Genomic DNA, 72,089 nt, shown 5'->3' on the forward strand with positions numbered 1-72,089 from the left:
AGTGAGGACCATCCTGCCGCAGCACAGATATCATCCATAGAAGATTCACTGAGAAAATTGTTTTTTTTATGGAACGTAGTCATTCCTAACATATAAGCAAGCTATAAAGAATACATTAACTTTTATATTTGATTATATGTAAAAAATCTTATTGTGATATTCACACAGAAGAAACTTTCTTAACTTTCCTTCCAGTTGCATCATCTCGTAACACGGACAATGACCTGCTTTAGACCCTCTTTATTCTACAGCATGTAATGCTTACTTACTACTCTTCTTCTGTAGAGCTGCTGCAGGTGTCAGATTTTAGCATCTCATTGTCTTCATCATTTCCATCAGAAGCACTCACATTATTCTTACTTTCACACAAGACATTGTACATTAACATCTGATGAACTACTAAAGATTTCATGATTGAATTTACAGCTCTTCTAATCATTCCCACTAAACAAGGCCATATAAACAGCAAAAATAAAATCATGGCCAGTGCTGAGATGGCAATTAACCAAACGTATTCTTCTTTCTGCCATAAACCCTTTAACCAATTCCATTCCCAATCATCATTGGCATTTACTTCTCTAGCTGTTAACCTGTGTATTAAATTAGTCATGTTTTGAATACATTTCCCACAAGCACAAACACCCGCCAGGAGAAGCGGTGAGCTGGTCCAGGACAAATCTTGCAGTGCAGTCGGCCTCAGTCCTCGTAGTTTCTTCTTGATGTCTTCCATCATCACCTTAGTAGTGTTTATGAAACTTATCAGTTCATACCTCGCGATTTCAACATAAATTTGAAGAAGGCTGACCCCAAGAGCCGGAATTACAGCATGGAAGAACTTCTCAGCTCTGTTCCACGGACTTTGTTCCCTCTTGTCGAGTTGGTCATGTAGTTTCGCTGCAGTGGTCGGATGGTATGTTTCCCAACAGCTCAAGTCCTTCGCTGTCATCCGTTGGCCCAAACTGACCTCAGATCACCCCCACACAGTGATGTTGCTGCATGTACAGCTCCCATACACCACTGTATGTTTGTTCACCTAAGTCAGCCAGACGTCCCCCTTGGCATGGGGCAGCTGGTCAATCACTTTACTGAGCTGTAGCCATCTGGTGGCGCTGGAACCTTCCTGCAGTGACTTGCATGTAGCCACGTAGCTCCCTCTACCACTTTCACTTCAGTTATGTGTATTATCAGCAAGACCTAAAATCATGCAAGACTCCTTCCACTGGCTTGGGCAGAGTGTCCTTGACCTGCTAAGGTATCTGAGAGAGAACAAGAGACAACTTTCTACTACACTTTAGCATGTCATTTTCACATAAGGCTGTAAAGGACAGTGGTTGTGGTTCTGGTCCAACTCCATTGGAAGTTGGCCTGTCAAACAAAATTTCAAATGGACTCAAGTTAGACTTTGTTCTTTATCTCATTATCATATACATTAACACAATGGGGAGTGATTTTACCCAAGACAGTCCTGTTTGCTCACAACACTTCATTAATCAGTTCTTTAATGTCACACCTGACTGATAGTTTTATTTGCATTATCAGTTATGCTTTCAATTGTAAATTATATTATCAATTCGCTGATTTGGATTGGGTGTGCTGCTTGAGGCATCATTTGCCCTCTGTCCACTTTGCTTGTGGCACAGTTCATACATGATTGACAATACCTGTCCGCAAAGGAAGTGAATCCCTTTGTGGACCAATATAAATTTAGCAAATCAAACATTCCCCCTTTACTCATGTGATCTAGGCCATGTACAAGTTTTGCATAGTGTGGGAAAAAGTGTTTTGGCAGACATGGTCTGTCTTCAGTACTCGGCCTGTTTTCAGTTTGCACTCGGCCTTCACCCATTGTTTCTTGTCGTCTGCTGAGGCAAAAGCTTGCATAGCTGTAAGATAATCAGAAGGGAGTTTGAATTAATCATTGTTAAATGTTTGCAGATAGCAACTAACTTTGGTAGCAAAATTGCTTCAAACAATGCTGCCATTTTATCATGGTTAAAATCAGGCTTACCATCAGACTTTATAAATTTCTTGTGCTTCCACAATGCCCAAAATCATGATAAACCCCAAAATAATAACAAGAATTTGTAAAAATTGTAACTGTTTGTCCATCAGCAATTTTTCAAGCCTCCGTCAATGCTACCAGGTCAGCCGCTTGCGCAGAGCAATGCGCGTGGAACGCTCCAGATGTTATTGTTGCATATGCAGTGGTTACAGCTTAACTTGCTCTGTTTTTGCCAATTATTTGGGTCTCTAGATGCTGAACCATCAATTAATAGAATTAAGTCAGTATTTTCTAAGAGGGTTTCTTTTCAAATCTGGTCTTGGTGTACAGACCTGTTCAAATGTGGCAACACAATCATGTTCTTCCCCATCCTGCTTCGTAGGGAGCAGTGTAGCTGGATTTAACACTGTGCATCTTTTAATTGTGATGTTTGGCATTTCTAATAGAATTGCATTGTACCTGAGACACCTGGCTTTTGACAATGTTGGATGTTTTCTGTTCCAACAGGATCACAGAGACTGTGTGTGGCAGGAGCAAAGTCACATCAGAGTACCCCACAATTTCCTTTGAAGCTAAAATAGCTTTTATTGAAAATGCAACAGCTCTCAGGCATTTTGGCATGCCTGCCGCTACCGGATCGAGCTTACTCGAAAAATAGGCCACAGGTCTCCCTCATGATCCTGTAACAGAACAGAAGTCAGAAACCCATTCTCTCATCAACAGTTTGTACAAAATTTATCTCTGGGTCTGGAAGTCCCAGTGTTGGTGATGTTTGTAGCAATAATATATTCTTAAATGCACTCTCTGCTTCTGGAATCCAGGTCAGTTTGTCATGGGGTTGCAAGCCCTTCCCATGAGCCAAAGCGCTCAAGGGCGATTCTTTGATAACATAATTTGGAATGAACGTTCGACAATACGAACACTTGCCCAAAAATGAGATTAGTTGCTTTTTCATGATAAACTTTAGAATCTTTTGAATTGTCTCTTTTAGTTTCTCAGATTAAGATTTGCCATTTTTAGTGATGATGACCTAAAAATGTCACCTCCCTTTTTACAAACTGCAGTTTTGACAAACTGGCTTATGACCCTCAGCAGCCAAAAGTTCTAAAAGTTTTACAGTGTCTTATTTGTGTGTTTCTTTATCTTTTTAACAGGGAAAATAGGTGTACGCACAGGAGAATTTTCACAGTGCACAATTACCTCAGCTGCTCTTAATGATTCAAAAACTGGTGTTCACAGAGTCTGTAATCAGACTTTGGAGTGACTTGAACTGGTTCGCAATTTTTAACCAGCCCCAAGTCAAATTTAGATAAAGCCCAAAGTGTTTTAGGGAATTCTTTGAGCACTGGGTGAGTCTCTACTTCCTCTCCTGAGAGAAAGGTTGTTGTCATTGTGTCATCAATCACACAGACTGTGCATACAGCTTTAACAGCAGGCCCATGCAAACACATTCGGTATGCAGACAGTGTTGGTTTGTATTCAAATTTTCCTCTGCTGTCTCCACCCAATTTACATGAAAAATACACATTTTTACAAATAAACCAATGTCTTCCCTATGGTCATTGTTCTTTTTGGACAATGAAACATGTGGAAGAGAATCAAACAACATCAAACAACATTTGCTGTTCATTTCTCAAATCTATTTTATGTCTCGATCAACCATTTCAGGTCGGTTGTTTCTATACATTAAACCATTTTTGTTCAAAAATTTTATCTTTTCTAAATGATATATGTGCTGAGCAATGTAAATCAGAGAATGGCATAATTCAGAACTAGGTGAAACTGTTTTTTGCAGCCTTGACAAGCTTTTCACATAATTCATCATCTTTCCGTTTACACTGGTAAATATACAACTGCGATTGTTGGATTGTGGCTAAAGTTTGAATTTGGCACTGGGCCACTTCCCAGTTTCACATTAAATCTCTTTCTTACAAATTTTGAAGGCAGTTTTCTGACAGTAGTAAACAATGCTTAAAGTTCATGCCATTCTAATCTTCACATCTCAATGGTACAGTGAAATTTTCTCTGACCGTATAACTAGATGCAGTAGTAGACCTAACTAAATTTCCACTTAATTTTGGAATTGGATCTATTTAATCCATTCTAATTACTGAGTTGCCAGCCCTTTCAACTCCATTAACCTATAATCTATGTGGCATTTGTTTAAAAGCTAATTTATGTGCCTATGTTCTTGTCGAGAGAAGATTTATCATTTTCTAATCTTCCATTGTGATCATGTATTAAAGCAAGCATTTTTCTTCATTGCTAAGAGCAAAAATATGAGCAAGCATATTTTCTTCGTTGCAGTGAACAGAAATATGAGCAAGCATACTTTCTTCATTGCAGTGAGCTTTAGAGAAAATGTGTGTGTTTTCAGACTTATCTGTTTGTGCTGCGTGACCTTGGTGGACTTTGCTCCCCCCTTCTTCTCCAACTTCTACTGTGAAAGTCTCTGTTGTCAGTCTGCATCAGCTTTCTCTGGTCCAGCCGCCGTTTGGTTGATCAAATGTGCATAGTGAAATTTTTCAATGTCCCCTCTCCACCAGTAAAAGCAAACATCTGGATCAGTCTGAGACAGTATTTGTCCTCTGCTCTTCTGCGTGATTTTGGTGGTGTTCACTCTGACAGGAAAGTCAGTCTTGATCCGTTGACACAGTGTTTCCACTGCTTGACGATATGCTTTGTTTTGCCTCATTCAAGTCTTTCTCATTCCATGGTTAAGAGACCATCACAGTTCTATTCAGCCCAGCCACTTGAATCATGGGGAAAGCTCTGATGTGCTCTCCTTTTTCCTCCAGTTTCTTCTCGTTCAGGCTGTCCGGCTGCAGTGTCACTGTCTCATGAGCTTTAGATCTGGTGCTGACTCCGGCCATGGAGTATTTCATCATTCCGATGACATTGCTGGTGGCAGAGCAGACGGTTTGGATGATAATGATGCTGTCGAAGTTGTGCTTGTCTTTCGTCGGGCAGTAAGGACTGCGGTGCAGATGCAGTTGCTCTGTAGGATGGAGGCAGCTGTGATGGTTGAATCTGGTGCTGCTGTGGCATTTGTCGATAGGGGTGAAGCCAGGAGTCCAGATTAAAGTCCACTTTGGCACACCGCAGTTCTCTAAGGGGATAAAGAGAAGAATTCTGAACAGTATGATCAGTTCTTTTGTCAGCATTTTCTACAGAACTGTAATTTCTCAGTTCTTTCCTAAATGGCATTGATATTTATTTCTCAGTGTTCTGCTGCTTCACGCCTGTGCTTTAAAGAGTAAAATAAAAATTCCTATGTTTCTGAAACTTGTCTTTTTGCTTGTTTTTCGCTTTTTATATTCTCTTAATTTGTTTTCACATTTTTCCAAGCTCTCTTTTATTTTCTTAAGGGCTGTTATGCTAAAGGTACCTTTTCTTTTTTGGAAAACCATAAATCTCTGCCCAGGGTATGACTTTCATAATTATTTCCCATATTTCTTTTTCATATCATTGTAAATTGGACTGTCCAAATCATCAAGATCGATCTTAGATTTGACATTTCCAGACCCCACCCTGCAATCCTCGACTTTACCTGGAATGCGTCCTCTTTACCTCACACTTGGTCGTCACCACCGTGTGGCTTCGCACTTACTCGCACAAAGTCTTATCACCCCTGTCCTGCTTACCTGCAGGCCCGTTTCCCATACCCACAAAAAATCAGTCTCACGTACCTGCGAAACTATCCTGTTTCACGTACCTGCGAAAACTGTTTCACGTACAGGAAAAACGTACGCGTACCTGCAAAAACTCGTTGCACGTGTATCTGCGAAGCCATGCTATAGCTCTACGTACCCGTGAAAAACAGTTCACTTACCTGCGACCTGTGGGGTGGCTTGGACTTGCAACATAAGGTCTAGGAATATCAAACCGCAGTTTACCAAATTAGAAACCCAATTTTGTAATTTTTTCAATATGAATGGAATTTCAAAATCAGTCTCACCATTTATAGCACGCGTTTTCTAATCTATTAAGAAACCAGCAGTGAAGGTCCACAAGCCCTCAGACGTCAGTCCCCCCTTCCCTGAAACCTTTTTGGGGTTTAGGGCTAAACCCTTTGTGGGTTTAGGGTGATCAGCCAACTAACGTCCTCAGGTCCCGGACGATCAGCTGTGGAATCCCGTCACTCGTTGCCAAGTTTGTTGTGGAAATTCTAATTCAATAACAATTTGTAGAGACTGAGAATGAAAAACCAAACAGAGTTTTGTCTTTGTATTGCTTTAATTCTCTGCAGAGAATGATCTGGTTTACACGCAGCATTGCAAAGAGATGACACACAGACTTACAACCCACTTTTTATAGAATGTAAAAAGATACATTGAAGGACAGACTAGGACCTTTGAGCCAATCATGTTGCTCAGTGCACATCACATCATAACACATGCACATCTCATCGTAGATGCCTGGTTACTCTCAAAAACTGTCCGTCTCTGCTACACAGTTTCCCCTTAAATGTTGTTTTTCAACCTAAAGCAGTTATGTGCACAAGTTACATAAAATAACTCAATGTCCTTATGTACTATATATTCTACCTTATTCATTGTATGTTAAAAAAGATACTTAAAAGAGATTAATGCAATCAATGCCAAATTAACAAAACTAAAAATTTCCATAACAGCCCAAGCACACTACGCACCTTTCATGAGAGTCTCCCTTCGTGATGAACCTGGTACACGGTTCCTTACACTTCCGAAAATTCATCGCGTCCGCAAAGAGGAGTTAACACTGCTCGGAGAAAACTGCTGGCTCCACCCATTGAGAGTGAGGAGTCACGTGCCGATTTGGGTTGATTTGGGAGGGGTCTGAGCCGGTCGGCCATGATGGTAGGACACGCTATCGGGTGATTCTCACGAAATCGTAGTTTCAAAGATTTCATATATGACATTTAAAAAAATGTTTGTATCAACAAATTTTCTTTTTAAGCATTAAGAGCCAGGTCTTAAGTGTCGGTGACCATAAATTTAAAAAAAGTTTTATTGACAATTTAACAACTTTTTGATAGGGCTGCTCCGATCACGATCGGCCAATCGTTAATGCGCATCTCGTCAGTAAAGCTGGTTCTCTAATCAGCGGTAAATTCCCTCACGTGCGTGATTTCACATAGAGCAGCTGTTACTACTGTGACGAGTGGGGCGGGGCCGAGAGACGTGGGAACAGAGCGAGGAGGAGATGGAAGGATATAAAACTGGAGCGACGACAGGGAAGGACGAGAGAGGACCAGGCCTGGGTTTTAGTTGTGTTTGGTTTTTATTTGTGCGCGTCAGTCGTCCGTGAGGGGCTCCGTGTAGTAACAGCTGCTCTATGTGAAACCACGCACCTGATATATTTTTATAATAATATTTTTATGTAATTTTCAATGATTTCTCTCATTACCGCAACACCTTCTGCATTTTGCAGCCAATTTTTTTTTCATTAAAAACTGAAATATTTAAAAAATGATGTGGCAAACCTGAAAGAACAATGTATAGATTCTGCACATACATTTAAAAGAAGACTACTATTTTTCAATTTCTTAAATAAATATTAAAAGAACATGTTGCGGTAATGATACATAGGTTACGAAATGAGGTTCATTATTTCGGTAATGATAATAGGCATATTAAGTATGTGGTATAGTCAAACAAATAATATTTAATGTAGAAAATAAATTAGATAATATTGGCATAAATTATTTTGCAGTGCTTCAAAACTAGATAACATAGGGTAAAAACATCAGGGGCCATTTTCACAAAATATTTTAAGACTAAATGTAGCTCCTAACTCCTCATCTTTAGGACTCCTAAATTTTTGTTCTTGGAGTACTTCACAAAGTGTTTTATGTAAAAATCAGCTCTTAAATCTGTAAAAAGTTAGTGGAAGTCAAGAGGACACCTAAATAAAAAAATAAAAAAATAAATAAATACTTAATTTTGTAATGTTAGAAAACAAAGACGACATTAATATTAGTATTGTAATTTTAGTTTTATTATTTAAAAATTATTCACAATACATTACAAAATAATGTTTCTTATTTTATTTAATATTTTATGTAATTATCATATAATTATGTAATAATTATTATTTAATAGTCATTGACAGTGGCAATGTAGTCTTTGATAACTCAAGTGGATTTTTTTCTTTATGGCTACTGAAAGAGTTGGTTCTGGTAAAGAGTATACCCAAGTGTGAACATCTAAAGTTTTTCCAAAGTCGCTCATTCCTAAAAGGATGGTTCACAATATATTTTTCTTTTTTCCATAAAGATGTTCTCCTTCAATTTAACCCTAACCATTCTATAATAGTTGTTTTTTGATAAGAATTTAAAACTGCTGCATTTTTTCATATTTAATACACTGCCATTCAAAAGTTTAGCATCAATAATAAAAATAAAAAAACTTTGTTAAAGCCTCTTCATCGAGGCTGCATTTATTTGATCAGAACTACAGTAAAAACAGTAATATTATGATAAAGTGATTGTTATCTTTTTAATATACTTTAAACCAGAATTTTATTTCTGTGGTGACAAAGCTGAATTTTCAGCATCATTATTCGAGGTTTCAGTGTCAAATGATCCTTTAGAAATTATTCTAATATGACATACAGCCAAGTATGGTGACCCATACTCAGAATTTGTGCTCTGCATTTAACCCATCCAAAGTGCACACTCACCGCAGTGAACACACACACACACACACACACACACACACACAAAGTTCTGTTGCTCAGTATAAAAATCATTACATTTATAGAAAGTCCTCATAATGATAGATGCACCAACATTTGTGTAGGCTTACCAAAATTTTAGATAACTACTCCTGCTGTCACCTCTAACCCATAATGTCTCTCTCCTTCCTGGGAGTTGGTGGGTTGGTATAAACTTTTTTTCTGAAATTGTCCACCCTAGCCTTTGCTTAAGCTTTTTTGTTTTGTTATTAAATAATATTTAATTTAATAACTCATTATATACATTTAAAAATAGTCTTTATGATTAAATTCTCATTAGCAAAAAAGAGGTACTCTCTACCGCAACTGGCCTTAAATTGTTGCTGTGAGTGAAAATGGTGTTGCGGAGGATGAGGTGTCTTAGCATGTTTTGCTAACAACAGAGAATCATGATGATTTAGCTAATTTTTTACTCTGTGTATATAATCAGGCATTAATGAAGTATATTTTCATAGAACATTTGTAATCTAATATTTTTTCTAAATGTGGAAAACTAGCCGTTTCGGTGATGATAATCAATTTGTTGTGTACACGTTCTGACAAGAGAATTTTAAACTTTTAACTGGAACAATATGAAGATATCTGCCTACCTTGTTGGTATTTTGAAGGTTCTGCCTCGTTTGTTGCTTAATTTAAGATCAAGATTTGTATTACAAGAAAATTGTGTGCGTAAATGAACCTCAAAAAATATTGCGGAGGATGAGAACATTAGTCATGGACCCTTTATATTTCCACTATTGTGTCATTATTATTATAGATGAATATATTCAGTCTGTCATTTTTCTGTCATGTGAAAAATTATATAAGAATATCCATTTACTTTTTTCAGAATATTTTAATTGTAATTTGTTTAAATTACAACATAACATAAGTTAATATACAGCTGGACGCATTGCGGTAATGATAATTTCAGCAGAAAATGCAATAAAATGCAAAAATAATTAATTCCTATGTTGAAATTACTCTTTGTGCAAGGTAGAGAACAGTATTGTCTTTATTATGGTGTATTTATATATTACTAAATTGCATGTTTAATATCTAAAATAACTAGTGCCATGGCGTTTCAACAGTTTCGTGAGAATGACTCTATCGGTTGCCAGGGACAACGCCTTCAGAACTTCACAGAGGCGCGACTAAGAATTCCAGAGCTCTTTAATTTTTGCGCATTTATTATTTCGGCGGAACAGAGACCCATACGAGCTCCCTGCAGAGCAACAGAGACCTGGACCATTTACCTCAGTGCACACATATGGACATTGTGAATTATATTGTTTACGATGTAAGTCACCTTGCATTCACACTGTTAATGGCTTTAATCTAACCAGGACATTTACATCTTGCAATCACACATTTAACTACCCTAGCTAACCCAGAACTGGTTTGTCCATTTTGCAGCCCCTAACACAAAAACCTGGTACAGTATGTGTCATTGGGCTAAAATCAAATTATAACTAAACATACACAGCTTTAGCCTACATCAAAACATGATGGAAACGTTTGTGTACATTGAACATCATGTTACAATCTATTGTTTACCAAACAGTCGCAGTTATTTAAGTTACTTTGTCATTTTGGTCAATAAGTGTCTGCTAAATGCAATGTAATTACAACACTTTTTATTCGCAATGTCTTGGATAAGTACTTCATTACCCACAATCCTGAACAATCCCACAGTGATGCATCTGATTGGTGGAACTCGTGTAACTGTCTGGTTAAACCCCGCGAAGGTCCGTGAAGACTGAAGATCATTAATAAAAAATAAAATAAATTAAAAACCTATGTTGCGTTTTTGCACGGTAGACTTATCAGTGCAATCATGAGCTCCTTGGCTGCCATGATGGTTTTTTTCAAGGAGGAAAACAAGTGTTCAAAGGGGTGAAAAACACTTTAGATAGGGTCATGTAACGTTAGTTGAGTGTAGCGTGTCCGAGGGTCAGCTTGTGGGTTTAGTAAGGGCCAGCATGAGGGACAAGACCTACAAAGTTTTGGTGAGTTTTGCAGGGAGGTTGGTAACGTTAGTTAGCATTATCGTCCACTTTAGCTAGGCTACTGTAGCCTTCATACGGTATAAGTCATATCAAGCATTTTATGATGCCACTGTCAAAACAATATTTAGCCTAGGCATACCTTTTTGTTCATTTACTGAACATTTGTGTAATGGCAACGACATGTATTGACTACTGAGCGGTGATTTCAGTCAGGTACAAAGCACTGCACCATGTTGCTGACGTTATCGTTAACCGCTTTCAAACACGCACACAATATATAAAATACACGATGATAAATATAAAAATCAATACACAATACCTATTTAAAACACTATTTATTTACACGATTAATACTGAAAGAACTGCTATTACTGCACATTCACTATATAAAATAAAATTCACTGGAGGAAAAAGTTCGCGCGGCCGTCGTTAGATTTGGAAGTCGCTCAAAAGGCTCGTTCGCGACTGTGGGCTTCAGTCAAATTCAGTGAGGCGCGGTGGTTTATGGGATGAGTAGTTCCTTCGCTCGAAATGAAAATATGTACACAGTCTTGTACCTTTGACTTTTGTTGGATTTTCTCTTACTTTTTTCACTCGAAATGATATGTTGTATGCTTATGAGTTCAGCCGTAGCTGGTTATCCTCAGACATGCTCTAAAACTCTTTAGATACGGATTTTTCCGAAAGTCAATGGGAGAAATGAATGGGAAATTTACTTCTGGCACCAAAGCTTTCTCGGGCTGTGGGCGGGACTGTGATGCTCTCTACTGACAGGATTGTGCTCTCGTCAGTGCATCAACCTGAATTATCATTATCAGCATTCTTAACCAGGTGCAAATACTTTGAATTTACAAAAATTTTTTAATGAATGGGCTATAAAAAGGTATGTGCGTATATAACATATCATCATAATGGATGCTCTAGCGCTGTTAGAAGACCTTGCTAATGACGCTCTACGGAGGGAGCGTGTTTTCAGAGACCGTGAAGATTTCCTTGCTCATGATGATGATTGGCTCATGAGCCAATTTCGATTCCCAAGAGCCATCCTCTTGGAATTGTGTTCTGAATTACGGCCGGTATTGGAAAGACCCTCGCGGAGAAACCACGCGCTGTGTGTTCCTGTACAAGTATTGACCACATTAGGCCACTTGGCCACTGGTACTTTCCAGCGAGAGTTGGCAGACCGATCGGGTATGTCGCAGTCATCCCTAAGCCGTATCATGCCATATGTATAGGATGCCATAGTGAGGATGGCACCCCGATACATCCGTTTTCCTTACACGCAAGCTGAACAGGCCAACATCAAAATACAATTTGCAGCAATCGCCGGTTTTCCCAATGTAATCGGTGCTATTGACTGCACTCATGTTGCAATAAAGGCACCATCTGAGAATGAATTGCTTTTGTTAACCGAAAACATTTTCATTCTTTGAACGTGCAGATCATATGTGATGCGTATATGTCTCTGACAAATGTAGTTGCGAGATGGCCTGGGTCAACTCATGATTCCTACATTTTGTCCAACAGCAGTGTAGGGAACAGACTGCAAACAGGAGCTGTGCGTGATGGATGGCTTCTTGGTAAGTCGGCAGGACTGCGCATGTAATTGTAATTGAGTAATGGTGCAAATGTGTTTAAAGCATACCTTTTGAAATGTTTTTTCCTTTAGGTATAATTATAATCTCCAATGATAAACAAACCCACACTTATTTTAATATTTTTTTAAAGCAAACTTTCACATTAATCAATGCAAATTTTCAGGAAACAAAACATGTTTTATAGCATTTAAAAATTAAGTGAAATGTTATATTGAATAAATATTGCCCTGGAAAAAAACAAAAAGCTATCTGTAGGCTATTTTACAAGCATGTACTTTCTTTAAAGTATTCTTATAATATTGTTTATAATTGTTACCTCTGTCTAGCACTTGAAATGTTATATTAATTGTCCCACTGTATTTACATTCATTGTTTTGTTATATTTTCTTAAAAATTTGTAAATGTTTTACCTCTCAGGAGACAGTGCCCAGCAAACATTAGTCCGACAGCGACGTCGTGTGGACGGCCAAAAATAGTCGCGGTAGGACGGCATAAATCGGTAGAAATGTGTAACATAGAACATTTCCTAAAAATGCATTCAGATACGTTTGTACATGTCTATAGTTCTATGGGGTTTCATGTACAATTGTTTCTTTGACTTTTAGCTACGTGTAGTTCAATATTTACCCGTGTTGTGAATCGGTTGTGAGAGGACGTCACTATGTGATGTCTTTTACACGTGCATTACACGTCCATCGTGACCCTCTATGAAATCCTTGTGGAATATGCAAAAGCTGTGCTTACACCTTGATTAATACTGCAATAATTAATTTAAGTGCACCAAGTAGTTTTTAAGAGGTTTTAAAGAGGTTGTGAATAGACGTCCACTGACGTCTTTTACACGTCTCATCATGGTTGTGAAAAGACATCCAAGCAAGACTAGCAGGAAAAAATGTTTTGTATACAAAGTAAATACATTTACTTTATCTTGTTTAAATAAATTATAATCACAAACTGCCCAGTGTTGTTAAGTGATTGCAAAGCCATGCTGCAATTTAGTCATTATTTCAACCTGTTTTATGTATTCGTTCGAGTTGGATGTAATTGCCAAAACGGTGCTGCCAAGATGTACAGTCGTGGCCAAAAGTTTTGAGAATTACATAAATATTGGAAATTGGAAAAGTTGCTGCTTAAGTTTTTATAATAGCAATTTGCATATACTCCAGAATGTTATGAAGAGTGATCAGATGAATTGCATAGTCCTTCTTTGCCATGAAAATTGACTTAATCCCAAAAAAACCTTTCAACTGCATTTCATTGCTGTCATTAAAGGACCTGCTGAGATCATTTCAGTAATCGTCTTGTTAACTCAGGTGAGAATGTTGACGAGCACAAGGCTGGAGATCATTATGTCAGGCTGATTGGGTTAGAATGGCAGACTTGACATGTTAAAAGGAGGGTGATGCTTGAAATCATTGTTCTTCCATTGTTAACCATGGTGACCTGCAAAGAAACGTGTGCAGCCATCATTGCGTTGCATAAAAATGGCTTCACAGGCAAGGATATTGTGGCTACTAAGATTGCACCTAAATCAACAATTTATAGGATCATCAAGAACTTCAAGGAAAGAGGTTCAATTATTGTAAAGAAGGCTTCAGGGTGTCCAAGAAAGTCCAGCAAGCGCCAGGATTGTCTCCTAAAGAGGATTCAGCTGCGGGATCGGAGTGCCACCAGTGCAGAGCTTGCTCAGGAATGGCAGCAGGCAGGTGTGAGCGCACCTGCACGCACAGTGAGGCCAAGACTTTTGGAAGATGGCCTGGTGTCAAGAAGGGCAGCAAAGAAGCCACTTCTCTCCAAAAAAAACATAAGGCAAAAGTGATAACTAAGTGGCTCAGAGACCAGAATGTTGAAATGCTGGGTCCATGGCCTGGAAACTCCCCAGATCTTAATCCCATTGAGAACTGGTCAATCCTCAAGAGGTGGGTGGCCAAACAAAAACCCACTAATTCTGACAAACTCCAAGAAGTGATTATGAAAGAATGGGTTGCTATCAGTCAGGATTTGGCTCAGAAGTTGATTGAGAGCATGCCCAGTCGAATTGGAGCGGTCCTGAAAAAGAAGGGCCAACACTGCAAATACTGACTCTTTGCATAAATGTCATGTAATTGTCGATAAAAGCCTTTGAAACGTATGAAGTGCTTGTAATTATATTTCAGTACATCACAGAAACAACTGAAACAAAGATCTAAAAGCAGTTTAGCAGCAAACTTTTTGAAAACTAATATTTATGTAATTCTCAAAACGTTTGGCCACGACTGTAGACACAAAACATAGTAATATATTTCGTGATATTACAAAATCCCGCGATAGGATAGATTATCTCGCGAGATCTCGCTTTTTTCCGGAAGTTCCGGAGCAGGCAACCACGAGGAGAGGAATCGAAGAGGACTCTTGGAGGGAGATGTATCGATATATATTATATAAAATCTAATGTTGGGTAAGTACATTTTGTATTATTTGATCAACGTGCTTGAGTTTTACTTGTTTGACACGAAGGAACCGAGAGAAATGATGCCCACATTGTCAACTTAAATTCACTGAGTATGGCTAAAATTAGCTAACGTTAGTAGGCTAAAAGTTACTTATATTGATGTAATTTTTATTGGTACGCCTTAATTAATTATTCAGGGGACATCACATCCCACCTGTCTTATCAGAAGTGTCCTGTTCACTTTCTCACAGTTACACACCTAGTTAAGGGTCTTTCTCAAGGGCCTCACATTAAAGCATAACATCTTTTATACAATAAAAATACAATCTAATGCATGTTGATTACCTTTTTCTAATGTTTCATTCATGATTCATTCATCTTGTTCCAAGTTTTTTTTTTTTTTAGCTGTAGACCATAAAGATATTTTGAAAATAAGTGCATGCCATTTATCTCAAATTTTTTTTTTTTTTTTTTTAAAAAGAAATATATTCTCTTCCCTCAGCTGCTGTGAAGAGGTGGAGACTCTGAAGTGGATGCAGCGATGGCAGAACACCTGAAGCTCACTCCAAGAAGAGCTGAGGGTGGAGGTTACAAGAAATGAGCCAAACAACTGTAATGTGTTTAAGGGATTGTTCACACAAAAATGAAAATAGTCATAATTTTCTCACCCTCATGTTACGATCATAATTGTTTTTCCTACAATGGCAGTTAATAGATTGTGAGATCTGTTTGGTTACAAATATTCTTCCACATATCTTTGTATTTATAAGACAACTGTGTAAGTCAATGACAAGATTAATAAAGACATAAGGAAAAAAAACATCTTTTAACATTCTAGTAGAAAACACGTGAACGCATTCTCAGAAAAGTAATATTTGAATTCATGTCGGTTCTACATAGTTTAAAATCATTTACACCACTTTGATTTTATAAATAGCAATGATTTCAAACATATTTTATGATGAGGGTCTTATGTTTTATGATTTTCTTGTCACATGACAACAATGGCTCCTACAAGGTGGTTATGCCATGTTCAAATATTAATAATATTCTTAATATTATTTATATGATTGAAGTATTTAAAAACAAAAGCAATTAATATTGATTTATATTATTATATATTAAAAACATTAATAAATACTGCGAAAATAGAAATTTTTGACAATACTGATGGACTTCAAGATTGAGTATTTCAGTGATGACCCTCATTAAATCATATTTCTAATGAAAATGGTAGGCCTGTAAACTGATTTCAGAAATCCAAAATGGATACAAAGTTTACATTGAAAAACTAATTTTTTAAATAGATTTTTATCATCTTGAAGATTCTTATTTGTCATTGTCCCAGTAAAGCAAACGTGAAAACAATATCGTCAGAACACAGAAAGGTTGAAATACATTTGAACATTTGAAACATGAGGGTGAGTAAATGACAGAATTTTCATTTTTGGGTAAACTATCCCTTTATATAATAATTCAGTATTTTGTAATTGGTATTTTAGTTTGGTTAACAGATGCTAAACTGTTCAAAAACAAAATGTGCTAAATCAGAGCATGCTTCTTTTTTGCATCCACAAATAATGTGTTCTTGTTTGTGATGTACACGTGATTAAGATGTTTTATGGACATTCAGGTCTGACTGGACCGATCTTGAAATTTTGTCAAGATGTGTTAAACCTCAAGACATAATTGATTGCCTTTCACGATGTTACACAATGGGTATTTTATATGCAGGCTTATATATAAATACACTTAAACTATGCAGCAACGCATTTAAACATTTAAACGATGACGTCCAGGAATCAACGTATTTAGACGTCCAGAAGACGTCAAAGACGTCGGTTCAACTTTCATTTTGGAACTATTTTTCAACCATGACGGGACGTGTCGGACGGACGTCTATTCAACGTTCAAAAGACGTCCGAATGTTTGCTGGGTCCCAGATAGCATACATACGTCTGAAAGATGTCTGTTAAAGATCTATTGATCTGGAAAGCATCTGCTATCTACAAACGTCTGACAGACATCTTTCAGATGTCAGTTTTATATACATTCTAAATCATAAACATCTTAAAGACATCTAATAGACATCTATTTGACATCTAAAAGGAGACGTCCAATAGACGTATTGCAGATGTAAATGCATGTGTCAAATAGACGTCTCCTAGATGTATGTGTGCTATCAGGGTGGTTATCCCCTTAGAACGTGGCTGCTAACTCCACTAGCTAGACCCCAAACCGAACAAAACGGCGTTATAACGAGAAGCATTGCCGGACGCGTTCAGTGGTCGAACGCACTATTGGTCTGCTAAAAGGACGCTGGAGGTGCTTGGATAGGTCTGGTGGCACAGTATTGTACAGCCCTACAAAGGTTTGCCGCATTGTGGTGGCTTGCGCAGTGTTGCACAACATTGCTCAAAAGAATGGTATACCTGTTCCATCGAACGCCCATACTGAAGATAATGAACCCGACCCTGGCCCTCCTAATGCAGTGCATAATGCTATGGCAATACAGTGGTGTATAAATGTAATAAATGGAATGTAAAAAGGCAAGTGAATTCAAACTTTTTATTTTTTCACAAGTTCTTTAAGTGAACCCCTTATTTCTGACAAAATTGTTTTTATTTCTTTCAGTTCGGAACACACCGCATTATGAACCATGTGACGTTGGGTCTGCATGACTTCTTCCGTCAGTACACGCCTTGAGTTACCAGCGCTCGGTGGTGGCACAAAGGATGATGATGATGATGCACTGGATTGCGCACAGGATGGGGTTGCTTGGGCATTTGATGATGGCGGCACACTGGACATTGGTGGAGGCACACAAGATGCCGGTAGTGGCACACAGGATGGTGGTGGAGGCACACAAGATGCCGGTGGTGGCACACAGGATGGTGGTGGAGGCACACAGGATGGCGGCGGCGGTGGCACGTAGGATCTAAAGCCTGGTTCACACGGGACGATTTTAAAATTGTCGGCTGATTTTCCAAACCTGAGAGACCCCACACACGGAGATAAAAAAATCACGGGTCTAACAGTTTTGGTCGTACAGTGTGTGGTGTGCAGCCACACGGCAAAATCAACACATCACACACGAACCGATTTGACTCCCGAGCATTCCCAGGTCAGACGGGAAATCTCGCAAAATCCCTCGAGATCAAACGTGACTTCAGAGTAAACAATCATGGCAGACGAAGAGGATGCAGTGGCCATAGTTTGTGCTTTGTTTGTAACCGAAAAAAAACATATGAAAAAACAAGAAAAGGCGATGGTTAAAGAAGTGGAGACAAAGTCCTCCTTCTTCGACGTCCACCGGACTTTCTGGTGCGCCATGCCACCGGCTGTTTTGATTTTGTTTCCCGGTACTTCCTCGCCGCCTCGTCACCTCGCTTTCTGATTGGCTACACGCCACAGTCCACAGGCTGTGTGATCGTTTGTCCTCGGGGGACACCACACACGAGAAGAAATCGGGCCAAATAAATCCAACATGTTGGATATCCCCGATTTGAGATCGGAGCGGTCCCGACGTCCTTCTGAGCAGAGGAGAGCAGTCTTAACACACCACACACGGCAGGAATATCTGATCAGATTATTTTACGATAATCGGAGCATCCTTAAGATTGTCGGAAGGTGTCAATCGGGGCTAAAATCGGCCTAATTATCCTGCCGTGTGAACCAGGCTTAACCCTACATCCCTTGTCTACCCCACTTGGACCACTCACCGGGTTTTAAGGCACTCCAGGATTAACTGTTCCTTTAATCATTAAAAAACGTTTAATTAAATAAAGGTATTGCATATCTATAAATGTGTGAAATAAAATGTGCACTTGATGACTTGCTTTTGTCTTTTTAAGTTACATTTTTAGCATATGAATAAACAGGAAAATCGACTATTTTAACGTATATCTTAAGGGCAGCTGCATCTATTGCTAGATTTGTCACTTGGATATTTTAGGACTTTCCACTTCCACGGAATTTAAATTGGTTGATTTAAATTATCCACAATAAAAAAGCAGAATTTTAAACAGACAAAAACTTATATAATGTGTAGATAAATCAATTACTTACCATCGTCACCGCAAATCACATCCGTGTCACCTTGGAATTCTGGAAGAACTCAATCCTGTTTCCCCTATAATCGCACCCACCCTTGCATCAAAGACTGAGAGGTCAGTGATTCCTTGACCACCACCAGTTGTTACGACACTGCGCCTGTGTGCACATATTCTTTTTTTTTACGACTACTTTTAAGTCAGACCATTTCTTTTGTCTCTTGGACTGTGCGAGGCACCGAGGTAACAGCATTGACTGCTTCTGTTCTCTTACGAGAGCTCTCTCGTACTGCGTCTTAGCTAAGACGCTACGGGAAAAGTCTCTTTTCACAAAATACTGAAGCAAAAAATTATCCTTAATTTTGTATTTTTGTAAAGCGAATTTGCAGCAGTACACAGCCATAGGCGAGACGGCTCGTTCGCTCATTGGCTTGTTCTGCGGCAACTGCACAGCCTATCGAGCGCAGGCTGATGCAACATCAGACCAATAAGGGCGCTTCGCACCCTTCTTGCCACTTCCCGCCGAAACGGGTGTGGCTCAACCTATAAAAGGAGCTCGAAAAGCCTGACTCACCTGATTTTTCATCTCTTCAGCGAAGCTCACGCATCGCTGGATCACGAAGGAAGCAAGCGCCGTCTGAGAAGCATATCAGCGGGACGAGCCATTCTGAAGCTGCTGGCCTTCGCCGCCTTCCACTGCCGTTCCTGCTGCGCTGTCCGGCGCCTATATCCTTTCAATTCTGTTATATCCAACTGTTCTTTATGTGTGTGTGTGTGTTCGCCCTGCGATAGTGACGCACCTTTGTCCGCCCTCTGCTGGACGGCGGACGAAAGTGGTGTTGCCATCTAAAGCCTGCTGCATGACGCTGCGTCTGCACTACTCTCATCGAAGCGCAGGTGTACGAATTCCGCTGTGGCCGAGCTCTCACCCAAGCGCGCCACTGTTTCAGTTCCAGGAATTGTGACTGTCTCAGCATTTTCTGCAACTCGCAAGCCTGCACACAAAAGCCGTTATCACAACAGCTTCAGCAACGCAGCTCGAGACCCCCGTTCTCGCTCTACCGGCCGTCGCCGCGGGGACCGCGGCAGAGGATTACGGTGAGGCCGGGAGCCCCGAAGCCATCCTAGGAAAGCCATCTATGCCTGCTGCATGACGCTGCGTCTGCACTACACACGATGGCTGCTTCATCGAAGCACCGGTGTACGAGTTCCGCTGTGGCCAAGCTCTCACCTAAGCGCGCCACTGTTTCAGTTCTAGGGATTGTGACTGTTTCAGCGTCTTTTGCAATGTGCAAGCCTGTACAGTTGTCCGCTTGCCTGCACACAAAAACCGTTATCACGGCTACCCAGATATTTCCCGAAAAAGGTGTAATTTCTGGTGTTCCGGCCACGGCCGATGGTGCTATAAATGTATTGGTGATGCCCACTGCTCAGTGCCCATCTCCACATATAAGCACAGCCCTTCACACAGGGCTCGCGCCCATAAAAGCGACTCAAGTCGATCACGCGCACTACATAGTAAACGTGCCCACTCCTCAGTGCCCACAATCACTATGTCACACGCATCATGTGGTTTCTGTAAAAACGAAACCCGTGCACGTTCGTCCGGCCACGGCCGATGGTGCTATAAATGTAGTGAAAGTGAAAGTGAAGTGACATTCAGCCAAGTATGGTGACCCATACTCAGAATTTGTGCTCTGCATTTAACCCATCCGAAATGCACACACACAGAGCAGTGAACACACACACACACACTGTGAGCACACACCCGGAGCAGTGGGCAGCCATTTATGCTGCGGCGCCCGGGGAGCAGTTGGGGGTTCGATGCCTTGCTCAAGGGCACCTAAGTCATGGTATTGAGGGTGGAGAGAGAACTGTACATGCACTCCCCCCACCCACAATTCCTGCCGGACCGGGACTCGAACTCACAACCTTTCGATTGGGAGTCCGACTCTCTAACCATTAGGCCACGACTTCCCACTCCCAGTGACGATGCCCACTCCTCAGTGCCCATCTCCACATGTAAGCACAGCCCTGCACACAGGGCTCGCGCACATAAGATCGACTCAGATCGGTCACGCGCGCCACATAGTAAACGTGCCCACTCCTCAGTGCCCACATACACTATGTCACACACGGCGCGTGGTTTCTGTAAAAGCGAAACCCATGCACGTACGCTCTGCCCAGGCAGACAGCGAGTCGAAAGTGGTAAATGTGCACGCTTGCAGCCCACAGTTACTCGTAGACATCACGAGTCCCACGGGACCCGCTCAGCCCTCCCCCAATCGGTTAAGCACCGGGATGGGATCGAGGACGAGCGATCTGCCCGCTGTGATCAGCGCGCTCCCCGCCTCAAATGCCACAGGCGTAACGCCCATGGTGCAGCGCACCCAAGTGCCGCCGTTGCCCAGTCAACAGAGCGCGCTTCGCATCCAGCCTTTAGCCATTCATGTAGATGCATGGTCAGCGCTTCCAGGGGTTTCGGATTGGGTGCTAGGCATTATAAAGAGAGGCTACTCGCTACAGTTTTTTCGACGCCCTCCGCGCTTTTTAGCGTGCGTCGAACTACGGTCAAAACAGAAGTAGCACACATACTTCGGGCCGAAATATCAAAACTGTTGAGCAAAGGGGCTGTAGAGCCTGTGTCTCGAGCTCAAAGCGAGGGGGGGCTGTACAGCAGATACTTTCTGGTGCCCAAGAGGGACGGGGGTCTCAGGCCCATACTGGATCTAAGACAGCTGAACAAGGCATTGATGAAACGCAGTTTCAGAATGCTTACGACCAGGAAGCTCCTCGCGCAGATTCGCAGAGGGGACTGGTTCATGTCAATAGATCTGAAGGACGCGTATTTTCAAATACAGCGAGTTCTTTCTGCTGCGGCGCGACCGTTTCGCTCAAACACTGTCAGAAGGTGCTGGGCCTCATGGCCTCAGCATCTCCGGTTCTGCAGCTGGGCCGGCTCCGCATGCACCCCCTGCAGCTCTGGCTGAAGGCGCGGGTGCCGCGCAGAGCGTGGGTGTCTGGCCGACTGCGTCTCAAGGTCAATCAGAGCTGTGTCACAGCCCTGAAACCCTGGACAGCAAACGGCTGGTACCAATCAGGTGTAAGCCTGGGGACTTCCCCGAATGTGAGGATGGTGTCGACGGACGCCTCCACTTCGGGATGGGGAGCGCTGCTCGAGGGCAGACCGTCCTTTAGCCTGTGGTCAGAACGGGAAAAGCTCCATCATATCAACTGTCTGGAAATGCTGGCAGTGGAGAACGCGCTGATGCGCTTTTGTCCCCAAATCAAGGACCACCACGTCTTAGTCCGTTCGGACAACATGTCTGTGGTGTCCTACATAAATCGCCAGGGCGGTCTCGGGTCCCGAAACCTGTACAGGCTGGCGGAACGCCTCCTGGTTTGGGCTCAGCGCAACGTGCGTTCGCTGAGGGCAGTGCATGTGCCTGGGCTACAGAATCTGGGTCCTGAAGGGAACTCTGAGTTCGTGAGCGTTATGCGCTGCCGACTGTTATATCGGCAGTATTGCGTAAGACCCGCATTGCCACATTGGTCAGGCCTTGTCTCGGCTGTGTGATTTCATATTGCCGCATCTACGGATGCTGCTAGATATGGGACGGAGGGCTTCCCCCTTTCCTGTCCTGGACTCTCTGTGAGTCCCTCGGGTGACTGTGCACTGTAAATCCTGGGCGTTGCTTCAGGTTTATTGGTGTGTGATCCCTGCGCGCACGGCGTTTTACATTGGGTTCCCGTAGCATCTTAGCTAAGACGCAGTACGAGAGAGCTCTCGTAAGAGAACGTACTTGGTTACTAAACGTAACCTCGGTTCTCTCTAGAAGAGCGAACGAGTACTGCGTTCTCTGCCGTGCGTACGATTCACTCTGGTTCGCTTCGCCGATGAAATAAATCAGGTGAGTCAGCCTTTTCGAGCTCCTTTTATAGGTTGGGCCACACCCGTTTCGGCGGGAAGTGGCAAGAAGGGCGCGAAGCGCCCTTATTGGTCTGATGTTGCATCAGCCTGCGCTCGATAGGCTGTGCAGTTGCCGCAGAACAAGCCAATGAGCGAACGAGCCGTCTCGCCTATGGCTGTGTACTGCTGCAAGTGCGCTTTACAAAAATACAAAATTAAGGATAATTTTTTGCTTCAGTATTTCGTGAAAAGAGACTTTTCCCGTAGCGTCTTAGCTAAGACGCAGTACTCGTTTGCTCTAAATATCTTTCTTTTATTTGAAATGCCCGCAGAGAGCCCACCAAATAAAACTTTTTTTCGGCCCTCCACCTCAGACAGCAGTAGGCCTACCTCCATCTCGCAGTCGGTGAAGTTTCTTTTTTTTTGCTTTTCGTTTCTGTTCTTCCATTTTTAGCCAAACAGATCAATGACAATTATCAGTCGTATTAATATGCAGGAAGATCATACATATTAAAAATAGGCGGTCTTAAGCACGTGCACCTGCGCATATATGAGTCATTCTATGAAACGGGTGCCATTTCCATGTAGCAGTTTTCCAAATTTTCATGAAGAACAAACTTTTTTTTCTTTTTCTTACAACTTTAAAGATATGTTAATCCTCCAAAAAAACATATTTTCCCACCTCAGGCACAAAATCCTTGATAATATTATCCTTTTTATTCAGGCAAGGGAGTCTTTCTTGTACCACCCCATCACGGACAATATGTATTCCAGTAGAGTAGTAAAACAAGAAATTAATTTTTTAAATCTAATGTTTTCCTAATAGTAAAATGTCCCTTTTTTGGAAGCCATCAATAGAAAGTCTGTAAGTTAATCCATTTTTTTATTCTTAGTTTTTTTATCTTGAAATATGAATTTGTGATTTCAATGGCCTCATTGTTTATACTGAAAAAACGAATACACTTAAAAAATACAAATAAAGTTACATTTATTTGATTAGTTCAAACAACAACAACATCATTCAACATTAATTTTTGTAAAATTTCACTTATTTTACATACAATTGTAACAAAATGATGGGGTGGTGACTGATGTCACGGAGTGGTTCACTGTGACAGGGTGGTATGGACAATGCATTTCTCTATATGATATGCTTGTTTTAAACTTTATACAACTGGGTAGGGAAACATTAAACTTAGAGATTTAATGGAAAACATTGGTGATGCTCTGAAAAAAAAGAGCATCATATCAGTGACAGGGAGAGTCGCATCCACACATCCCTCTGTATTTCCATGTGGCGGGAAGTCACAGGCTGTGGTGCTTGAATGATTTCAAGCACATCATCGAAGAGATACCAGAGGAAGTCATCTCTTGGAGGCCAGAAGAACCTATTGGCACCAACACGGTGCATACACTTTACAAGGGCATGTGTTTCGTCTGTTTCCATGATGATCCCAGGATAAAGGTCATTATCATATTTAAGCACGCACCACTTCCCAATGAGAACTTCACTATCCCAAGCAATTGCTTCTGTTTGCACCTTTTGGACCGTTTTGTTAAAAGAGAAATGCTGTGTGGTGAAGCACTGACATCTTAGCTGGTTTTGCGTGGAGCACATGCAACTAACTTCCCGGTAAAGGATTTCTCCTGGAGTAAATGTGAACACTTGGTGGGTTTTCATTGTGGCCGGCACTGGTGGAATCTGGCCTGGCATCTTTTCCATTGCCTGCTTCACTGCTTCAGATGCTACATAAAACAACTTAACAGTTGTAGAGGTTTCAGTGAGTGCCTTATATAGCTCATGGGCATTGGGTATGTCGCGGCCGTTGGTCACAAGCTTGTCCGCTGTTCTTTTCAAGGTTCCCCCAACACCGTCAGGGTCCCCCTTGCCATGGCTTGCCTCAAAAAAGTTCCATGTTCCACCTTTCAGGCCTCGTCTTGCGAGCTCTGTGCTGAAAAGGAAGACATTCCCTTTCTGTCTGTATTGGGTACAAGGTCCATCACTCAGAAAGTGTAGAACAGGTACATCTGGGTATGTGGCTTGTAGATAATTCAGCACCGGATTCATGTGTTCCCATATAGCTGGGGGGCTTTTGTGTTTGGAGGGTGACACTGTGCTAAAACAGATGGGCTCTTTTTCACCACCTATGTAGAAAACACCAGTGTGCAGAGTAGCTTGTTGGTGCGAGGAGCCAAAGTGGACAGCTTGGATCTCTGAGCTGTATTTGCATGTGTAGTTTTCAGAGAAGTCAATGTGGATCACTGCCTCTTCTTTTGAAAGTTGCTTCTTCAACTCTCTGCAGTAGGAGTACTGTTGATTTATGTTGAATGTGTGTCTTTTGAATTAATGGAGAAGAGTGTGAAATAACTCCACAAGATTGTCTTGTGTGTCCTCCATTGTTTTCTTCACTGTGATCTTTACAGTGGTTGGACCCTCCCTCGCTTTCTCTGCTGTGGACCATTGAGTGAATGCAACCTTTGCTGTGCCATCAAATCTGGAGAGCTGAACAGTCTTGTCTTTGCATTCCTCGCACTCATCATACATGCACATTTTCCTGGAGGTGTCACATGTTATCATTTTAGTCAAACTCTCGAGATCTGAAGTATCTATGAGCCTCAAATTATGCAACTTCTCAATGACAAATCTGAGATTTTCATGGATCTTGCACAGACACGTGTTCCTGTCGGAGAGAGTGGGATATACAACCCAAAATGGGCGAAGCTTACAGAAAAGGGAGTATGATATTTTGTTTGTGTTTTCAGTAAGAAATTTTTTTGTGAAGATTTTTCATTGTGTCAGCCAGAAACCTTTTCTGCTTCTTCACCTTTTTCTTGGTAATTGTTTGTTTTCGTCCAGTCGTTATCCGACTGTTGTCATCTCGAGTGAAGAAGGTTTTGACTTTGGATTTGAAATCAGCAGTGAACCTGTTTGTGGGATTTCTGTTGGTGGAACGGAGGTCTTCAGTCTGAACACTGCGACGCTTCTTTGAAAATCCAAGAGCATTTTCGGCAAAACCTTGCAGCCTGTACTTCTTCACAATCCTCCCTGCTGTTACCTTTGCTATTAGTTGTTTTTCTTTTTCTTTTCTTGCTTTACAGTACTTATTCTTTATGTCTTCGATCAAGGCTTCATGATAGAGTAGTGTTTTTTTGATTTTGGAGCTTACTCTGCCTGTCTTAGTTAATTCATTTATTTTTGAACGAGGGGAGTCAATCTTATTTAAGTGCTTATATCTTTTTCTGTATTTGTCAGCACGTTTTCTTTCCTTCTCTAGCGATTTCTTTAGTTTTTCAATTTCTTTGCGTAGTGTATCCCTGTTCTTCCTGGAAATTCGCTTTCCTTCTTTATGTTGCCTGAAACAAAATAAAAATCTACTGGTAACTTAGGGGTTTAATTCATGTACACCATATTTAAAAACAATTACTCAATGATAGGCCTGCTTCTTATTCTCTGTATCCATTTATTTATAATCCTAACTGCACAGAACCCTGACCTTGATGATCTTAACTGCTGCTTTGACTGTTGGGCAGGATCTGGATTTAAAGGAAAGGTGTCCAGACTGTGCATCCTAGCCTCTACTTTCTCTTTTCTCTTCTTGTTCTGCTTCCGCCACTTTTTACGCAGCTGACGCTTCCCTCGCTCACTTAGATCACTAATCTTCTTCTTTTTTCCTTGCTCTACATCCAGTCTCCATCTCTGACGCTCACTTTCTAGATATTTTTGCTTCCTCTCAGTATCAGCATCGCGACGTGCACGGCATCGCCGTTGTCTCTCAGCAGCGCTTAATGGAGCCATGTTGGAGACAGATCTATCTGCACGTTATAAAATGTAACATTCTTCATTTAACACCAAGTATGTGTTAGTGAGTGAGTGAGTGAGTGAGTGAGTGACTGACTGAGAGATGGTGAGTGAGTGAGTGAGTGAGTGAGTGAGAGAGAGAGAGAGATAGTGAGTGAGTAACAGTGAGTGAGTGAGTGAGTGAGTGAGTGAGTGAGAGAGAGATAGTGAGTGAGTAACAGTGAGTGAGTGAGAGAGAGAGATAGTGAGTGAGTAACAGTGAGTGAGTGAGTGAGTGAGTGAGAGAGAGAGAGCGAGATAGTGAGTGAGTAACAGTGAGTGAGTGAGTGAGTGAGTGAGTGAGTGAGTGAGTGAGTGAGTGACTGACTGAGAGATGGTGAGTGAGTGAGTGAGTGAGAGAGAGAGATAGTGAGTGAGTAACAGTGAGTGAGTGAGTGAGTGAGAGAGAGATAGTGAGTGAGTAACAGTGAGTGAGTGAGAGAGAGAGATAGTGAGTGAGTAACAGTGAGTGAGTGAGTGAGTGAGAGAGAGAGAGAGAGAGAGAGAGATAGTGAGTGAGTAACAGTGAGTGAGTGAGTGAGAGAGTGAGTGAGTGAGTGACTGATTAAGTGAGTGCTAGAGATAGTGATTGAGTGACAGTGAGTGAGTGAGTGAGTGAGTGAGAGAGAGAGAGAGAGAGAGAGAGAGAGAGAGAGATAGTGAGTGAGTAACAGTGAGTGAGTGAGAGAGAGAGATAGTGAGTGAGTAACAGTGAGTGAGTGAGTGAGAGAGTGAGTGAGTGAGAGAGTGAGTGCTAGAGATAGTGATTGAGTGACAGTGGTTGAGTGAGTGAGAGAGATAGTGAGTGAGTAACAGTGATTGAGTGAGTGAGTGAGTGAGTGAGTGAGTAAGAGATTGAAAGAGATAGTGATTGAGTGACAGTGACTGAGTGAGTTAAAGAGATGATGATAGTGAGTAATAAGTGTTTGAGTGATATAGTGAGTGAGAGAATGAACAGAACAGGGTTAAGTTAACAGAAAAAAAATGATTAGCCTATATTATAATCCTTGATTTCCACACATTCAAATGGGAAGCAGAACCACCCCGTCACATCCCCTACCACCCCATCACAATAAAACATGTGACGGGTGGAAAATTTCAGCCCAAAATGGCCGCAGATCTCCCATGTGGTCAAGTTCCTCACCTAGCATACATGCATTCTATCTAAAATATATATATTTTTGCATTAATAATGTAAAATAAAAAATAAAAATCAGTTTTCCCTTTCTATTTTGCATGACAGGGTGGTTGGTTTAAGCTTGACGGAACCTGCCTAATATGAAAAATCAACAAATATAGAATGCAGAGGAATGTCAGTACTTGCCTGCTTTTGTTCTTGGCGGCAAAGAAGACTACAATGCTGCACTTCCGCTCTCTGGTGTCATTTAAAGCAACAGTACATTATTTATAGATACAACAAGTTAGTGTGACGGGGTGGTAAGTCAAACTGAGGGACGCACACAAATAACAAAATATTTACAAAAAATAAGTTTCATTTTGAATAAAATATATCTTATGTGAAAAGGGACACGCACAAAATCCTGAAAATAATAAATGTAAAAAAAAAATACATAGCTTATTTGGTGATATTTTACATGAAAATGTCATGTTGGTCAACACGGACATGTGAACTTGGCTATGAACTAAAACAAAATGATTAAAATAGTATGTTATTCTTTAAAAAAATATATTTTTATCATATATCATGTTAACAAGAACACTTGCATGAATACATTTAAACTTTGTAAACACATTTTGGGACATGTTTGTGCCTTATGCATCTCATCAAATGTTGCGGACCCAAACAGCACCCGTTTCGTAGAATGACTCATATTCAGATAATTGTGTTTTATAAAGTGAACCTTGCGCAGGTTCTGGCTTACGTACGGTTTTATAAATCTGAAAACTTTTGTGCGTACGCAAATTCTGCCTTATGTGCGTACGCACACTTTAAGGATGAAATCTATGCAAAGTTTTATACATGAGGCGCCAGGTGTACACTAGGAAATCCTGCGAAGGCGGAGCATCTCACGCACTTCGGAGTTTGATGAAGAGGGGAGAGGAAGAGTAGAGCAAATAAAACACAAACCGGCCTCTGGGAAAGACACAGCTAAAAGTTAAAACTTCTTAGATAAAAGGCAGTTTTGACTGAGCTGCTCATCCGTCACTTTCATCATAGTTACACTCGCGCTGGTTTCGTTTCAAGGTTTCTGGAGTTTCATTAGATCACCATGAGAGGGATGATCGTGTTTGCGCTGCTTCTGATTCTACTGACCTCAGGTGAGCCTGATCTTCAAACAGAACATCTCATACACACAGGCGATAATAGCCAGTAATACAATAACATTTTGAAGGTAGATCAATGGAAACCTGTAAAAGTGTCACCTGAACGCTTCCGTTTCGGTCACGTGACCAATGATTATTGACGAAAATCCGTTTGAAAACATGTACAGATATTGAAAGAATAAGATGTTTTAAAAAGCAATAAAGAATAATTAATTTTTTATTCTTTCTTTACAATATTCTTTACAAACTTGTTGGACACTGATACTTAATTTGTCTGGAACCAGTAAAATATTTCCTGCTCTTTGTCTCATTTCCAGTTTTACAGGTTTGGCAGCCTGAGTTTATGTGTTATCAACTCTCTCTCTCTCTCTCTCTCTCTCTCTCTCTCTCTCTCTCTCACACGCGCGCACACACACACACACACACTTTCGCTTCCATTCTTTTAGGGATTCTGTCTATCCAGGTCACCCTCTCTGAAACAGAGAAGCGTACAACTCTTTTTGCATCTATCACCTTGCGCTGTGATTACTCCACCTCAGCTCAGCAGCAGAATGTTTTGGTCACTTGGAAATACAAATCCTTCTGCAAAGATCCTGTTCTGGACTATTACTCCACAGGTAGCACTTCAACATATCATTGTCATTTATTATGTCTGTGTGAAAGTGTTTCCTGTATGTTTCGCAGACCTTGGTGTATCTGAATAGGATGCTCTGTGATGGAGATGCTGGAGATGCTTCTTTTTATTAGATGCATCACTGTCATGAGCTTTTTCATAAAGTGGTGGGGAAAACAGAAATAGATTCATGTGTGCAGATTCACAATCCAGATCTGTGGCTAGAGTACAAATAAAAAAACGTGTTGGATTGAACTACTCACTCCTGTATTACAACCACATGTTTATGTTTTATCTTTTATGTTGTGAGTTGTGGCATTGTTGTCATTGCCATCACATCAACACAACCCATCCAGTGCTAATGGGCATGTTGTTGTTGTTGTTCTGTAGCTTATCAGTCTTCCCTTCAGCTTGGTCGAGACCCTGCCAATGACTGCGTGGACTCGCAACGCACCGTCCGAACAGTGGCTCAGAAGCTGGGATCTAATGAGGCGGTGCTGGGTGTTGAGTACAGAGATCGCAAAATCTTCATTCAGAACAGTGAGTTGATGACATGCAAAAAATTAGACTGTACCTTTTTGTATTACTGTATTATTATAAATTTTTGTATGAAGAATGCTGCCGGACTAATAGTCGAGCATCTGACCTTAACAGACAGATGTAAATGTATGCAATCCTGAGCAATAAGAACTAGAATCAAATCAGTGCGATAGCAGACTAGTCAAACCTGTAAGGGTTGAACGGACAGTGGCTGAAATCACTGGGTAGGGCAGTCATTGCTCAGCCATATATATGTATCTGTATATATGTATGGGTGTGTGTGTATATGTGTGTATATATACGTGTGCAATGTATATGTGTATATTATATTTATTTTAATCACTTGATCACGTTTAGTGGGGGGGGGGGGGGGGGGGGTCAAGAAGGGCACCTAAGCCACTAAGAGCACAGGGGCAGTGGCCACTGCACCTCTGCCCTCATTGGCTGAGGTGCCCTTCTTTCGCATCTCCTTCCATTTGAATAGACATTTAAAATTGACAAAATACCCATCTTGACAATCAATCTGATAAACGCAGTCGGTTATGTCTTAAGTCTTAATAATGGAAACTTCTGAGAAGGAAATCGGATGTGTATCATTAGATTGGACAGCAGCCTATAAATACCTGCTGCTGTAATGCTAATCAAACAAAAAATCACAGCTTTGACAAAGATTAATCTAGATTACATTTATACAGTGCACTAGTGATGCGCGGGTCAGCTTTTTTTCCAACCCGCGGGTACCGCTTTTCTGAAATTATTTGGCCCGCCCCGCAAATAAAGTAAAAAATTTTGACCCGCCCCGCGCATTGGGGACATCACGGAAGTTACGTTGCTACTTAGACATTCGTATTGTAACCTTATCAAAGAACCCAATAAAATATGAAAATATTCCAAATATTTAATATAGGCTATAAGGAATTGTACTAGTGATGGTTCGTTCGTGAATGAACATTTTAGGTGAACGAATCGTTTTCGTTCATGTAATCCACTGACTCATTTTTCTCATTCCCTGAAGTTCCTCCCTCCACAGCAGTTTCATCCTGTCAAAGAGTAACTTAATCACTCCTAAAAAAGGACAACACTTAAGGTCTTTGGGGTCATTTTGACCCCAAACTTTTAAAAAGCGATTGCATAAGGAAATAAACTTTTTATATATGGAAAACTATATATCATTTTTTTTTATTTACTTCTCAACTATACATTTATGCTGTGTTTTTGTGGAAATGTTGAAGTTTTTTACCTATTTACTGCACAATTACATAAATAGGCCGTAAATTGGCTCATGAAAAATGATTTTTTAAAGAAAAAATCACTTAAATGATGATCTTAATTAAATCTAAATAGTTTCTGGACATTGCTCTATGTGTTAGGGATAGAATACTGCCATCTAAAGGTTAGTCAAAAAACTTTATTTCTTATGGGTAAGGAATTAAAGTGCAATGGCCACATGTATCCAATAGAGTGCTATAGAGACTCATTCATTTTCACTTCATTTTTCTTGATGCTTCAACTTCTCCTCACAACTTTATGATATATATTTTGTGAATATTTATTTAAACATTTTGAAATACATAAAAAATCTGTAGTTTTGTCAGAGTTAGAATTTGTTGTTGTTTTCTAATATATTTTGAATTATCTGCTTTTGCAAATTATTATGCATACATTTGAAAAAAACATTACAAGTCACCACTATGACATGATTGTAATCACACACTATTTATTTCAGGGACAAGCTTGTTCCATGTTGCATATGTGACATTTTTCAGATTTGTGCCAGTTTAGTTGATTTTATTTGCCAATTTCTATAAAAATGCTCTCTGTTGCAGTGGCATACGTGTGTGTTTGTGTGTGTGTGTGTGTGTGTGTGTGTGTGTGTGTATGAGATAGAAAGTTTGTTCCACTTTGGGTTTATGCTCTAGGACCAGACCTTGAATTAAATGTAAAAATGTTTAGATTTATGCCAGTTTAGTTAATTTTATTTGCCAATTTCTGTAAAAATGCTCTCTGTTGCAGTCACATACATGTGTGTGTTTGTGTGTGTGTGTGTGTGTGTGTGTATGAGATACAAAGTTCTACTTTTTATTTATGCTCTAGGACCAGATCTTGGTTTATTTGTAGAAATTTTCAGATTTATAATGGATTTAGTTTTATTTTGTTGACAAACAAAATTTTAAAAAGTCATTTTTTGCATTTTCCCATTCATTTTCAAAGTGGGATCATTTTGACCCCAAAGACCTTAAAGGGTAAATTTTTTTTTACACACCTTTAGAACAACCAAATCAAGCCCAGTTCTCTTACGAGAGCTCTCTCGTACTGCGTCTTAGCTAAGACGCTACGGGAAAAGTCTCTTTTCACGAAATACTGAAGCAAAAAATTATCCTTAATTTTGTATTTTTGTAAAGCGCATTTGCAGCAGTACACAGCCATAGGCGAGACGGCTCGCTCGCTCATTGGCTTGTTCTGCGGCAACTGCACAGCCTATCGAGCGCAGGCTGATGCAACATCAGACCAATAAGGGCGCTTCGCGCCCTTCTTGCCACTTCCCGCCGAAACGGGTGTGGCCCAACCTATAAAAGGAGCTCGAAAAGGCTGACTCACCTGATTTTTCATCTCTTCAGCGAAGCTCACGGATCGCTGGATCACGAGGAAGCAAGCGCCGTCTGGAAGAGCATATCAGCAGGACGAGCCATCCTGAAGCCGCTGGCACCGCCGCCTTCCACTGCCGTCCCCTGCATCGCTTCCCGATGCTCAGTGTCCGCTGCTTGCCGACGCGTCGGCAGGAAGTGGATCTCAGGAGGAAGTGGATCTCAGGCCCGCGTCGGAGGAAGAAGACACGTGCTCTCTGCTTGCTTCGGGCAGTGAGGGTTGGGCGAGCTCCGTGGATCTCGCGCCCGCTGCTCAGAGGCCCAGCAGACGGGGGGATATCGATAAGGAGCTGATGCGTGTACTCGAGTGGTCTGCACCAGCGCCCCCTTCACGTTCCCGGCTGGATGGTAGCTATCTTCCGGATGAGCGCTCTTCCTCAAGCTCAAAACACGCCCCTTTTCTTCCTGAGCTTCACGAAGAAGTGGCGAAGGCTTGGGACGCTCCATTCTCGGCGAGAATCCGCTCATCTGTTTCGTCAGCATTCTCCACACTGGACGGTGCTAAGAACAGAGGCTACCTGTCACTTCCGCCGGTGGAACAGGCTATAGCAGCGCACCTTTGCCCGCCCTCTGCTGGACGGCGGACTAAGGCGGCGTTGCCATCCAAAGCCTGCCGCATGACGTCATCGCTGCTCGCACGGATATTCTCTGCTGCTGGGCAGGCTGCGTCTGCGTTACACACCATGGTGACGCTACAGATTTTCCAGGGCGATCTTCTCCGCAAGCTGGATGAGATGGGACCTGAAGCGATCTGTCTCGCGGATCTGAGGAGTGCTTCGGATCTCTCCCTCCGCGCTACTAAGTCCGCTGCACAGGCCATGGGACGGGTTATGGCTTCCGCTACGGTGGCTGAGAGGCATTTGTGGCTGACGCTTTCTGACATCAAGGACTCTGAGCGCGCTGCGTTTCTTGACGCTCCGCTAACTCCTGCCGGCCTCTTTGGATCTTCCGTCAACGAGTTTGTGGAGAGATTCTCCGAGGACCAGTAAGCTTCACAGGCGTTCAAGCACTTCTTGCCGAAGCGCTCCAGTTCTGCAGCTAGCCGCTCTAGACCGGCCCCACAGAGCTCTCAGTCACGCCCACCGCCTCCTGCTGCGCCATCACGACAGCGTCAGCAACGCAGCTCGGGACCCCGTTCTCGCTCTTCGAGCCGTCGCCCCGCGCCGCGGGAGCCGCGGCAGAGGTTTGCGGTGAAGCCAGAAGCCCCGAAAGCATCCTAGCACTGCTGGGAAAGCGCCGGTGTTCGAGTTCCGCTGCGGCCGAGCTCTCACCCAAGCGCGCCGCTGTTGCAGTTCCAAGAGTTGCGACTGCCTCAGTGTCTTCTGCAATGCGCAAGCCTGCACGAGTGCCCGCTTGCCCCGCTTGCCTGCACACAAAAGCCGTTATCACGGCTACCCAGATGTTTCACAAAAACAGTGTTTTTTTTGGTGTTCCGGCCACGGCCGATGGTGCTATAAATGTTGTGACGATGCCCACTCTTCAGTGCCCATCTCCACATGTAAGCACAGCCCTACACACAGGGCCTGCGCTCATAATGTCGACTCAAGTCGGTCGCGCACACTACATAGTAAACGTGCCCACCCCTCAGTGCCCACAATTACTATGTCACACGCGTCATGTGGTTTCTGTAAAAACGAAACCCGTGCACGCTCGTCTGGCCACGGCCGATGGTGCTTTAAATGCAGTGACGATGCCCACTACCCAGTGCCCATCCCCGCATGTAAGCACAGCCCTGCACACAGGGCTGGCGCACATAAGATCGACACAGATCGGTCGAGCGCGCCGCATAGTAAATGTGCCCACTTCCCAGTGCCCACATACACTATGTCACTTACGGCGCGGGGCTTCTGTAAAAACGAGGCCCGTGCACGTACATTCTGCACAGGCAGACGGCGAGTTGGAAGTGGTAAAAGTGCACACATGCAGCCCACGGTTACTCGTAGATATATTGAGTCCCACGGGACCCGCTCAGCCTCCCTCCAGTCGGTTAAGCGCCGGAACGGGGTCGAGGATGAGCGATCTGCCCGCTGTGATCAGCGCGCTCCCCGCCTCAGATGCGCAGCACACTCGAGCGCCGCCGTTGCCCAGTCAACAGAGCGCGTGTCACATCCAGCCCTTAGCCATTCATGCAGATGCATGGTCAGCGCTTCCAGGGGTTTCGGATTGGGTGCTAGGCATTATAAAGAGAGGCTACTCGCTACAGTTTTCTCGACGCCCACCGCGCTTCTCAGCGCGCGTTGAAACTACGGTCAAAACAGAAGTAGCACACATACTTCGGGCCGAAATATCAAAACTGTTGAGCAAAGGGGCTGTAGAGCCTGTGTCTCAAGCTCAAAGTGAGGGGGGGCTGTACAGCAGATACTTTCTGGTGCCCAAGAGAGACGGGGGTCTCAGGCCCATACTGGATCTAAGACAGCTGAACAAGGCATTGATGAAACGCAGTTTCAAAATGCTCACGACCAGGAAGCTCCTCGCGCAGATTCGCGGAGGGGACTGGTTCATGTCAATAGATCTGAAGGACGCGTATTTTCAAATACAGATAGCGTCAAACCACAGGCGGTTTTTGAGATTCGCCTTCGAGGGCCAGGCATACCAGTTTGCAGTCCTGCCATTCGGCTTGTCCGTAGCTCCTCGTACGTTTACGAGGTGCATGGATGCAGCGCTCGCTCCTCTCAGACTCAGAGGCATACGAGTGCTGAATTATTTGGATGACTGGCTGGTTCTGGCCCAATCACGAGCGGAGCTCGTGGACCACAGGGCCGTTTTACTCGATCACCTCGAGAAGCTCGGCCTCAGTGTCAATTGGGCGAAGAGTTCGCTGAACCCCAGTCAGACGATCCTGTTTCTGGGTATAGTTCTGAACTCGTGTTCCATGACGGCGCGACTGTCACCACAGCGCACGATGGGCATTCAGCGCGCAGCGAGTTCTTTCCGCAGCGGCGCGACTGTGTCGCTCAAACACTGTCAAAAGATGCTGGGTCTCATGGCCTCAGCATCTCCGGTTCTGCGGCTGGGCCTGCTCCGCATGCGCCCCCTGCAGTTCTGGCTGAAGGCTTGGGTGCCGCGCAGAGCGTGGGCGTCTGGCCGGCTGCATTTCAAGGTCGATCAGAGCTGTGTTGCGGCTCTAGCACCTTGGACAGCGAACAGCTGGGGGCTCGATTTGGCACCCTCAACCGGAGTTGTGGTCCCTCCATGTATGGGCACTCAACGGTTACCCGCTGATCTCGCAGTGGGAGTGCTAAATACCATCACTCAGGCTAGAGCTCCGTCGACACGACGTCTGTATGCCTCTAAGTGGTCGGTGTTCTCCAGCTGGTGCACAGCTCGAGGTTATTCACCCCTTAGTTGTGAGGTGACGGAGGTCCTCTCCTTCCTACAGGAGCTGTTGGATAAGGGCAGAGCCCCATCCACGCTCAAAGTTTATGTGGCGGCCATCGCGGCGTTTTCTGAAACGGCGCCCGGTCAGTCAATAGGAAGGAACGATTTAGTCATCCGGTTCCTCAGAGGAGCTAGGAGGCTGAATCCTCCCAGACCTCCGTCAGTCCCTATGTGGGACCTCGCGGCGGTTTTGGAGGCCTTGAAGGGTCCCCCTTTTGAGCCTATCCAATCGGTTAGCCTTCAGCATCTGTCGTTCAAGACAGTATTCTTGTTGGCTCTCGCTTCTGTGAAGCGTGTGGGTGATTTGCACGCGCTCTCGGTGAGCCAGTCGTGCTTGGAGTTTGGGCCCAATGACTCAAGGGTCATACTCAAACCTAGGCACGGTTATGTGCCAAATCCCTCAACACACCGTTTCGGGTTAGGTTATTGCCCTGTCTGCCCTGCCGGTGTCAGGGGAGGATGGAGACTTGAGTCTTCTTTGCCCTGTCAGGGTTTTAAGAGCTTATGTGTCTCGCTCTGCTGCCTTTCGGCAGACGGAGCAGCTATTTGTCTCGTTCGGTGGACGTTCCAAAGGAATGGCTGTTTCGAGACAGACTCTATCCAGATGGATAGTTGACGCCATAGCGTTAGCTTACGCTTCCAGGGGCCTTCAGTGCCCGTTGGGCGTCAGAGCACACTCCACAAGAGGCGTCGCCTCGTCGTGGGCGTGGTCTACTGGGATCTCCTTGCAGGATATATGTATGGCGGCGGGTTGGGCCTCGCCGTCTACATTTATCAGGTTCTATAACCTGGAGGTTCCCGCCTTGCAAGCAAGGCTGCTGTCGGTATAGAAGAATCAGGGCCCTGAGGGGAATTCTGAGGGGAATTCATGAGCGCTATGCGCTGCCGACTGTTATATGGGCAGTATTGCGTAAGACCCGCATTGCACATTGGTCAGGCCTTGCCTCGGCTGTGTGATGTCATATTGCCGCATCTACGGATGCTGCTAGATATGGGATGGAGGTCTTTCCCCCTTTTCTGTCCCGGTCTCTGTGAGTCCCTCAGGTGACTGTGCACTGTAAATCCTGGGCGTTGCTTCAGGTTTATTGGTGTGTGATCCCTGCGCGCACGGCGTTGTACATCGGGTTCCCGTAGCGTCTTAGCTAAGACGCAGTATGAGAGAGCTCTCGTAAGAGAACGTACTCGGTTACTAAACGTAACCTCGGTTCTCTCTAGAAGAGCGAACGAGTACTGCGTTCTCTGCCGTGCGTACGATTCACTCTGGTTCGCTTCGGCGATTAAATAAATCAGGTGAGTCAGCCTTTTCGAGCTCCTTTTATAGGTTGGGCCACACCCGTTTCGGCGGGAAGTGGCAAGAAGGGTGCGAAGCGCCCTTATTGGTCTGATGTTGCATCAGCCTGCGCTCGATAGGCTGTGCAGTTGCCGCAGAACAAGCCAATGAGCGAGCGAGCCGTCTCGCCTATGGCTGTGTACTGCTGCAAATGCGCTTTACAAAAATACAAAATTAAGGATAATTTTTTGCTTTAGTATTTCGTGAAAAGAGACTTTTCCCGTAGCGTCTTAGCTAAGACGCAGTACTCGTTCGCTCTTCTAGAGAGAACCGAGGTTACGTTTAGTAACCGAGTACGTTTTTTTTGTGCATGTTTAGATAGATTATTTAGGAAAAGTCACCGAGTTTCATGCCCCTGCGATGAAGGTAACACTTTTAAAAAATGAAGGAAAAGTCCATTGGGGTCATTTTGACCCCAAAGAGTGATTAAAGGTTAAGATGTGACGGAGCATGTGATTTGTTGAATGTAGTGAACAAATACGATATTCCCGTTTGTGAACGAGTTGAATGAACTGATATATCTCGTTCGAGAACTAAATTAATGAGAGTATACAGGGACAGTCGGCCAAGCATGTAAATCTCGATCAGCAATCAGCAGATACAAAGCACAGTTATAGGTGCACATACGCTTGTTTTCATATTTAGCATACAGAACATAACTCCACGTTTAATCCACAATTTATCAGTGTGGCTGGCTGTTCAAGTGTCTTTATTCATGCTTGAACTTTCTTAGTTAGATTTGTAGTTTTTGCTGTGATATCAAAAAAGTGCTTAGTTTTAATAAATGGAAAGCATAGTTAAATTGATATTTTTATTGCTGATCTGAAAAATGATCCGATCTGTTACTCAAAACCCATAATATTATCCAACCGTGAAAAACTGAACCATAAAAGAACATGAACTATAGTAAACTAGAATCAAACCTAGGCAATTGTGAACCAGAATCAAACCTGACTGATATGGAACTAGTCAAAACTGAGTGATAATGAACTTAAGTGAGCTAGAATAACACTTGAGCAATAGAAAACTAGCATTAACACAATCCTTGTGTGAGATGCCCGACACTCACAGTTTTCAATATAATTATGAATGAAAAGTGCCTGCTGCTAATTTAGATTTTTTTACACTATTGTAAAGTAGAGCTGGGCAATATATAAAATATTAGAGGCATTGTCGTGATGATTGAATCTCAAATTACAGGATATCATGAATTGAAAATTGTTTAAAATTAATATACAAAATAATGGTACCAGTAGGCAGTTTCACTCCTCCTGCAAACTAGCCAAAAAGTTGGTCGCATATGCGACCTTTTGAAATGACATTGCGACCCTAATTTTTATGAGGTCGCAAATGTATCACTGATTATTTTTGTACCTACCTTATGTTTTAGGAAATATGCTATGATTTACTATGAGCATTTATTAAAACAGAAATGTGTATTTTAAAAAATAAATTTTATAACGTGCTCTGAGCATTCAACACATCAAGTTGGCTTCAGCCCCGCAATGCAGTAAAGCTGAACTGAGCAGCTGCTTGCGCGCTGTGTTCGGTGTGCACGAGAGAGCCGCGTCTCACCGACAGCAACACTGAACCGAGCTCTCCTTCAGGACGTTCGCGTCTTCCTGCACCTGAACGAACAAATACAAATTTATTTGCAGTTTAAACAAACAGAAAAGTATGCGAAAGAGCTTAATTCAGTACCGCGGTGTTCTGGTGTTCAGGGCGCACGCAGAGACGTCTTCAAAGTCTTCTTGCTTTTGTACCGACAAATACGTACTAAACATGTCAAAATACCCGTCTTGGAAAGTGTGTTCAAAAAGGTCTGCGGTTATGTCTTAAGGGAAAGAAATCGGATGTGTATCCTTATAATGGATGCATTGTCTCTTAAAGTGCCTAATTTACTAGCTCTGCTGTCAGTGTCTATAATGTTAATCCAAGAAAATGTAAGTAAATCACTGCTCTTGATTTAATTACTTTGCAGTTTTAACAAGAATTTATTCACAATCAGATATAATTGATTTTTTTTTTCTGATGGGTGCAGGACACTAGTTCATTTATGTAAGTGAGTATAGCAAAATACCGCGAACTGTGAAATATCCTTCATACTGGAGACTACCAGTGAAATTGATATATATATATATTAAATTAGGGACCTGACCATGTGTGACTTAAGTGTTTCTTTCTTTAATTGCTAATGCAACCTTTTCAAACCACAGACTGAACAAAATTAAGCATTGCTTGGTAATTGTTCAACAAAGTATTGATAGTTGTGTAAATGTCATACTGACAGTTGTCTGAAGTTTTGGTTGATTCCATTACATATCTTTCTATCAAAGTTATCTGACATTATCAAGAGGAGTTTGTTCTGACACAGTTTAATGTGATAATGTGAGAAATGTTGAAGGTGTCTGAATACATTTTGGTTTGTGTATTTTATTTTACAGTGAAGACTATGCAGTGCTATTTTAAATTAGTTTCTGGACACCTACAAACTTAAAAAAAAAAAAAAGGAAACATTGTGTAAATAGCACAAATAAATAAAAGAACGAACATAAAGTACAAATTAAACCATTTCAAACAGGGCCCACTGTACAACCTGCACCAGGGCCCCTCTAACCCCAGCTACGGCCCAGGGTTAAGCTACCAAGACAGAGCAATGCACTGTGTGTACTGTAAGAAATAAAACAAGAAGGCATGTGGTTTAAAAGATGGCAAGTATAAAAAGCACATCTGTATGCAATACAGTTTCATTATTATCCAGAGCGGCTTACTATAAAAAAATTTGTGCAACCAAATTATGTTTTTTGAAAAAGTTAGTCGCGCAAGTGCCAACAGTGGAAAGGTTAATGTAGTTCCCTGTGATGGGGTAAAAGTATTTTGTGCGTGTGTGTGTTATTGTTTTTTTTTTTTTTATTCTGCTGACTGTATGTGTTCAATCAGAGGCTGATCTGATCATCAACGAGGTGATGTGGTGGGATAACGGAATGTATTTCTGCTCTGTGGAAGCACCTGGAGATACAGTTGGAGATTCAGACCAAGAGATGAAACTTATAGTGTACCGTAAGTTAATTAACTGATAACTAACATGAATGTGTTCATTTAACTCCAGAGAACAAAAACCCTTTAACACAACGACAAAAAATCATAAATGTTAAAACTTTAATTGCATTCAAAATAGAAGCAAACTCATACTCAATTACATATACAGATACAGATGCTTATAAATCACCACACATGATTATAGGACTTCAGTGAAAATCCTGGATTGATTTGTGTAGATGAATGGAGCCATATCATCTTGAACCGATAAACAGCCTAATCATCAGTGCTTGTCTGAATGTTTGTTGTGTTTTGTTTTTTTAGACTGGTTGACTGTTCTCCTCATCATCCTCGGTGTGCTGGCACTCATCATCCTCTTCTGTATCTGTTGCTGTCAGTGCTGCCCGCAGAAGTGCTGCTGTTATGTGCGCTGCCCCTGCTGCCCTCAAACCTGCTGCTGCCCCGAGAAAGGTTCAAACACAAAAACTATCAGCTTCTTTCATTGAACACATAGATAAAGGCACTTGCCATAATGCTCTATTATGTCTGTTTAGCGGTGATGCAGCACAGGCTGATGAAGGAGGCGCAGAAGGCCATGACGCCGTGGATGAATGGACAGCCAATCTACGCGCCGATGAGCAACCACAGCTCCTCTTACAAGATGAATCCCATGCTGTACGCAGGTCAGAAAATGTGATGTATTTCACAAGAGTAATAAATGAGAAATTGAATGGTTGATGTATCTAGAATTTAACCCTGTAAACCCTAACATAATAATCTGGAATATATTTTTTAAATGGAACATTTTATTTATAAAGCACTATTTAATTTCATCAAAGTTTTGATAATTTGGAGGCCTTGGAGGAGAAAAATCATCTGTCAGATATGTTCAGTAGCGTTATAGGTTTAATGTTTTTAACAAAAATTGTAACTTAAGTGTGTGTTTTTATAATTAAATGTATATTAAAAAGCCATTTGAGGACAGATGCCAGTTATAAGCTCTCTGTTTTCCCACATCAGGCTCAGCATCAGGCAAAGGTGCGATGACACCTGTCCCGCTGCCTCCTCCACAGATGGTATCCATGCACAGTAACATGCCTCCTTCCAGCATTTATGGTAATGGCAGTGCTCATGGGACCAACCAAATGCTGGACTATCTGGAGAGTCAGATGCGTGGCATGGACGTCACCGGCCCACTGTTACAGCCACAGCCTGCCATCCCACTGCAGCACATGCCTCCTCCTCCCCAACACATGCCGCATCATGTGCCTTACTCTGCTGGCCCTCCTAGCATGCTCTCCGGCCTGGACGATGGTCCCAACACACGAAGGGTACTGCCCGGCTCACGAGGAGGACGCCCACAAGCCTACTCCAGTGGCTCATCCACTTACGGTGCCTCCCACCGCAATGACCGCCACATCTATCGTCAGGCAATTCCACGCAGCTACAGTCAGGAAGATGTCCTGGACACCCGGAGCCAGTCTGGAGAACACCGTCCTCGCTCGCGTTCCAGGGATGATCTGCTGGCCGATGATCGCCGGGGCCCATCCAGACGAGACCATTATTCTCCTTTGCCCCGCCGCGGTTCATGGGGCTCAGCTAATGATGAGGACAGCAGACGTGGAGGTGCTCGAGGAGGTCGGGGAGGCAGCTGGTCCAATCATCCATCCAGTTACACTGAGTATGAGCCCGGAAAGAAGCCGATGAAGCGGCCTGAACGTTTCTCTGTAAGAGTTGCAGTTTAGTTTTTTATTTAAGCATTGAAAGCTGTCTGTCTGATTGTGCTAACACTAACAAAATTTTGCCTTTTTAACGTTGGTAATCTCATCTGATCACACCATTTTAAACTAAAATGTTGGACGTTCTGGTGTTATGAGATCTGAAACCACTTCAATAATGTGAAAAGTTGGAAACTTTCTTGTTTGAAACTGGAAGGAACAATGATAAATTATGAGAATACAGAGCTGTAATGAGATCAAATTAATTTGTCAGAAAGTAATTGATCATTTAAGTCACAGGATAAGGTCAGATGTTCTTCTTCCAGTCAAAATCTTTGGATCATCTCAGATCCTGATGGAGAACAAGATCATCAGGGTTAGTTCATGTAGTTCTAGTGCAATTACAAATATACAATACAAATTTTGATATTTATGAATTCAACATTCTAAGTTTAACTGTTTTCTGTATTCTGATAAAAAAAATAATGCAACAAGGTAGCGTCTGATGTTTGGACCCCTCTGTACCTATATAACCACACAGTTCATAATCACTGAGGTCTACATCTGTGTGCAGACCAGTGTTAGGCAGTAACAAATTACTTAGTAAGGCGTAACTGTAATTTGTTTACTTTTTTAGTAACGGGGTAATTTAATGTTTTATAATTTTCAAAATAGTAATCAGAGTATGTATAGTTACAAGCTGAGGTCTCTATGTATTACTGCCATGTTACATTGCAGTGTTTTAAAATCTAGAGATTGTAAAAAGGATGTAGCACATGCACACTCAAGTCAAGTGCCAGTGGATTAGAGATCAGCTCCTGCAAGACCCGACACAACATTTACATTTAGTCATTTTGCAGAAGCTTTTATCCAAAGCGACTTACAATTGGGGGATACATAAAGCGATTCTTCTTAAAGAGGCAAACAGACACAGGAAGTGCTTGTCATACAAAGTTTTCGACATTGTTCAAATAAGTACAAGCTAGCAAAAGAAGGAATAAATGAGTTTTTTTGTTTTTGTTTTTACAATGAAGCCATGTAGTTTCGAAAGAGATGAGTTTTCAGCTGTCCCTTGAAAATGGTCAATGATTCAGCATTCTGGATAGGGGTGGGAATATAATTCCACCAGCCAGGAATGATGAGCAAGAATGTTCTGGAAAGTGATTTTGAGTCTCTCTGTGATGGTACCACAAGGCGTCGCTCATTAGCAGATCTCTGACTTCTGGAGGGGAAGTAGATTCGTAATAGTGAGTGGAAGTATGCAGGGGCTTAGCCTGTGGCTGTCTATATGAGAGGCATCAATGTCTTGAATTTGATATGTACCGCAACCGGTAGCCAGTGCAAGGAGATAAAGTGAGGTGTAACATGGGTTCTTTTGGGTTTGTTGAAGATCAGACATGCTACTGCATCCTGAATCATTTGTAGAGGTTTGATTGTGTTTGATGGAAGTCCAGCCAGAAGAGCATTCCAGTAGTCGAGCCTAGAAATGACAAGGACCTGGACAAGAAGTTGTGCAACATGCTCCGTTAGAAAGGACCTGATCTTTCTGATGTTGTGCAATGCAAACCTGCGAGATTGGGCAGTCTTTGCAATGTGGTCTTTGAAAGTCAGCTGATCATCACAGGTTACACCAAGATTTCTTCCCCAAGTTGATGGGGAAATTGTAGAAGAGCCTAGCTGGATGGAGAAATTATACGAATCATAAGAATTGGAGTGGCAGGGAAAACCGGAAGCTCAGTCTTTGCCAGGTTGAGCTGTCAGCAATATTCTTTAACCCATGCCGAGATGTCTGCCAGGCAGCCTGAGATCCGTGCAGCTACCGTTGAATCACCTGGTTGAAATGAAAGATAGAGCTGTGTATCATCAGCATAGCAATAGTAGGAGAATCCATGTGCCTGTATGATGGGACTCAGTGATGTCGTGTATATGTAGAAAAGGAGGGGTCCAAGAACTGATCCCTGAGGAACCCCAGTGACAAGGTGATGTGCTTTAGATACCTCCCTTCCCCAAGCCACCCTGAACGACCTATCAATAAGATAGGATTCAAACCAGCAAAGTGGAACCCATGTGATGCCCAGTGATGAGAGGGCAGACAGAAGGATCTGATAATTGAGCGTGTCAAAAGCAGCAGATAGATCCAGCAGAATAAGAACTGATGATTTGGAATCAGCTTTTGCAATTTGTAGGGCTTCCATGGTTGAGACTAGTGCAGTCTCCATTGAATGGCGGCTCCTGAAACCTGACTGGTTAGCATCCAGTTCGTTGTACTGTGAAAGAAACGATATCTGGTGAAAACAACTCTTTTGGAGGGGGATAGAGGAGAGAATTTAATGTTTTAATGAGATTATGCTGTTGATCTTGTTGTGGAAGTATGAAGATTTTGCAGTATGGACTTCAGCAGAGAAAGATGAAAGCAAAGACCGATACACCCTCAGGTCTGGCGGATCTTTTGATTTGCACCATTTTCTTTCTGCTGCCCTGAGTTTGGTCTGGTGCTCATGAATGTCACAAATCAACAGAGTGCAGCGCGAGTGCTGGAGAAGACTTGATGGGCGAGTGCAGAGACTTGTGTGTGTGCGGGATGCAGGAGGATAAAAGTATTCATGGGACTTTCACAAAATAGAAATATATAAACATAAAATATCTAAAACAAATAAATTATTCATCTATTCCATAAAAGCAATATAACCTAATATAAACAATTAACAGTTGCAAGTGAATGCAGTTTCTATTTAGACTATAACATGTGTTTGCTGCCTTGAGCAATGCAGTGCTTAAATTCGCACGCTCACAAATCCTCTCATCATAACACAAATTGTAGACATTATGAAAGATTTATTATGCATATATTTAGTGTGTTCTAACAGAGATTTATGACATTGTGATAAACTGAGATGTCATTTAGAGATTATAAATGCAGCGCTCTTTACTGGCATTCTGCCATGTTAAACCATTCACGCAGCAGTCACTTGCTTTAGTTAAAAATAACTGTTCTGTGAATGTTGATGCTTTAATAAATATTTATTGGGAGCGTATGCTGGGATTTCATAAATTTCATGGAGAAAAAAGTAACGTAATTAGTAATATAACTATTTACTTTTGAAATAAAGTAATCAGAACAGTAACGTGCTTACTTTTAAAAGGCGTAATCAGTAATTTGATTACATTTTCAGAGTAACTTGCCCAACACTGGTGCAGACACACACACACACACACCTGTCTTCTGTTCAGTGGGTGTTGTTGATCTTGTGGGTGTGTTAATGTTGATGTATAACTACACTTCTTCTGTCCTGCAGGATAAAAATTCTCGAAGTGGGACCAGTATAGTCATCTGACATCTGCATCTGATCCACAGTGCCTTTAGACCAACTTCATTGAAGCTTCTGTGTTAATGTGCACAAAACAAAGTACATTTGTTTTACTGAACATGCTTGAAGGATGTTACACTGTACATCATATTATTGTGCAGAGCAGTTTATATAATGTGAATATGAATATCATCTTCTATTAATGGCATTAGAAGCTGTATTTTAACTATAAAATAATTTAATAGGTTGCTTGTGTTTTAGGATTTATCTGTGTAAACTAAATTTGTGTCAATATATTTATAAAGCTTTTTTTTTCGTAATATAGCCACAGCATTTACAGCATATGGCTATAATACAAGAAATTGGTATGACACTCTTGTTTGCATTAAAATTCAGCCTTGCGTTTTTATATTAACTTCAACTATGTGTATATGTTAATCACTGTTGCTGCACTAAAGCACGTGAACAGCCTCTGTAAAGTTTTTTTTTGGGAGGCATGTTTTTTAATTTGCAAATATGATGGAGAATCTGTCAATATGTTTATGTATCATATGCATGTCTCCTGCAAGCAATTTGGTGCAATCCTTCCTTTTCTATCTGCAAAAATAAATCCTGAGGTCTGTACAACAATCTCACACTTTTGCAAGTGCAAGTTCAACAGTGCGATCTTCTCAAGCCAGTATCAGCTGATAGGATCTGTCCTCAGAACAATACATTCATGTTTTTAGCCTTGTGAAAAATTAACGATTTCTTTGAGCTCAAGGTTAAGGACTGTGATTGACACAATGCTGAATTTGATTAAAATGAATGTTGCTGTAGTTCAAATCAAATATGAGAGCCTCATCAGAAGGACCAGAGCTTCTCATTTCATGCGGTCTCTTACTGCCAAAGAATGTTTGCTCTGCTCTGATTCAGCAGGGGCCAGTAACCACTATGTTAAGACTGCGTCTTAAAAACTAGTTTGACCAACTCGCAGTTAGCCAAGAGATAATCAATCTCACTTTTCTGATTAATTTTCGGCCAATCAACATTTTTGTATACAGGTGCTGGTCATATAATTAGAATATCATCAAAAAGTTTGTCACCAATTCCATTCAAAAAGTGGAACTTGTATATTATATTCATTAATTTCACACAGACTGATATATTTCAAATGTCTTAATTTCTTTTAATTTTGATGATTATAACTGACAACCAAGGAAAATCCCAAATTCAGTATCTCAGAAAATTAGAATATAAATTAAGACCAATACAAAGAAAGGATTTTTAGAAATTTTGGCCAACTGAAAAGTATGAACATGAAAAGTAAATATCAGTTTTCAAAAAGTTTGTTGCTAAACTGCTTTTAGATCTTTGTTTCAGTTGTTTCTGTGATTACAAGCACTTATATATGTTTCATACGTTTCAAAGGTTTTTATCGACAATTACATGACATTTATTCAAAGAGTCAGTATTTGCAGTGTTGGCCCTTCTTTTTCAGGACCTCTGCAATTCGACTGGGCATGCTCTCAATCAACTTCTGGGACAAATCCTGACTGATAGCAACCCATTCTTTCATAATCACTTCTTGGAGTTTGTCAGAATTAGTGGGTTTTTGTTTGTCCACCCGCCTCTTGAGGATTGACCACAAGTTCTCAATGGGATTAAGATCTGGGGAGTTTCCAGGCCATGGACACAAAATTTCAACATTCTGGTCCCCGAGCCACTTAGTTATCACTTTTGCCTTATGGCACGTTGTTCCATCGTGCTGGAAAATGCATTGTTCTTCACCAAACTGTTGTTGGATTGTTGGAAGAAGTTGCTGTTGGAGGGTGTTTTGGTACCATTCTTTATTCATGGCTGTGTTTTTGGGCAGAATTGTGAGTGAGCCCACTCCCTTGGATGAGAAGCAACCCCACACATGAATGGTGTCAGGATGCTTTACTGTTGGCATGACACAGGACTGATGGTAGCGCTCACCTTTTCTTCTCCGGACAAGCCTTTTTCCAGATGCCCCAAACAATCGGAAAGGGGCTTCATCGGAGAATATGACTTTGTCCCAGTCCTCAGCAGTCCATTCACTATACTTTCTGCAGAAGATCAATCTGTCCCTGCTATTTTTTTTGGAGAGAAGTGGCTTCTTTGCTGCCCTTCTTGACACCAGGCCATCTTCCAAAAGTCTTGGCCTCACTGTGCGTGTAGATGCGCTCACACCTGCCTGCTGCCATTCCTGAGCAAGCTCTGCACTGGTGGCACTCCGATCCCGCAGCTGAATCCTCTTTAGGAGACAATCCTGGAGCTTGCTGGACTTTCTTGGACGCCCTGAAGCCTTCTTTACAAGAATTGAACCCCTTTCCTTGAAGTTCTTGATGATCCTATAAATTGTTGATTTAGGTGCAATCTTAGTAGCCACAATATCCTTGCCTGGGAAGCCATTTTTATGCAACACAATGATGGCTGCACGCGTTTCTTTGCAGGTCACCATGGTTAACAATGGAAGAACAATGATTTCAAGCATCACCCTCCTCTTAACATGTCAAGTCTGCCATTCTAACCCAATCAGCCTGACAGAATGATCTCCAGCCTTGTGCTCGTCAACATTCTCACCTGAGTTAACAAGACAATTACTGAAATGATCTCAGCAGGTCCTTTAATGACAGCAATGAAATGCAGTGGAAAGGTTTTTTTGGGATTAAGTTAATTTTCATGGCAAAGAAGGACTATGCAATTCATCTGATCACACTTCATAACATTCTGGAGTATATGCAAATTGCTATTATAAAAACTTAAGCAGCAACTTTTCCAATTTCCAATATTTATGTAATTCTCAAAAATTTTGGCCACGACTGTACAGCACTCAATACTTAGTTGGGGCTCCTTTTGCCTGAATTACTGCAGCAATGCGGCACCATTTTATTAAATCAAGCACCTTTGAAATTCACACCCCCAGCACATAACATCATGTAAGTCCTTAATGCACTTACCATTCGACTTACACTAATTTACATAAAGAAATGTCAGAGTAATAATGATGTTTTGAATGTGTAAGTTTTATAAAATGAAACCGTTTTAGACCGTCGTGTTTAAAGGACTTGAAATCCATTAAATTCAATACTGGTAATATTCAAATGCAGTTTCTGAAATATTGATAATAAATGCATTACACTGGTTTTTTAAATTAAGAATTAATTTGTCTCAGCTTTTTTTAAATAAAAAGCTGTTAAATGTTTTAATAACAGCAAAACCTGTTAACATTAAACATTTGCACATTCACTCAATGGAGACGTGCAGGGGCATAGCCATATTTTCAGAAGTGAGGGTGACAGAAATCACACACACACACACACACACACACACACACACACACACACACACACACACACACACATATAACTTTATAATATAATATGAAACATTACAATATAACATTTCTGTAATTAATATAGACTACCAGTCTACAATTTTTTAATATAAGATTTTTAATGTTTTTAAAGAAGTCTCTTCTGCTCACCAAGCCTGCATTTATTTGATCCAAAGTACAGCAAAAGCAATTGTGAAATATATTTACTATTTAAAGTAACTTTTCTATTTGAATTTATTGTCAAATGTAATTTATTCCTGTGATCAAAGCTGAATCTTCAGCATCATTACTCCAGTCTTCAGTGTCACATCCTCCAGAAATCATTCTAATATGATGATTTGCTGATGATCAATATTTAAAACAGATGAGTACATTTTTCAGTATTCTTGATGAATAGAAGGATCCAAAAATCAGCATTTATGTGAAACAAAAACCTTTCGCAACATTATACCCTATACCATTCAAAAGCTTAGAGTCTATTTTTTTAGTCTATTTTTTGAAAAATTATAGAATTTATTTTCCAAAAAAAATTTGAATAAATAATAATAAATTAATAAAAACATTTTTTTAGAAAGGATTCTTTAAATTGAACAAAAGTGATGATAAAGACATCATTTTACAAAAGATTTCTATTTGAGATAAATGCTGTTCTTCTGAATTTTCTATTCATCAAAGAAATCTGAAAAAATTAGACTCCGCTGTTTCCTACATTACCATAATAAGTGTTTTTTAGCAGCAAATCAGCTTAAGCAAAAATACAATTGCCATTGTATTAACTATTCATACGTCACCATGCAAAAGCAATGCAGACTACAGCAGCAGGAATGTAAAACGATGTGAAGATACCAGCAATTTTATTTAGAATCACAAAATATAGAGAAAACAATCCTCCCTCTCTCTATATAATTCATAACAAATTGCATAGATGTAAATTGTCTATGTTCTTACAGCACAAGAATATTTGTGGCTGCTCACAGCATAGCCTTCAGTGCACATAGATATATTATATATTTCTTGATGTTACAGACCCCGCGCAGAAGGCCAAGTAACATTAGACAGATAAGACAGTTCTGCAAAATAAGTGCATCCGATCTTTATACGTATATATAACAAAATAAACCAAACACAAATTTGAAGTAAACTCATAATGAACACTATAACTTTGTAACTGGAGTCAATTTGAATATAATTAAACGCGTTTCACAATCACCTCGTGTTACAGCGTTCAAAAAATGGCGGACAGTCTGCATATCAACATATTCACAATCCCGATAACGTGGAGGCTAGATTGACCGTGCTTTTCTACTTGGCAGCTGGGTTGACCGCAGTGAAATATCAGCGGTATGAACATATACATTTACATTACAGATCTCGTGTGCATATTATCAAGTTTTTGTAACAATAATACCTGCAAAATAAAGGGAAAATTTGATGAGGAAACATCCGTGTATCGTCTCACCAAATGCTCTGCAGATGTAAGGGCGCAGGCGCGCACACAGCTCCTCCTTTTAGTTTTCAAAATAAGAGTCCTGGTTTCTCACCACTGCAGACTATACTAACCCTGTGCTGATTTACTTTCAAGCCCCGCATCTCTACAATTCACATGAATAAAAATAAAATTATCTCTTTCACAAAATCAGATTATCTCACTGTTTTTACCTATTTTAATCCGTCAAACACGGTGTTATGCCTTCACTTCACATTAAAAGCTTCTGGAAAAACAAGCGCTCATTATAGCCAGAAAATAAGGCAAAGCAACTGACAGCCTGTTGGCTAGTAAACTAGTTAACTGGCGAATCACCTGGTTAGCTTTAAACTAGCTTTCAAATTAGCCTGGCGAATTCAATAAACATGACTATATATGCTCATGGGCATTATGAACTTGTTTAATTAATTAATATAATTCAGACCAAACGGAGAAACTGTAGGCTACCAGTGCTTCCATGATAATGGCTAACGTTAGCTACAATGTTTGCCAAACCAACCAACTTGCCTCGACAATATACTACTTTAATAGGTAACTTAACACAGACAAAGTGAATTAGACATGTAGTGTACACATACCTTTTATTACTTCTTCTCCTCGCTGGATGAGCATTCAGGTTCTCTGCTGTGTCGAGCTCTCGGTGTGTGGACTCTGGTGATGATGTGATGAGGTTCGAAGCACAAACAACCCATGTGCTGGGTCAACTGAAATAAGTTGGGTTGATGGATTTTGACCCAACGCATGAGTTGCACAAAATAACCCAAATTCCATATAAATAACCCATAATGGGTAAAGCATTTCATAACCCAGCGGTTGGGTAGATTAAATAACCCAACATTTTTTAGAGTGTACCTTTCTGGACATAGAAAGTATACCGTACACACAGTTTCAATGGAGGGACTCTCGGACTAAATCTAAAATATCTTAAACTGTGTTCCAAAGATAAACGGAGGTCTTACAGGTTTGGAACATCAGGGTCTTTAATTAATGTCATTAATGACATAATTTTCCTTTTTGGGTGAACTAACCCTTTAAGCTTAAAAAAATGTTTATTTATTTATTTTATTTTTTTATATAATGTTTAAGTTAATACTTGGTCAAATTATTTTTTGTTCAGTCTATGTGTATAGGCGTTTTGTGGCATATCTCCGAAAAGAAATTTTTGATCGTACAGGTAAGAGCAATACATCAATCGAATCTGTAAAGGGTCTATTTTTATTTAAAATAAAATAAACTGAAACTGAAACTCAACAAATACTCCACAAAGAGATATGTGAGATATTTCTATAGAAATCTTGATATGTCTACTTTTAAACTAAGCAAGTCTTTTCGACAACAAATATTAAGTAATAAAATAATCCATATGAAACCAACGCGATGTCCAGTCTTTTACGTCTCTCTTCACTAACTCTAATGCGACCATGTCCACGTGCTATAGATATATAGGCTAATCATCCATGTGAAGCGGGCGCGTAAACATTATTAATATCATGTTTTTAACTATGATGGTTTCATTCTAAACATGGGGAATATCTCCAAGGACACCCAACATAATATGGCATTTAGCAACTGAATGTAACCATATCGTCAAAAAAAGGAAAACTCAGCAGTCTATTAATTGTTAATCACGGCGCCTTTTGTCGCTACAGCAGGGCGCTTTTTACCCCAAATACCATACATTTACATATTCTTTCGTTATTTAAAAACCGTTGCTTTAATTAATCATAAGATCATAAAGAAGACCTTTGTCTCAAAATATATGCATTGATTTTTTTTAGCTATTCTCATTTGCTACTTAAATCTACAACATTTTAAAAAAATATATATATTAGATCAAGCAAGCACAGAATCAACTTTGCAGTGATGCGCAAGATCACCTCAGAGATCAAACAGATAACCCACCGTGTTTAGTTATGTTTTTGACAGAAGCACATATTGGACAATTTAAAAAATGGCAGCATAAACCAAACTGATTTAAAATTTAATTCAAGCACTTTCAAGGACCTATGTTAGCTTCCAGGCCTTGAATCCTTATTAAATTCAAGTACTTTCAAGAAGGGTGGGAACCCTGCAGGTAACAACAACTATAATGAAGGGGTTTTATATACAGCAGTCATCAGACGACCTTATAAAAAATAATAAATCCTTTTATTAGTTTATGGATTTGCTTGAGTTAGAAAGAGCTACAGAAAATAAAATGTGCAAAAGGATTTTGAAAAAATACCCTTAGAAAGAGTTACTGCATTACTTCATTAGCTTGCGTCTGACCTGCAGCGATCATAGACAGTAAAGGCAGCGATATCATGGGCTAGTTGCATATCTCCGCCATTTTGGATTTCCGGTCTTGCATGTGTGTGCTTTGATACTTCCGGTTGTGCTAAACGCCAGTGCAGAGAACCGGAGAAATCCAAATATTACCTTCTATATATGTTTACAGGATTTGTAATATCACTTCAAATGCAAATAAGATCTACACTGCTATTATTACTATAAATGTTAACTGAGCCAGTGCATCTAAAACTTGCTTATGTCTGGGTCCGATGAATGAATTAAATACAATAATGTTCCCTACTGTTCACGCAATGAAAACTCATGAACTCATGGTGTGTACACACAGATACATAATTTATTTTTACTAATTATGTGAATGTAAAAATTACTTATTTCTCGAAAATGTTTGTATTAAATTAATTATTATTTTAATATTCACCTTGTGAGACATCGGCTGTAAAAAAAAAATGGGCTGTAAAATAATACAACTAATACATGTCTAATTTTTTATATTTGTTTTATCTGAAGAATTCGTAACAAAATACATGTGCTACTTATAGACAAAATTATTTATGCTCCAGATATTTTACAAAACAGATAAACATTGATAAAAACACACATGAATGCAAACAGCGATCTTTTAATTTATGCAAACCTACCATAATAGCATTACGTTAAATTGTACACAGTTATAAACTGTTATCAAATAAAGTTAATAAAACATACATTACATATCTGTCTGTCTCGTTTGAAAGTCAGAAACCTTATAATCTTATAGATAACACTCAGAACAAAACGCCATCTTGTGCACCTAGCCCATTTTGACTTGGTGGGGTGTCAGCCAGCCAGTCATCTGATTCTGACCGTGCACTTTTATTACTCAGAGTCTGAAGCCAGGAGAGCATATTAAGTGTTGTTCACTGTATTTGTATTTTTACTGAGCCGAGTGTGCGTGTTTCACACTGACAGTGGAAAAAGCGACGCATGCGCTTTTCACTTGTAAAACTCAAGGGTGTATGGGTAATGTAGTTTCTGCTCTCGGTGGGACGAATTAGGAAGCTTGCACTGTGAAGGGGCTTTGAAAGCGGCAACGCAGGCAAAGGATTAAAATCTCTATTAAAACAGATGTCCAAATGAGCGTACCGGTACGCTAAAAGCACGTTCTGGGCGCACGGAGAGGTGGCGGTACGCTCAAGAGCTATATTTGGAAGTGGCGGTACTGAGTACCGGTGCGTACCGGCCCACTTAAAGCACTGACACTGTCCCAGAACAGTTCAACCGAAATATTCAGATGTGTGCAGCAGTCAGTTTATGGAGGACTGTTTCCTGAACCTGGGAGAGAACACTCCCAGCACTTCTGACTCACAGTCTGTAAGTATGTTTTCATATGTAAAGGATTTGCCACTGATGATTCAAACGTGAGTTTTGAGCTGTGTAGAGTTGCGCTTGTTTGTCTTTTCTCAGATCACAAATGCAGACATGGTTTTATGTTTACGTGGCGCCATGCAATGCCATACGTAAAAAGACAGTAAGCCAATATAATCAATAATTATGTCCCAATGGATACAACAAATGCCTTGTTTGTAATGGGTTTTATTGTTTTTGTCTTCTCGTGCTGTGTTCTGACTGGGACATGCATCACAGTATAGTAAGGGGGCATAACATTTCCGTCACACGCTTGAGGTTTTTATTTATTTTTTAATTTTTTTATTACTGATCTTCAGTCTTCACGGACCTTCGCGGGGTTTAACAAGACAGTTACACGAGTTCCACCAATCAAATGCATCACTGTGGGATTGTGGGATTGTTCAGGATTGTGGGTAATGAAGTACTTATCCAAGACATCGCGAATAAAAGGCATTTATCTCAAAACAAGGTTAGTGCCCCATGAACTTTTGGAATTTATATGAGCATATACTATCGTTTAGTACAGCCGTAGCTGGTTTTAACTCTACCATGTATGGTTACGTTTTTATGGCTTATACCCCAACTGTCAATGTTGTATTGAATTTTTACTTCCTGCACCGGCTGTGGGCGGGACTGTGATGCTCTATTCGGCTGATTTCAACCAGGGGGGCAGGGTTTCATATTTTTTTGAAGCACCCCTGGGCGCCGCCATTGGCTAGCGGACCCCCACCTGCTGTTAGCATTCCATTGACTCCCATTCATTTTGGCGTCACTTTGACAGCGAATAACTTTACATCTGAGGCGTTTAAAGACTCCATTTGTCAATTAATTATGGACGTGGAGGCATAAAGTCAAGGGAGATAATTAATCAGAATATTTACCAAAATTTGCTCCTGTTCACGCTCGCCTGCTCTGCAAGATTCAGTGGGTGATTCAGATTTCTCTTGGCACAGCGATTAGAAGACTTACAGGTTGCTCACGTGACATTTACGTCATCAAGCTCAGTTTGAATCTGCGCAGTACGCCCGACCCCCAGGAAGTGCGTGCTTCTAATTGTCTTCATTTTTCTCCGTTGAATCCAACGGGGTCACTGTGTCCATTTCTTTTACTGTCTATGATTACAACGCACTGGATAGCTGGCCAATACACCTTCAGAAAGGCGGGGGAAAAGAGGAGAAACAAAAAATGTACAGTATATGGAAAATAATGTTTTTTGAACCTTAAACTGCATAAAGACATTTCATTACACCAAATACACAAAATAATGTTATTTTTAGAATTTATTTTTAAAATAAGTTATTTTTTGTCAAAATAATAAGTAGATCACTTGATTACCAAAATAATTGTTAGTTACGGCTCTAGATAAGTTAAAATATTTCTAAATACATCTACATTGTTTTGTGCAGCTCGGTGTCTTTTTGTGATTTAAAGGAAAATATTCTTTAAAATTGTATTTAAAACATTGTCTCGTTCTAGTAAACTATAATTATCTGTATTTTGTCTCATCTCGTGAGCTAAATGAATTGTCACACCCTAGTGTCCATAAACGTGATATAGCTCAGAATGTTTCCAAGTGTGATGAGGCTTTCACCTTCAGGTTAATCGTGTTCATGAAAAAAAAAAACTTTAAATAAGGAAATTGATAACATTGCCATAATATCCTTTCAAATGTTAAAGTTGCCACAGTAATTGTATGCTTTTAATGTGCTGAATTTTATTTGTTTGTACCATTTTAGATAACGATTTTGTGATCTCTGATTTTAGTCCTTGAAAACCATTAAGTCCTGGAATTTAATTTAGCAGTTTCTGTGCCTACGCTGGTAATACAAACTTAAACGCATTTTTTTGTTTGTTTGTTTACAAACAGAACGATAATGCCAATCACCCAAAAGAATGACAATAACCTCTACTTGACCACGTTTTCCTTCTGTGTCCAGCGCCTGCGCATCACATGCGTCGCATCTCTGATGGCGTCATGTGACGCAGCCGTCGGTTTGCCACGTCGGTCTGTAACTGCAACGCGAGGAACTTCTGCAAGTTTGTTTTGCATTTTAAGGCCGTTAATAAGGAGCAGCACTTGACTGCAAAAGCACGCGAAACAAAATTTCCACACGGTCCCATCAGAAACCCCACAGTCTCATTAATACAGAGAGAGGAACAAATGAGGTTGTTACAGAGTTTAGGTGACTGATGTCTGCGCTCATGATTGATGTGCGGTAAGTGTTGCTTTAATTATTCATTTAAGTGTTAATTATGCATTCAGTCACTGTTTGATCTAATGAATCAGATCATTAATATTTATATAGTTGAGGTGGTTCTGTTAGGGTTAGTTTAGTTACCTGCGACAAACCAGTTAGTAAGATTATTTCCTGTTTGTGTTTGAAGTGTGTGTTTGTTAGCTGATGTGTTAGTCTGGGGTTCAGCCAATAGTTAGTGGTGGTAGTTCAGTCGTTAGTCTGGTTATGTGTATAGCTGATGTGTTTGTCTGGTTGTAGTGGTAGATTAGCTGTAAGTCTGGTCTAATCTCGCAGCATTTCTGAGCATCATTGGATGAGTCCCATCAGCAGCAGCAGTGTGTGTGTGTGTGTGTGTGTGGATGAGTCAGTGTTATAAATTTTTTCCCTTCACAGTTCAGCTTCTTTACTAAGTTCCTCTTTTAGTGCAGCAGTTTCAACTGCGGCTTTGTGCCAGATGGTGAAACACTCGTTTATCAGACTATTACCAACTCATCTCTGACCTGACTGCTGAGATGAGAGTTGATTGAATTGATTCTCTTGAATGACTTGACAGTAGTTTTCTTCTTTGCCATGTAATTTCACATCATGTTTAAGGGTTTTCTTCTTTCACTGTTTGCTACATTTGTTACCAGGTTAATAACACTGTAAAGGAGTTAGCAGTCAGTAAACAGACGGAGTATTTAATGTTTCTCCCACAGTGTCCAGGCTGCATTGGGCCAAGACGTGAGGACGTGGTCGCTGGGAGCCGCAGACAGAGATGCCCGGGGGCCGCAGGGGTCCAAGTAGACAGCAGCTGAGCCGCTCTGCACTGCCGTCACTGCAGACACTGGTGGGCGGTGGCCTCAGCAATGGAACGGGGCTCCGGTGCAGGTGAACTTACCTGAGCAGTATTCACTCATCGTCACTTACTTTATTAAGAAATTCATCTGGTGGATTCTGGAGTACCTCTTTCATTTTAAACCGTAAATAAAAACTCAGGAATACACACACAATTATGCTGTTACTAATTTCAAATAGGAAATAAACACACGAAGAGCAGCATGCCAAATGATACTGCTTTCACCTTATTACACAGTTATCCAGATTATAAGGTTTGTTTCTGTTTTTATCTAATGATCCATGTGTGAATTTATTAATGCGAAAACCTTGAACACCATTGTTTTTATAGACAGACACATGTATGTCAATTGCTGCATAATTATAATGATCAATTTTATGTCAGTTCTACCATGGGATTATCGCTGTCTGCTTACACATCAGTGCACAATGTTTAATAGTCTACTTTGGGTAGTTTAAAGCCAAATAATAAAATGCTCACCATCAGGTTCATCTGATCTCATGCAGTATGTTGATACTGTTAAAGTCTGCGATGTTTCAGGGTGATGTGAGTAGCTAAAGGCCTATTTAGACTAGTGCATTTTCGTTTTAAAACGGCATTTTAAAACGAAAAATTTCCTCGTCTACACTTGCGTTTTAACTGCATTTCAGAATCATTTTTGGTCCACACTACACAATAGAAAATGCATATCACATGATCATTCATGCAGGTAAAACGACTTGAAAGCGGGCAGCCACGCTTTTTTTTTTCCTCTGTTTTGGTCTGTTTACAATGAAACACAACCCCGTGGCTTTTAAACTAAAACGGGGTCTGCAGCATTTTCGAAAGTCTCCATTTTTGAGGGTCTAAAATGCCAGGGTAGTGTAAATGAGTCATAACCGTAGTAAAAGTTATGAGTTTAAAAATGAAAATGCACTAGTGAAAAATGTGTCCAAAGACTTTGTGATGGTTTTAGTTTGTAACCTGTGTCTGATGTTTTCCTGTTCATAATAACCTGATAAGATGAAGCCAGTACTAGTGGAGTAGATTTCACACCGTATAATTGGGGTATTGTTTGTTTGCGCGCACTTTTTTTTTTTTTTCCTCTCTCTTTTACTCAGTTGTTATTAAAGCCCAGAATTGGCCTGGCAGATTTGCATTCTGTCACCAGGTTTCTTACAGCAACTGCTGGTTCACATCTGCCTCGTTTTTAATTATGCTGGAAATATTTTATGCGTGTTTTGTGAACTGCCATTGTTTTATATGATCTTCAGTAAACCGTTTTTTTTTTTTTAAATCATCCTGCCTCTTCCTACCCCTCACAGGCTATAGAAGAGCTAACATGAGCTGGTGTGATCACTGTTTTGAATATCAGAAGGAAATCTGCTTCATGATGGAGTTAGAGGTTTACTGAAGAGAGATTTAGCTTTTTGGCTTGACGTGTCTTAATCATTCACTGCTGACTGTAGTTGTATGTAAAGTGGTCCTGTGTGTGTGTGTGTGTGTGTGTGTGTGTGTGTTTAACTTGTGAGGGCCAAATGTCCTCACTTCTATAGTAAAATATGACAACCTACTAGTGAGGACATTAAGGCCCAAATACATTTATATAAATGCAACAGCGTATCGTGGAGTTTCAGACGGCCTTCAGTAAGCAACTGTAAGCTAAATACCCTTACATATCTATCTTACACATCTCTGCTAGAGCTAACGCAGCCATATGCATATAATTTGCCTATTAAGCCACACACAGGCTCTCAACGACAGTGACAGCTGATCAACAATTTCAGCAGTGGGCTAAATTAGGGATGGTTAAATGCAGAGTAAATTTCCCCACATGGATCAGTAAAAGTAATCCACCAATACACGGGTCACTATGCACATTCACGTCACTCTTAAATGATGATGTGCCCACAGCAGCAAAACTGCAAAAATGCTGCACATACACCACGCAACGGTATTATCAATGCACCATGTACACCTCCATAACAATGTGCACGCTTCAAATTTTATAAATTTCTTTGAGGGGTAGGTTTTGGGGTAGAGTGTTGTGTGTTAACAGGATAGAAAATATAATTAACCAATATGTCAATGGAAGTCTATGCAATGTCCTCACTAATATAGTCAAACAAGCTTGTTCATGTGTGTGCATGTTGCAGGAACAGCGGTGCAGTGGGTCTGTCGGCTCCACCCCTCACAGCTCTCATCACTCCTGAACCTGTCCGTCATTCCTGCATTCCCGACCTTCCTCTGGACAGTAACATGCTGTTTGAGTCACTGCTCTTCCTCTACCTGCTGGTGGCTCTCTTCGTTCAGTACATAAACATTTATAGGACAGTGTGGTGGTCTTCATACAACCACCCAACAGCCTCTACTTCAATGGTACAATCAAATGACAGAATACATTGGTATTACTACTAATATATTGTTGATATTAATAATGTACTCTGCTTTGTTGCTAGTTTCCTAGTAGAACACAAAAGGAGACATTTGGCAGGATGTTCATGATACTCTTTATTGTAAACCACTCCAGACAATAATCGTTGAGCTCTGAAAAGTCTTCTGTTTGGTTGAATTTGTTGTGCCACAGTTGGGCCTGCAACATACACGAATCAGTGTCGTTTGGCATCATTTTACAGTATAACTCTGAATTTATTTTCAGTGTATAATGACTAAACAGACACAAATTAATCATGATTTAAGAAGACTTGAAATATAGCGCACCACAGCTCAAATGGACCATGTTCATAATGCTTCATTGTAGCTTGACGGGCTGATCACCTTTTGCTTTCATTGTATGATTCAGAGTAGTGTGAACATCATGCTAAACATCTCCTTTAGTGTTCCACTGAGGAAAGTAAGTCATATAGTTTAATGTAATATGAGAGGGTGAGTAAAGGAAGAGACGATTTGAAGTCATGCTGTCATTTCACATTTGCACACATGAATAATGGTAGCAGTGAACATGACAAAAATCCCCTTTCAATATGAAACAGTATGTAATAAAAATATATATATATTTTTATTTTTCTGTGTTAAGAACTTCCATCTGATGGACTATCACCTGGCTGTCTTCATAACCGTGATGTTGGCCAGAAGACTCGTGTGGACCATCATCTCAGAGGTGCTTCTGATTCTGTTTTTAATGATCAAGTAAAGCTTTTCAAATGATTGTTTGTTAACCATGTTCCCTTTATATTGGCAAGCATAAAAATTTGATTATGCAACAATTAGTTGTGGCCCTTGAATCTATTTGGTTGAGTAGTCCTCCATGAGTGTTGATATACAGTCTAACAGCATTGACACTGTTTGTAGCTCAGAGGGAATGTTTGTTTGTAACGAATTTGCATGTTGCCTTCCCTCAGTGGGTGTGTGTGCATGTGTGCGCAGGAGGAAGTTTGAACCAGGGTTTCTGTGGTCTATTTGTCACCTCATCATAGTGACCTTCTCAATGATGATTATCATTCACTGTGAGCTGAAAGTCCCTCAGGATGAGTTTTTCCACTGTTTCCTTCTAATAAATATATTGTGTGTCATTTTTCAGGCCTCTCTGGTGTGTCCATCGTCTCTTGTCTGGTATGTGGCTCTGATTGCAACCCGCTTGATCCTGCTGACATTGTGTGGATGGGTTCTGTGCTGGACTGTCATCAACCTCTTCGACAATTACTCCGTACTCAACCTGCTCTTCCTGGGATATCCGTAAGTCTCCAGTTTTCTTTATGAAACTGCATGTATGATTATCTCAGTGTCCACGCATGTTTGGTGACAGTGGAACTTACTGGTCAGACGTAAGATTTGATCTCTTCATAGCCTTTGAACACCCTTTCAGAAAATATAGACACATCTGCTGAATTTGTCCATGAATTTTACCATGTTAATCATTTAAGTTATGATTGGGACTGAAAGATTTTATTTGTAACAAGCTTACCTTTGTGATCGGAACTGCTACCATTAAATAATAAATAAATGAAAATCCTTATCCACTAGTCACAAATGGTTGGAAAAATCATAAGGGATAGGCCATGGGATGCTGATGGTTCTGCCACTGGTGTTCATGTTCTTGTTTCTGCTTGCACTGTATTCGTTTAATTTGTTGTTGTTTTAATCTACATATTCTGTCTCTTTGTCTCTGATTCAGGTTCGGTGTTTATGTGCCACTCTGCTGCTTCCATCAGGAGGGTCGAGCTCAATCCACTCCACCTGAATGCAGCTTCTCAGAGCAGGATGGGTATGACAGGCCTCTGCTGCGGCCCAGAGACTTCCTCACACTGCTGCGTGAAAGTCTGCATGAGCAGTTCTCCAGCCCCACACACATCCCCACACACACCTGCCCGCCTTCACCTGAGCTCATCCGCAGTGAAGTGGAGGAGCTCAAGACCGACTTTAACCGCCGCATCAAGGAAGTTCTCTTCAATTCACTCTTCAGTGCTTATTATGTGGCATTCCTACCCCTGTGCTTCGTCAGGGTGAGCCATCCTCAGACAGTAGTCACTGAATGGACTGTTCAGTCGCTCTGCAGCTTGATCAGAATGACAGAATTGTGATTTATGTACATGTAGTTACCAACCCATTTTTTTTAGAGGTGTAGTTCACTGTTGGATCAGCATGATGTCATTGGTGACAGAATTTTTTTTTATAATTATTTATTTATTTTATTTCTAAATTCTACTTCATGTTTATGTGGTATCTGGATCCGTGTTTATCTGAAAGCAATCATCATTGATGCACAGTAATAGAGGGATGGAAAAATGTAGTGAAATATAATGGTGCAGCAGTCCAGCCAGAGCAGCATCCTATTCCTACTCAACCAAACAGCCAACTACTCAATCAGGTAGATTAGTGAGACAGTACTTTGTAAGCAGTGGTGCTTTAAATAGAATGAACTGGGAGGTGCAGCTGTTGCTATTAACATGTTAAAAGAATCTATCAGGTTAATGATAGTGATACAATTTTGTGTAGAAGTGCATAACTGCCAGTCAGATTGGAGCTTGTGGTTTTACATTTTATGTTCAATGTTTTCCAGAGCACGCAGTACTACGACATGCGCTGGTCATGTGAGCACCTGATCATGGTGTGGATCAATGCATTTGTGATGTTGATGAGTCAGCTTCTGCCACCCAGTTACTGTGACCTGCTGCATCGCTCCGCTGCACATTTGGGCCGCTGGCAGAAGCTAGAACATGGATCCTACAGCAATACGCCACAGCACATGTGAGTTTACCTCAATCACATCAAGTCACAGAACACCTTCAGTGAATAAGAAATTAATGAACGTTCCTTTGCATCAACTATGTAGTTGTTTAGACATAGTTTCAAAGTCAAGTTCTTATAAAAATGCTTGCAGAACACTTCACAGACAAAATATCAGCAGTGTTATGGGTATTTATAATTGTTGTTCTCATTGGTATGTGTTCAGCTGGTCTGAGAGCACCATCTGGCCTCAGGGAGTCCTGGTGCGTCACAGCCGCTGTCTTTATAAGGCTATTGGGCCGTATAATGTGGCCTTGCCCTCCGACGTCTCGCATGCCAGGTTTTATGTGAGTATCTGTTATTTCTTGTCCTTTAACTTAATATGATGACATGAATGCAAATTAATATTTACCCACCAATTAAAGGGACATTTAACCCAAAAATTAAAATTGTCATTCATTTCCCTTCCTCATGTTGTTCCAAACCCGTAAGATCTTCGTTCATCTTCGAACACAAAACACACAGTTTTCTGGCACTCCATAGACAGCAAGGGTCCTACCCAGTGTTGCCAACTAAGCAATTTTGTTTGCTAAATATACCCAGTGTTGCCAACTAAGCAATTTTGTTGCTAAATTTAGCAATCTTTCATAGTACCCTAGTAACTTTCTTCCAAAAGCACCTAGCAACAAATTAAATCGTTTTTAAATTTTATTTCGCTACTTTTAGCAACTTTTGATAAGTGATTCAAACAATAAAAAGGGACACATTTTCCATCTAAATTTCACAAAAAGAGGAAATGATACACCTTGTTGTGATTGTTGATCAGTTAATATACTGTAAGGAAATTATCTAGAAAATGAAAAAGGTAGGCTACTAGTAGTTTTCCTGGAAATGATCTGTTATCCTTTGTAAACCCTGTAACCCAAAACACAAAATACAATCCGTAATTGTTAGAGTAAAAATCTTTGAATTATTTTCTTAGTGTTGCATACTGACTAATATTACACTGCTTAAAACTATAATTGTTCAGAATGTGTAGTGTAGCTAGTTTACTAGCTAATAAAAAACTTGTAATCGCTGTGTAATGTCTAAAGTGTTTAATAATTCAATGTTGTGTATATAAGAACGTTATTTATATTTTAACAATTAATATTAAGCATTTATATTATTCTGCAAACAAATGTAAATTAACATATAAAAATATATTTTTTACCGAGATTTAAGTGGTAACTCAATTTAGCATTGTGATTACGCAGTAGGGGTTGTACGACTCCTGATTTCTACTAGTCAATTTTTATATTTAAAAAATACTCGTGGTTTATGCTACTGTAAATGAAAAGACATTAAATGTGTTTTTTTTATAAATAAGCGCTTAATTTATAGCCTTATGCAACAATTACATATATAAATTTTCAAAACTTATGACATTACATATTTACATTTTCATGTAACAGCCAGTATTTGTATTTGTGTCTGTAACAATCACAACATTTTTCGTATCTGCATTCGGATACAATGTCGTACAGTACTTGATAAGACCTTATCAAGATCTTTTTTTTCATAATTATCACTGAACAAGTATGCAGTGTTAAACTAAAATAATTATTAATTTCTAAAATAATATTTATCATGCAAGCAGAGAGATGTCACGACAAACGTTTAGTGATCATTTGAACACGACTGGATCAATTCAATGCGCACATTTTTCATTACGCGGAACACTTAAGCGAGTCTTAATGTATAATGAACTTCACTAAACAAATACTGGTGTGCCGCGCAAACCAGCAAAAGATAAAGATGCAAACATGTAGGCCAAGTAGGAAATGTATCCATATCTAAGTTGATTATTATCCTGCTCTCTCGAGAGAGAACTGGTTTTTGAGAGACTGACGCGCAGCGCGGCTGTTTGATTGGTGAGCGCGCTGTGCTTAATCCATTCATTCGTATCATATCGTAGCCTAAGGTTTAAAGCAATGGCTTTTAAATATATACAATAGAACGTGTATAATGTATTATTATAGGTGATGTTATTCTTTCCAAGCTCTGATTTCTGAGAGATGCACGGAGACAACAGCAATGCTGTGTTTGATTTGCGGGCTTTTCATTCATAAAGTATACATTCATTGACTTTACACTCATGACTTAAGAGGTCTCTGTATAATATTGCATTGATCCCCTGGCTCACCTGTTATCTAGCAAACTCCGGCCTGTGCCAGCTTCAGCTGAGTGTTCTGGCAGAATTATTCCTTGTCTGTTTTTCATTTTTGAAGCCATTTTCTGTGCCATTCGGAATAATGTATTCGGCTTCATTCACAACCCTATTTACATATTTTCATTTTACATGCAACATAGATAAGGTCATAGAAAGTAACAGCTACAGGTGCTGGTCATATAATTAGAATATCATCAAATAGTTGATTTCATTAATTCCATTCAAAAAGTGAAACTTGTATTTTATATTCATTAATTTCACTCAGACTGATATATTTCAAAAGTTTATTTCTTTTAATTTTGCTAATTATAACTGACAACTAATATCTCAGAAAATTAGAATATAAATTAAGACCAATACAAAGGAAGGATTTTTAGAAATCTTGGCCAACTAAAAAGTATAAAAATGAAAAGTATGAGCATGTACAGCACTCAATACTTAGTTGGGGCTCCTTTTGCCTGATTTACTGCAGCAGTGAGGCGTGGCATGGAGTCGATCAGTCTGTGGCATTGCTCAGGTGTTATGAGAGCCCAGGTTGCTCTGATAGTGGCCTTCAACTCTTCTGCATTTTTGGGTCTGGCATATCGAATCTTCCTCTTCCCAGTACCCCATAGATTTTCTATGGGGTTAAGGTCAGGCGAGTTTGCTGGCCAATTTAGAACAGGGATACCTTGGTTCTTAAACCAGGTACTGGAAGCTTTGGCACTGTGTGCATCTCCATAAAGTTGGTCAGCAGCAGGAAGCATGAATTGCACTAAAACCTCCTGGTAGTATATGGCTGAGTTGACCTTGGACCTCCAAAAACACAGTGGACCAACACCAGCAGATGACATGGCACCACAAACCATCACTGACTGCGGAAACTTTACACTGGATCTCAAGAAACGTGGATTGTGTGCCTCTCCTCTCTTCCTCCTGACTCTGGGACCCTGATTTCCAAAGGAAATGCTAAATTTACTTTCATCAGAGCACATAGTCCTTTTTGGAGCGAGACACTTCTGATGCTGTCCGACAGCTGAAACCCATGTCTTGCATATGTCTTTGTGTAGTGGTTCTTGCAGCACTGACTCCAGCTGCAGTCCACTCAGTGAATCCCACATTTTTGAATGGTTTTGTTTCACAATCCTCTCCAGGGTGCGGTTATCCCTATTGCTTATACACTTTTTTTTTTTCTACCACATCTTTTCCTTCCCTTCGCCTCTCTATTAATGTGCTTGGACACAGAGCTCTGTGAACAGCAAGCCTCTTTTGCAATGACCTTTTGTGTCTTGCCCTCCCTGTGCAAGGTGTCGATGGTCGACTTTTGGACAACTGTCATGTCAGCAGTCTTCCCCATGATTGTGTAGCCTACAGAACTAGACTGAAAGACCATTTAAAGGCTTTGCGGGTGTTTTGAGTTAATTAACTGATTAGAGTGTGGCACCAGGTGTCTTCAATATCAATCCTTTTCACAATATTCTAATTTTCTGAGATGCTGAATTTGGGATTTTCCTTAGTTGTCAGTTATAAACATCAAAATTAAAAGAAATAAACATTTGAAATATATCAGTCTGTATGTAATAATTAAATATACAAGTTTCACTTTTTGAATGGAATTAGTGAAATAAATAAACTTTGATATTCTAATTATATGACCAGCACCTGTACATGCAATATTGTAATCCTAAAATTCATGTTGTACTTGCAAACTCTTTGTACGCATTGTGTTTAATGCATGCTTGAGTAGTTGATTGTTTCCGACAGCACCGACTAGTGGTTGAAGTAGTAGATCACTCGATTACTCGACTAATCTATGCAAGCCCTATTATGCAGTGATGTCATCGTGCAATGACATCAAAGTAATTTAACACAACTTTTAGCAACAAATTGACCTCCCTTTAGCAACTTCTCCTGAAAATTAGTTGAAAACAGTGGTCCTACCACGGTCAAGGCACAAATGTAGTAAGGAAACTGCCAAAACGGTGACATCACTGGTACACCTGTAATTTTACAAAGCTACGAGAATACTTTGTGTGCAAAGAAAAGGACTTTATTCAATACGCAGATCATACAGGTGGTTTATCAGGCAATTAATAATGAGATAAAACATCTGCATTAATAAATAGAAAAGAGTTTGTCTGTTACTCTGCTGTCATTAGATCAGGATTCCTCAGATCTGGTTCTGCAAAGTTAAGCTCAAAACGTGATCACAAATTCACATACCTGTAATTTTCTAGTAACTCTGAAAGAGATTGATTATCTTAATCTAGGGGTGTTTGATTAGGTTTGGAGCTAAACTGCAGGGCTGGATTTGAGGAACGCTGGTTTACATCACTTGTTTGGGGTAAGTCATTGCCTAATGGTCAGAGAGTCTGACTTGTAACCCAAATGTTGCGGGTTCCAGTCTCGGACCAGCAGGGCTTGTACTGTAGGTGGGGGGAGTGAATATACAGCGCTCTCTCCTACCTTCAATACCCTGACTGAAGTGCCCTTGAGCAGGGCACCGAACCCTCGCTGTTGTCCGAGTATGGGTCACTGTACTTGCCCACATGTCACTTCACTTTCACTTTCCCAACCATGTTCCAACCTTGCATGTCTCTTTTGTGTGACATGCATTTCAGATCTTGGAGTCTCTTAATGACCTAATGAGCTGAATCAGGTGTGTTGGATGAAGGATACATGTGCAATGTGCAGTGGGGCTCCAGAAATGTGGTTGGGAACCACTGGTTTAGATGTTGAACTGATATTAATTGTTAATGTGTTTTGATCATGTGTTGTGTTAGCCATCGGCACTGTCATTATTTACTGATCTTAAGTTCCCCAAGCAGAGCTCTGCTGATCATACTGTGATGTTCGCTTCCCATGTGATTGGTGCTGATGTTGTTTTCTTCTGTTTAGTTTCTGTTCCATAAGCCACTGCGGATCTTGAACCTTCTCATCGGAATCGAGTCAAGCGTGATACTGTATCAGCTTTACTCCCTGCTGCGCTCTGAGCGCTGGAACCACACCCTGTCTCTGGGCCTTATTCTCTTCTGCAACTATTACGTGCTGTTCAAGCTGCTACGGGACCGTATAGTGCTGGGTAAGGCGTATTCGTTCCCACTGGGCAGCAGCGGTCTGGGCATTAAGTCATAGTGAAACCGAGCAAGGAGATAAAACCAGATCCCTGAAACAATATTGAGTCAGGATGAGACTGGGAAATTCTGTTGCTTTTGATAGTCTATTTCCGTGCAATGTTTGTATCTATTTAATAAAATATTTTATTTTGTATACTGTTACACACCACAAGAAGACGGGCATTACCTTGCTACACACTGTCACATCCTTTTGTAGCCCGCATCTCACATGAAATCTAAATTCAGCCAAAGATGATAAAAAAGAAAAAGAACTGGAAGAGAACTGATCATGATGAAGGACCGGAAAGTCCAGTTCATTGAGTGCTGTTTGATCATTTCCACTGTTACTGTGTTTTACGAGTATTATATCTGTTTATAGTTTCGTTGTGTCCACTTTGTTTCAATCAAAATTTGTAGAAAAACCACACTGACAGGATCAATTTGAAAGCTTCACCGATTAGCATCCTTATTTACTTTAAGTCAACTCTGTAGGGCTGTGAGCCATTGGAGTGGGCGTGGCTAGTTGTTTGTCTTTCAGGTTTGCAGTATTTTACAAAACTGCTTTGTTTCAAGTACAGATGACATGAACCGGAATAAAAGACAAAAACAGTGCCCATTTTTCTCAGATCTGTTGGTGGATCATCATTTTCACGAAAATTGTGAAGAAATATCTGGGTCATATCTCACACCAAGATAAAAATAAGACCTGTTCAAGAAAATTAAACCATTAAGATTATTTACATTATGACAGTATTTTCATATTCAGTCATTTTGAGGTGTGCTACATGTGAAAGTGCCAAAAGCCTTAAAATAAGCTCCATTTTCTTATGATGTTCAGGTGAAATATGAGCTAAATGTTCTCGACAAGCCACATGCCTTTTATAAATAAGTAATTGTATATTACTTGCATTGTCTAATCTGAGCTGTTGCTACGGTAATTTCTTATTCATGACTGGTGCTTTTTATTTTTTGATAAAGCTTTTAATATGTTCATAACAGTGGGCATTAACATTTTCAAAATGATTCCTGTCAATGAATGAATAAATGTAATGTGCAAAATGTCTTTGACTTACAGTGTGTGTGTGTGTGTGTATGGATATCTCTAGAACTGTCTATGACCACTAGAGGGAAACAAATGCCTGTAAAAGCAGTATTGTTCTCACACACAGCAATACATGACATTTCCACATAACCAAGCACCTTTATTCAACAGGTTGCAGTCAACACTAGAGAAAGCAAACACTTTACAGAAACTGTGCCAGTTGCATCAGGGCCGTGTACAGAAAAAGGTGACATCAGTCTTTCTGTCTTCTGTTCGTCAGTCTCAAACTCTTCACTAATGACTGTCCCGAAATGTGATATCAAAGGCAGCAGATGGAAAATATTTCTTAAAAACCTTTCAGATAAAAAAAAAAAACAGACACTGAAATGTAATTTATGTTTGGCTTTAAATGGAGAAAAATTATTAAACCCTGACCTTGCTTAAGATGATTTGGCAAAACACTTGTTTTTTTGTACAATATGTATTGTATGGCTTAACAAGTGTTAAAAGTATTCCTAAGCCAAGTAGTTATATTAGTTATTGATGCTTCAACGTTCTTGTGTATTGTTGCACTGTTCAGCTTTCCTGTGTGAAATAATAGTATCCTACGTGCTAATGAAGTGAATGCAAAGCTACTGCTCAACCTTCTCTGCAGTCTACGTAGTTCCCTTGATCCAGTAGCAGATTTAAGCAAATTTAAGTGGAGTGATGCACACCGCCCCTTGAACTCTTGAGGCAGTTCTGCTAAGGTCCACACACTGGTGACCAGAGAAGTTCTCGATGACTTTTTGCTCCCAGCGCTGAAGTCTGTGGTTCCACATGTGAACATAAACTTCAGAGCCACTGGTGCCTGGTTGAGAAGCATCGCAGTGTTAGTACAGGAGGTCATAGGTTTCATCCCTGGCCTCACAGAAGTGGTACTTCTGTTATATATAACTTATATATATATATATATTAAATTAAAATTTATTCATTTAGCAGACGCTTTTATCCAAAGCGACTTACAGTGTATTCAGGCTATCAATTTTTACCTATCGTGTTCCCAGGGAATCAAACCCCCAACCTTGCGCTTCGTAGCGAAATGCTCTACCACTTGAGCTAAAGGAACACTACATATAATTGATGTATAACTTTTCAGGAAATATCTGTTTTAGGCTTACAATCAGGGTTAGGCGCTTCTACACCCTTGTTAATCATTTCACACAAATTTTAGGAATAAAATATTGGTAGGGGTAGGGATTGGGTTAATTCTATACTTTTGGATAATAATGTTGATCCAGGATCATCAAAAGATGTTGATCCAGGAAAATGTCTTTGCAAAATCACAGTGACCTGTACTCTATGCATACATAAAATCATGCACACTCAATCAGTTTCAAATTTCCACTACTGAGGTCGACAGCAGAAGCTGCTAACAAATATTATGTGCCAGAGTTCAGAGTCTGTCTGTCAGAAATATGTGATCTGTCTAATAGATGAATAATGCAAAGGCTTTTTGAAACATTATTAATCTATTTCAGTTCCAGCTGATTTAATGAGTGTTCAGAGGTTCAGGAATTTTCTTTATTCACCAGGAAAAATATTTTTTTGAAGGATGAATGAGAAAATACCAGCTTCCATGACAGCAATAAAAACAAAATATTGTTGACTTCAAAAACAGTTCAGATGTATTACAGAACTTAAATGACCATAGTTACAAAATAGATATATTATTATTATTGGGATCCCTGTTATACAAATGGGCAAAAGAAGATTTTTTATCATCTTAACAAATAAAAGAAACTGGTGTCTAACTGTCAAGAAATACAAGCTTAGTCATCTCACCTCTCCTTTAAGTTGGGCATAAATGAGTGTCCTTTGACCCTGGAAGAGTACATTGATGGGCGGAGACAGTGTGTCAACAGTAACATCATCTGGAATGGTCCAGGCCATAGAGATATTAAGCACAGCGGGCTGCAGAGCAAACCTGAGCGACGGCATCACCTGATATAGTGTGAAGAGAGAGAAACCACTGAGACATTTGACTAGGAAACATTTGTGCCTGTGAAATCCAGCGGAGAGCTTTACATTTGGCTGCATTTGTTTGGTGTCTGTGATGAAATTAGTGTGACCAGAACCCTCTCTGGCCATTCCTGTGATGAGGGTGGCACTCGCACCGTAACCAATCCCGAATGAGAAACACCTGAAGACACCATAAACTCTGTTACCGTTAGTGATGAAGATATGAATGATGGACAGATCAAACCCAGCAGACCTTTACCTGTGAGAGTGATCATGACTTTTCACCAGATCCAGCACCTCTTTAGTGTTAAACACCTCTCCATCAGTGAAGACAAACAGCTGAAGAGAGAAAAACTAAACATTTTGACTTTACATTGGTACAGTGTGTGGTCCAGGTGGACACTAAGGTGTTTTACCTGTCTGGGGTGATCGGGGTGACAGGGCTGACTGTAGATGTGTTTTAGAGGCTGTAATATCTCTGTGTCGGCTTTGAGCCATTGTTTTCTGATTGTACTCAACACTTTGACTGCAAAGACACAGAACAACATCTCATCTCCTCTAACTCATTTCAATACTGAATATCTATGATGATCTAGTTCCTAGTAATGGGAAGAAGGACTCAAAACGAGAGCCAAATCCATAGATACTGAAGTAGCATCCGATGTGCAGACTCTTCAACAAAGTAACAACAGAGTGTTCTACAGAGAGACAAATATTTAAACACAACATAACCCTGTGGACTTTCAAAACACACATTCCTGGGCCTAGCTACATAGCCACAATGTTAAGTCTGTCAAAGGGTAATCAGTGTTTTATTTATTCAAATTACACCAATCTATGTTTTTGTAACTGTCCATAAAATGTTATGATGAATATTGAAAAAAAAAATAGATGACTAAGCTTTTAAGACTTCATGCAACAAAATCTTATTGTACACAAGTCAATGGATTTTTTTTTTTTTTTACAATCCCTTAAAATCCCAAAACATAGTCAAAACCCATAATAAATCGATATTCTGACATAAAAACATGCTATTATTGAACCTTAAATCTAACCTTTGTGCTTTCAGTTTGATTATGTGCTCCTTTGCCATTATGCATCATGCTGTCCATACTGCCTGATCTGTCAATCAGAAAAACAAACTCGCCTCAAGATGCCAATGATGACATCACTTCCTCTGGGAACTCTGTTTACAAACGTATCATAACCACTGTATCCCTCATCAGAGAACCTGAAATAATGAGAAAAGCTGTGTCCCTAATGACACATTATACACTTATATATTAATTTTCAAGGATCACCCAAAGCACAACCACACTATATGCACAAGGCTGTTAGTTCTAAGATTTTAGGGTCCCTTTGGTAGAAATCACATTCCCCTCTTTGGGGGCCCCCTCTAATGCTGGGCCCTTGGAATCTTCCTAACCTCATTCCCCATCTGCGTTTTCAACGTTGATTCATTTTGCAAAATAAAATTCCTAATTCAACGTTAATCTAACATCTACAGAACGACCATAATTCACCCAAGATGAAGGTATGATGGTGAAAAAGAGTCGTGATTTCAACGGTGAAACAACGTCACAATATAAAAGTTGATCCAA

General features: G+C 40.6%; 2 protein-coding genes across 4 annotated transcripts; both read left to right on the forward strand.

Moving 5' to 3' along the window:
- Nucleotides 1-28,533: 28,533 nt before the first annotated feature.
- Nucleotides 28,534-46,028, forward strand: LOC132142462 (immunoglobulin-like domain-containing receptor 1). The gene is made up of 8 exons (XM_059552349.1): nucleotides 28,534-28,816; nucleotides 29,269-29,439; nucleotides 29,826-29,975; nucleotides 40,269-40,388; nucleotides 40,692-40,838; nucleotides 40,922-41,050; nucleotides 41,388-42,094; nucleotides 45,382-46,028. Exons 1-8 carry the CDS (start codon nucleotides 28,768-28,770, stop codon nucleotides 45,418-45,420), a joined length of 1,512 nt encoding a protein of 503 aa, XP_059408332.1. The 5' UTR covers nucleotides 28,534-28,767; the 3' UTR covers nucleotides 45,421-46,028.
- Nucleotides 46,029-55,849: 9,821 nt separating this feature from the next.
- On the forward strand, nucleotides 55,850-68,519 carry LOC132142463 (transmembrane protein 39A-like). Of its 3 annotated transcripts, none has more exons than XM_059552351.1 (9): nucleotides 55,850-56,113; nucleotides 56,833-56,998; nucleotides 59,108-59,330; nucleotides 59,989-60,072; nucleotides 60,493-60,647; nucleotides 61,087-61,414; nucleotides 61,972-62,159; nucleotides 62,365-62,485; nucleotides 67,228-68,519. In XM_059552351.1, the coding sequence occupies exons 2-9, from the start codon at nucleotides 56,892-56,894 to the stop codon at nucleotides 67,462-67,464; spliced, it is 1,443 nt and encodes a 480-aa protein (XP_059408334.1). In that variant the 5' UTR covers nucleotides 55,850-56,113; nucleotides 56,833-56,891; the 3' UTR covers nucleotides 67,465-68,519. The 3 variants fall into 3 exon arrangements, with proteins under 3 accessions (XP_059408334.1, XP_059408333.1, XP_059408335.1); XM_059552350.1 differs by having other exon boundaries at nucleotides 55,851-56,113; nucleotides 56,833-57,004; XM_059552352.1 differs by lacking the exons at nucleotides 55,850-56,113; nucleotides 56,833-56,998 and adding an exon at nucleotides 58,299-58,608.
- The last annotated feature ends 3,570 nt before the right edge of the window (nucleotides 68,520-72,089 follow it).

The sequence above is a fragment of the Carassius carassius genome, chromosome 6 (assembly GCF_963082965.1).
Source record: "Carassius carassius chromosome 6, fCarCar2.1, whole genome shotgun sequence".
Lineage (NCBI taxonomy): Eukaryota > Metazoa > Chordata > Actinopteri > Cypriniformes > Cyprinidae > Carassius > Carassius carassius.

Coding starts and splice junctions, on each gene's coding strand:
- LOC132142462 (XM_059552349.1), top strand. CDS start 28,768: ATGAGAGGGATGATCGTGTTTGCGCTGCTTCTGATTCTACTGACCTCA. Junction 28,817..29,268: donor TCTGATTCTACTGACCTCAG/GTGAGCCTGATC, acceptor CCATTCTTTTAG/GGATTCTGTCTATCCAGGTC. Junction 40,839..40,921: donor CTGCTGCTGCCCCGAGAAAG/GTTCAAACACAA, acceptor ATGTCTGTTTAG/CGGTGATGCAGCACAGGCTG.
- LOC132142463 (XM_059552350.1), top strand. CDS start 56,892: ATGCCCGGGGGCCGCAGGGGTCCAAGTAGACAGCAGCTGAGCCGCTCT. Junction 59,331..59,988: donor CAACAGCCTCTACTTCAATG/GTACAATCAAAT, acceptor TTCTGTGTTAAG/AACTTCCATCTGATGGACTA. Junction 62,160..62,364: donor AGCAATACGCCACAGCACAT/GTGAGTTTACCT, acceptor GTATGTGTTCAG/CTGGTCTGAGAGCACCATCT.